The 70,734-nt window shown below is 42.7% G+C and overlaps 5 protein-coding genes across 12 annotated transcripts; 2 read left to right on the plus strand and 3 right to left on the minus strand.

Annotated features, from left to right (window-relative positions):
- Positions 1-8,455: 8,455 nt before the first annotated feature.
- On the minus strand, positions 8,456-11,586 carry LOC123995302 (ADP-ribosylation factor 6-like). Of its 7 annotated transcripts, none has more exons than XM_046298825.1 (3): positions 11,321-11,586; positions 11,063-11,148; positions 8,456-10,374 (listed from the first exon to the last, which is right to left on the minus strand). In XM_046298825.1, the coding sequence occupies exon 3, from the start codon at positions 10,348-10,350 to the stop codon at positions 9,823-9,825; it is 528 nt and encodes a 175-aa protein (XP_046154781.1). In that variant the 5' UTR covers positions 10,351-10,374; positions 11,063-11,148; positions 11,321-11,586; the 3' UTR covers positions 8,456-9,822. The 7 variants fall into 7 exon arrangements, with proteins under 7 accessions (XP_046154781.1, XP_046154778.1, XP_046154780.1 ...); XM_046298822.1 differs by having other exon boundaries at positions 8,456-10,378; positions 11,321-11,582; XM_046298824.1 differs by having other exon boundaries at positions 8,456-10,378; positions 11,063-11,169; positions 11,321-11,582.
- Positions 11,587-14,557: 2,971 nt separating this feature from the next.
- On the plus strand, positions 14,558-24,210 carry LOC123995303 (pre-mRNA-processing factor 39-like). Its single transcript, XM_046298827.1, has 15 exons — positions 14,558-14,716; positions 15,730-15,863; positions 16,072-16,638; positions 17,109-17,234; positions 17,453-17,571; positions 17,766-17,933; positions 19,160-19,340; positions 19,875-19,982; positions 20,289-20,453; positions 20,917-21,043; positions 21,266-21,534; positions 21,690-21,874; positions 22,488-22,562; positions 22,727-22,841; positions 23,640-24,210. The coding sequence occupies exons 1-15, from the start codon at positions 14,704-14,706 to the stop codon at positions 23,730-23,732; spliced, it is 2,445 nt and encodes an 814-aa protein (XP_046154783.1). The 5' UTR covers positions 14,558-14,703; the 3' UTR covers positions 23,733-24,210.
- Positions 24,211-24,520: 310 nt separating this feature from the next.
- Positions 24,521-27,590, plus strand: LOC123995305 (ubiquitin-like protein FUBI). The gene is made up of 5 exons (XM_046298829.1): positions 24,521-24,600; positions 25,172-25,253; positions 25,431-25,575; positions 27,170-27,225; positions 27,391-27,590. The coding sequence occupies exons 2-5, from the start codon at positions 25,179-25,181 to the stop codon at positions 27,514-27,516; spliced, it is 402 nt and encodes a 133-aa protein (XP_046154785.1). The 5' UTR covers positions 24,521-24,600; positions 25,172-25,178; the 3' UTR covers positions 27,517-27,590.
- Positions 27,591-29,242: 1,652 nt separating this feature from the next.
- On the minus strand, positions 29,243-32,399 carry LOC123995304 (peptidyl-prolyl cis-trans isomerase FKBP3-like). 2 transcript variants are annotated; one of them, XR_006831804.1, is made up of 8 exons: positions 32,203-32,399; positions 31,655-31,756; positions 31,439-31,537; positions 31,123-31,258; positions 30,865-30,932; positions 30,597-30,694; positions 30,188-30,293; positions 29,243-29,398 (listed from the first exon to the last, which is right to left on the minus strand). XR_006831804.1 is itself a non-coding variant. In XM_046298828.1 (7 exons), the coding sequence occupies exons 1-7, from the start codon at positions 32,305-32,307 to the stop codon at positions 30,239-30,241; spliced, it is 663 nt and encodes a 220-aa protein (XP_046154784.1). In that variant the 5' UTR covers positions 32,308-32,399; the 3' UTR covers positions 29,243-30,238. The 2 variants fall into 2 exon arrangements, 1 of the variants encoding a protein (XP_046154784.1); XM_046298828.1 differs by having other exon boundaries at positions 29,243-30,293.
- Positions 32,400-51,276: 18,877 nt separating this feature from the next.
- LOC123995700 (heme-binding protein 1-like) lies at positions 51,277-66,615 on the minus strand. The gene is made up of 5 exons (XM_046299368.1): positions 66,016-66,615; positions 63,709-63,803; positions 57,074-57,200; positions 56,148-56,331; positions 51,277-53,314 (listed from the first exon to the last, which is right to left on the minus strand). The coding sequence occupies exons 1-5, from the start codon at positions 66,257-66,259 to the stop codon at positions 53,143-53,145; spliced, it is 822 nt and encodes a 273-aa protein (XP_046155324.1). The 5' UTR covers positions 66,260-66,615; the 3' UTR covers positions 51,277-53,142.
- Between the last annotated feature and the right edge of the window lie 4,119 nt (positions 66,616-70,734).

Here is a 70,734-nt window from a genome sequence, read left to right on the forward strand (position 1 = left end):
CCACAGGGCAGCTCTCGTGACCATCTACTCTTTTCTATTTTTACTAATGACCTGCCACTGGCATTAAAACAAAGCCTGTGTGTCTATGTATGCTGAGTATTCAACCCTTTAGGTGTCAGCAACCACAGCTATTAAAATCACTGCCACCCCTAAACAAAGAGTTGCAGTCAGTTTTAGAATGGGTGGCCAGTAATAAACCAGTCCTGAACCTCTAAAACTAAGGGCATTTTATTTGATACCGTGTAAATCATCCTCTAAGTTCTAGACCTCAGCTGAATCTGATAATGAATAATGTTGCTATTGAGCAAGTTAATGAGACTAAATTACTTGGTTTGTAAACTGTCATGGTCAAAACCATATTGATTCAATGGTTGTAAAGACAAAGCAAGTCCTGCAGGCTATAGTTTCTGATCTTGATTATTGCCCAGTCATATGGTTAGGTGCTGCAAAGAAGGACCTAGAAAAACTGCAGCTGGCCCAGAACAGAACGACATGTCTTGCTCTTCACTGTAATCAGAGGGCAAATATCAATACTATGCATGCCAGTCTCTTTTGGCTAAAAGTAGAGCAGAGACTGACTCCATCACTTCTTTTTATAAGAAACGTGTTGAAAATTCTAAATTGTTTACATAGTCATCTTACACACAGCCCCCCCACACACACACACACACCACCAGGGGTAATTTCAGTCCCCAAATCCAGAAAAAAATCTAGAAAACGTACAGTATTATACAGAGCTATAATTGCTTGTGAACAGAATACCTTGTTTAAAAAAACTGATAAAGCAACACCTCATGGCACAACACCTCTCCCCTATTTGACCTAGATAGTGTGAGTTTATGTACTGATATGGAAGCTATGTGTGACGTTTTAACTTTATGTAGTTCAGTCCATGAGCTGTTCTGGTCTATTAATGTTTGGTATTATGTCATGTTGTCTGGACCCCAGGAAGAGTAGCTGCTACTTTTGGAACAGCTAATGGGGATCTAATAAAAGACTAGATTCAAGGACCCAACACTGAAAACAGTTATCCTTTCACTGAGTTCAGCATGCCAGTTCCTTATTCTATACAAAGACACAAACTAGAGGTATACAAATACAACCTTGAAGGGGGGTTAGAGATTCAGAAAATAAAATATTTTGTATTAACCAGAATTCCGTAGCGGTGTGTCTTGTGGCCTCCAGAGACGCGCAGCGGTCTAAGGCACTGCATTTCAGTGCTAGCTGTACCACTAGAGATTCTGGGTTTGAGTTCAGGCTCTGTTGCAGCCGGCCATGACTGGGAGACCCATGGTGCGGCGCACAATTGGCCCAGCGTCATCCGGGTTAGGGGAGGGTTTGGCCATCAGGTATGTCCTTGTCCCATCGCAAACTAGTGCCTCCTGTGGTGGGCCGGGCGCAGTGCACACTGACACGGTTGCCATGTGGACTGTGTTTCCTCCGACACATTGGTGAGGCTGGCTTCCAGGTTAAGTGGGAATTGTGTCAAGAAGCAGTGTGGCTTGGTTGGGTTGTGTTTCGGAGGACGCACGGCTCTCGACCTTTGGCTTACTGGGAAGACGCTATCCAGGGCGGTGCAGCCAACGGGTTTCTCCACGCATCGCGCCGACAGAAACATACATCTCTCTGGTAAGAAGAGTGGCGGGGGCGTATGCCTCATGACTAACGGGACATGGTGTGATGAAGGAAACATACAGGAACTCAAATCCTTCTGTTCACCTGATTTAGAATTCCTCACAATCAAATGTAGACCGCATTATCTTCCAAGAGAATTCTCTTCGATTATAATCACAGCCGTATATATCCCCCCCCAAGCAGACACATCGATGGCTCTGAACGAACTTTATTTAACTCTTTGCAAACTGGAAACCATTTATCCGGAGGCTGCATTCATTGTAGCTGGGGATTTTAACAAAGCTAATCTGAAAACAAGACTCCCTAAATTTTATCAGCATATCGATTGCGCAACCAGGGGTGGTAAAACCTTGGATCATTGTTACTCTAACTTCCGCGACGCATATAAGGCCCTGCCCCGCCCCCCTTTCGGGAAAGCTGACCACGACTCCATTTTGCTGATCCCTGCCTACAGGCAGAAGCTAAAACAAGAGGCTCCCACGCTGAGGTCTGTCCAACGCTGGTCAGACCAAGCTGACTCTACACTCCAAGACTGCTTCCATCACGTGGACTGGGACATGTTTCGTATTGCGTCAGATGGAAATATTGACGAATACGCTGATTCTGTGTGCGAGTTCATTAGAACGTGCGTCGAAGATGTCGTTCCCATAGCAACGATAAAAACATTCCCAAACCAGAAACCGTGGATTGATGGCAGCATTCGCGTGAAACTGAAAGCGCGAACCACTGCTTTTAATCAGGGCAAGGTGTCTGGTAACATGTCCGAATATAAACAATGCAGCTATTCCCTCCGCAAGGCTATTAAACAAGCTAAGCGTCAGTACAGAGACAAAGTGGAATCTCAATTCAATGGCTCAGACACAAGAGGCATGTGGCAGGGTCTACAGTCAATCACGGACAACAAGAAGAAACCCAGCCCAGTCACGGACCAGGATGTCTTGCTCCCAGGCAGACTAAATAACTTTTTTGCCCGCTTTGAGGACAATACAGTGCCACTGACACGGCCTGCAACGAAAACATGCGGTCTCTCCTTCACTGCAGCCGAGGTGAGTAAGACATTTAAACGTGTTAACCCTCGCAAGGCTGCAGGCCCAGACGGCATCCCCAGCCGCGCCCTCAGAGCATGCGCAGACCAGCTGGCCGGTGTGTTTACGGACATATTCAATCAATCCCTATACCAGTCTGCTGTTCCCACATGCTTCAAGAGGGCCACCATTGTTCCTGTTCCCAAGAAAGCTAAGGTAACTGAGCTAAACGACTACCGCCCCGTAGCACTCACTTCCGTCATCATGAAGTGCTTTGAGAGACTAGTCAAGGACCATATCACCTCCACCCTACCTGACATCCTAGACCCACTCCAATTTGCATACCGCCCAAATAGGTCCACAGACGATGCAATCAAAACCACGCTGCACACTGCACTAACCCTCCTGGACAAGAGGAATACCTATGTGAGAATGCTGTTCATCGACTACAGCTCGGCATTCAACACCATAGTACCCTCCAAGCTCGTCATCAAGCTCGAGACCCTGGGTCTCGACCCCGCCCTGTGCAACTGGGTACTGGACTTCCTGACGGGCCGCCCCCAGGTGGTGAGGGTAGGCAACAACATCTCCTCCCCGCTGATCTTCAACACGGGGGCCCCACAAGGGTGCGTTCTGAGCCCTCTCCTGTACTCCCTGTTCACCCACGACTGCGTGGCCACGCACGCCTCCAACTCAATCATCAAGTTTGCGGACGACACAACAGTGGTAGGCTTGATTACCAACAACGACGAGACGGCCTACAGGGAGGAGGTGAGGGCCCTCGGAGTGTGGTGTCAGGAAAATAACCTCACACTCAACGTCAACAAAACTAAGGAGATGATTGTGGACTTCAGGAAACAGCAGAGGGAACACCCCCCTATCCACATCGATGGAACAGTAGTGGAGAGGGTAGCTAGTTTTATGTTCCTCGGCATACACATCACAGACAAACTGAATTGGTCCACTCACACTGACAGCGTCGTGAAGAAGGCGCAGCAGCGCCTCTTCAACCTCAGGAGGCTGAAGAAATTCGGCTTGTCAAATTCAAATCAAATTTCAAATTTATTTATATAGCCCTTCGTACATCAGCTGATATCTCAAAGTGCTGTACAGAAACCCAGCCTAAAACCCCAAACAGCAAACAATGCAGGTGTAAAAGCACGGTGGCTAGGAAAAACTCCCTAGAAAGGCCAAAACCTAGGAAGAAACCTAGAGAGGAACCGGGCTATGTGGGGTGGCCAGTCCTCTTCTGGCTGTGCCGGGTAGAGATTATAACAGAACATGACCAAGATGTTCAAATGTTCATAAATGACCAGCATGGTCAAATAATAATAAGGCAGAACAGTTGAAACTGGAGCAGCAGCACAGTCAGATGGACTGGGGACAGCAAGGAGCCATCATGTCAGGTAGTCCTGGGGCACGGTCCTAGGGCTCAGGTCCTCCGAGAGAGAGAAAGAAAGAGAGAATTAGAGAGAGCATATGTGGGGTGGCCAGTCCTCTTCTGGCTGTGCCAGGTGGAGATTATAACAGAACGTGGCCAAGATGTTCAAATGTTCATAAATGACCAGCATGGTTGAATAATAGTAAGGCAGAACAGTTGAAACTGGAGCAGCAGCATGGCCAGGTGGACTGGGGACAGCAAGGAGTCATCATGTCACCAAAAGCACTCACAAACTTCTACAGATGCACAATGGAGAGCATCCTGGCGGGCTGTATCACCGCCTGGTACGGAAACTGCTCCGCCCTCAACCGTAAGGCTCTCCAGAGGGTAGTGAGGACTGCACAACGCATCACCGGGGGCAAACTACCTGCCCTCCAGGACACCTACACCACCCGTTGTTACAGGAAGGCAATAAAGATCATCAAGGACATCAACCACCCGAACCACTGCCTGTTCACCCCGCTATCATCCAGAAGGCGAGGTCAGTACAGGTGCATCAAAGCTGGAACCGAGAGACTGAAAAACAGCTTCTATCTCAAGGCCATCAGACTGTTAAACAGCCACCACTAACATTGAGTGGCTGCTGCCAACACACTGTCATTGACACTGACCCAACTCCAGCCACTTTAATAATGGGAATTGATGTAAATATATCACTAGCCATTTTAAACAATGCTACCTTATATAATGTTACTTACCCTACATTATTCATCTCATATGCATATGTATATACCGTACTCTACATCATCGACTGCATCCCAATTTGTAAGTCGCTCTGGATAAGAGCGTCTGCTAAATGACTTAAATGTAAATGTTATGTAATACATGTATCACTAGCCACATTAACTATGCCACTTTGTTTACTTTGTCTACACACTCATCTCATATGTATATACTGTACTCGATACCATCTACTGTATGCTGCTCTGTACCATCACTCATTCATATATCCTTATGTACATATTCCTTATCCCCTTACACTGTGTATATGACAGTAGTTTTGGAATTGTTAGTTAGATTACTTGTTGGTTATCACTGCATTGTCGGAACTAGAAGCACAAGCATTTCGCTACACTCGCATTAACATCTGCTAACCATGTGTATGTGACAAATAAAATATGATTTGATTTGATTTGCCTCTCCTGAGTCCATACGGGAGTTGCAGCGATGAGACAAGACCAACTATCAGTTGGATACCATGAAATTGGGGAGAAAAAGGGGTAAAATAAATAAATATATAAATACACAAATGAAATAAAAAATAAGGTGTGTCTTGTAACAACTGATGCTATGTTGATGTTAGTGTTGGAGTTGGGTTAATGTGTGTGTGTGTATAGCTGTTTCATAGGTAGGCTTGAATGAAGCTGTCATGTGATGAACATCATTAACACTTTTATTAGTCACCCCAGTGAACACAACAAACATCCCCTTTACCAATATTGTGTGATTGTAAATGTACAGTCCATTAATAACCAAAGTAGCATTGCATTTGGTTGTGGTGTTTATAAATAGTTATGTTTTGTTCAAGAAAGAATTGTTGTTTATGTGTGTGGTTCAACACAGCATTAATAAGATTAAAAGCAGGGAGGGACGCCTGAGTAAACTAAATTACAGGGAACTGGCAACAAGGTTCATTAAACATTTTTGGTTTAGTTCACGCCTCCAAAACGAACTCAATAGATCGGTCCACCTCCACCCTGCAGCAGACAATGGTCCGGCTGAAGGCTAAATCCACCCAGCAAAACCCAAGCAGGTTCTCTTTGCCTTTCCATGAATCATACTAACTATACGTGCCTCTAATAACTTTCAATTCTAAACACTTCTGAGTCACTCAAGAAATGAGAGGAAAGTGAGCAATTCAAAAGTAGTTCCCCTAATCTTGATGTAAAAATATTAGAACCAGAAAAGCAGGGAATACAACTTCAATGTGTGTGTATTGCAGACCTACATGTGTCTACTAACTTTAAAAATAAGTCTTTCAGACAGACCTTTATGATAAAGTTCAGAGGCTTTACTGAACACTGCAGAACACAAACTCTTTAACATGTAGCCACAGGTGAGACAGGCAGCAGAGGATGTTAGCTACTGTCTATTGTACATCCGGCACAGAGTGCAGTGACAGCTGTAGAAAAGCCTCTGACACGTGTGCTTCTGAGCCTCTCTAATCAAACACTATAGGGCTGAGCCTCAACAGTCTAAAATGGCTTCCTGTCCTTGGGTCCTCTCTTTCGTCTGAACTAATTTGGAGAGAAGTGGACTGGTAAAAGCAAATACCAACACGGTGCTTTCGCATCTCATATGTTGTCAGATAATTGAAGATGAAAGATGGTAGAGAAGGAGAGGATACAAGGAGAGTAAGCCACAACAGTCGACTGTGACGCAGCCAGAGTTCAACTCCCCTCACCGTGTATTCTGGGATCTCGTGTGCATACCGGACAAATGGAGACGCTGCTTATTCAAACATTCGCCATTCAGCTAGCGAGAGAGGGACAGCAGGGGGAAGTTTGACTTTTTTCTTTCTACAATGCAGTTAAGCCTACAGACAGTTGCAAAAGCATCAGCGGTGAAAGCAGGTTGATTTGGACGAGACAGCAGGTGGCTGCATTTGATCTCCCTGGTGTGGACTTGAACTACACGTCCTTGGTCGAGACAACCTGAGTCACTCAATCCTTTCAACACAGCGACACCCAGGTCAAACTCCAAACCAACAGACGCAGAACAAACAACACAGCAAACACTGCAGCCATGCTTCCATTTAATCAGGGAAGGGAGTGAGAGACAAGAGCAGGACTGACATTCCTTCACAGACTCAACGGTGGGCACTTGCTGCCTGATTAATTTGAGTGGGTAATACAAACTGCCACAAACTGTAGAGTAGAATACTACAAATATATCCAATACCCTAAACCGCTCCTTGTTTTTTTCTTTATCAGAAAGGTCACACTGAACCTCATCTAAAAGTAAAAGTGAAGCGTCACACTTGGCTGGCTGGCTGTCTTAGCATTCGTGGACGGCCAGGCCACACCCCAAACAACAATCACACTGACGTGCATGGGAGAATCACAATTTCATACTCCTCGTCTCCTTCTCAAAACCCATTGGAGTAGGTCATCAGAGTGGGGACCTCTGGCTTTCTCGTCCAATGGGTTTTCAGATGGAGACGAGGAGAGCCGACACGAGGAATATGCAATTGAGATCTTCCCTCTGTCTTCTTCTAGCATTTTCTGATTTCAGTCGCTGATGTCACACCAATAATTCACCCTGCCTCTCCATCTGTCAAAAGATTAACTTGCCCATAGACACTGATCTAAGATCAGTTTTGCAGTCCCCCACTCTAATGGTTAAGGTTAAGGAGCAGGTAAACTCAAATCAAATCAAACTTTATTTGCCACATGAGCCGAATACAAGTGTAGACTTTGTGAAATGCTTACTTAAAAGCCCTTAACGAACTGTGCAGTTCAAGAAGAAAATATTTACCAAGTAGACTAAAACATAAAGTAATAATAAAAAGTAACACAAGAAGAATAAGAATAACTGATACTAGATCAGGACGAGCTGCCAGCCAGGCTGGTTGGGGCCTTTTGTGTGGTTGACACCCTATTCCCTATACAGGTCACACAAGCATGAAGGATGACATCACTCTCCAGCCCAGTCGCCAAGCAAGTTCTCATTGGTGTGAACTGAAATGCATTACAGTACACTTGCCAACAGATTTGCCAATACAGTAACTTACTTTGAGCAACTATGAGAATGATAAAATGTGACTGACTTCCCCCCCTCTTGCCTTATGTATTATTTAAATCTGTGGATCTATATAGTTATACAGGTCAACGTACATACTCAAACACACTGAGTTGTTTGTTCTTGAGGACAAAGCCTAGTTTGAATGACCCACATCAATCAGATTATCTATTCGCTATGTACACAAGTGTCAGTCAGTTTCATAGTCGATGTCTTTCAACTGTGGCCATTTGTTCACAAAAGAACACGTCCCTAAATGTCCAAAAAGCACTTTGGGTTGAATACAGCAGAGACTCCTAGTACAGTATTCTAATGATGGACTAAGAAATACAGTCTTGAGGTAGGCCTGGAAAGTTGGACCTAAGCTACCTACCAATCACTACCCCGAAACCAGAGATCTTATCATCACTTATTCACAGCCGGTGACTCACGAGCACAACGGAAATACACTGACTTCACAGTTCACACATCAACTTTTCCCCCCCTTCTAACTCTTATAAACGGCCAAATTTCACTTCCTCTTTCGTGACATTTTAAATCCTTTAGGCAAGTACATGCTCAGTGATAATGTGAAATGTTGCAGATTTTATATTGAAAAAGCTCCACTTCCATGTTGATCTGGATACATATTTTTATTATTTCATCAGCATAGCAAATGGAACAAAAATAATTAAACAAAGCATTTTCATACCTATAAGTTATGAACAGAACATGTAGTCTTGTCTGACTGCATGAAGAGCTGTACAACTGATGTGAATGGATTAAACGAACTGAGCAGGAGGCCCCATTTACTGGAGAGCAGAGCACCATGGAAGTGGTGTTGGATTGGAAAGTAAACACTTGCTTACTTGGGCCCAAGAGTCAGTCAGAAAGAGTCAGTGAGCACTTTTAGTCAAGGGGCCCTATAGTATTGTGTTTCCCCCCACCCCCTTGTGGATAGGGTAGTCATTCCCACCCCTAGTGAAGACTTAGCTATGAGGGTGCTTTCCACCACACTGTCTTGTCTTTCTGTTGGTGCACCTGTAACTCAGGGCTTCCCAAAAGGCAGCCGGAAATACAAATACTCAACTGGAAATGGAAGCTCTTAGAAGATTAGAGGCAAAAAGAGATCAGTGGTAACAGATTCTGACCCGAAACAGAACAAAAATACAATGATATCCATCCATGTCGCAGTGTCCATGGTGTCTTCTCAGAAAACCTCCCTAGCAAACATGGGATGGAATCACTGTTTAAGGAATTAAGTACTAAACACATTTTCCTCAATCATCTCAACCATTTTGTACAATCAATCAAAAGTGAAAACAGTACTTCTTCATGAGGTCCTTACATGTCTGTAATACATATTCTTAACTCCTTAAAAACCATGGTGGCAGTTTGGAACCATGAGAACTGATATGCTGAATCTGTCCCTTGGTTTCCGGCGCAGATATGAGCGGGTAACGTCCACACAGGGGCATTGGCCTTTCCCATCCTTTGGGTGGAAATTGGGTCATGAGAATACTGAATAGAAGGCTGTCTGTAATGTATCTATAACTGAGGGACAAAAAAATAGCACACCCTAACCCTGAACCCTGCCACCGCAGAAATATATCATACAAGAGAAAAAAAACATTTCATCTGCATCCTTCAGGGCTTCTGAAAATAATATTTTGTGAATTATTGAGTGATTAAACTGAGTTCAGTATACTAGAGTCAAAGTGAACAAAAAAAAGAAAGAAAAGCCAGCCAAAAATAATTGCATTTTGTTTATAAAAAACATGGGTTATAGGGGCAACATTCACCATTATCAAAAAAAAATGGAGGATTATAATCAAACTTCTCTTTTATATAGGCCTACTCATCTGAGAAGTCATGTTATTCATTCATTGCCTCAGGTTGTCATTTTTTCCCCATCTGTTGTTCATTTCACTTCTTCTCTTTTTGCTTTTTTGCTTGTTATTGTAACTAAACAGTCCAGGCTGAGCATAGAAGTGATGAACATTAAGATTTGTAATTTGAGGTGAGCCAGGTGAGACCCTCGTATAGTCCATCACCAGTGGAAGCACACGAGGGCTGAACGTACCAATTCCTATCTCTGATCCGGGTCAGGCCCAGCTTCTCCTGGATCTCGTGGGGCTTCATGGCGTCAGGCAGGTCCTGCTTATTGGCAAAGATCAGGATGATGGCATCCCGCATCTCCCGGTCATTGATGATCCGGTGGAGCTCCTGGCGGGCCTCGTCTATCCGGTCCCTGTCGGCGCAGTCCACCACAAAGATGAGGCCCTGAGTGCCAGTGTAGTAGTGCCTCCACAGCGGCCGGATCTTGTCCTGGCCCCCCACGTCCCACACGTTGAACTTCACGTTCTTGTAGGTGACTGTCTCGACGTTGAAGCCGACTGTTGGGATGGTGGTGACAGACTGGCCCAGCTTCAGTTTGTAGAGGATGGTGGTCTTGCCAGCAGCATCAAGTCCAAGCATCAATATCCTCATCTCCTTGTTGCCAAAGATCTTCGAGAGCATTTTCCCCATCTTGTAGGCTGTGCATAAATATTACTTCCTTGGGGGAAAAAAAGTAAATTACTTCCCTATGATTTCAAGAGAGCAGCAATGGTTCTTAAAAATAAAACAGATTTTTGTTTCTAATGCTGTAGCAGGTTGCCCGACAGCATAAATCCACGTGACAGTCTATCAGTGGTGAATTGACAAATATAAATTAAGGTAGCAGTTACAAAAGTGAGTTCCAGATCACGTTTCACTTGTGTCTAGAACGACGGTCAATCTATGGAAAATGATCCACTGAAAGATACAAATATCCCGTTACACTAACAGCTGTCAAAAATAGCTGGGTGCTAGCCTATTCGAGAGGATTCAAAGGGAAATTGAAGTGCTCGAAAATTGGGCGTCTCAGTGCACGGGAGAGGAAATATTTTCATAATCTACAACACTCCGATTCAAACACTTTATCTTTGATTAAAATGATTAGCGCACCGTCATCTTTAAATCCCAATTTCAGTTCCCGGTGCGTAGGCCTACCTTTGTGTTTTTAATAATGTAGAGAGAGAAATACAAAAATATATACAGCCTAATAGTTGCGTTTATGAAATTAGGCCCTCTCAAAAGCCCGTGGTAAATCCGACTTCCTCCTTGTCTGCCGGCTGTCCACTTGTCCTTATTCCAATCGGCGGATTCAAAATAACGATTATATTCAGTAGTTCATTGTAACAGAGACAGATAAGATCACCCCCGGTCGTATCTTCGCCAGGACATCCAGGTCTAGAATGCTCAAAAGGTCATTGATTCCTCCGACTTTCAGCTCTTCCTCTCTCCCTACAACACAGGAGCGGAGCGCTTCAGAAAAGGGAGGGGTGTCAGACAGACAGAGCACAACTTTAATCGGCTACCGTTCTGTCTAAAGCGCATTATTCTAGGCTGAAAATAGCGCGTAATATAAATCAAAAGATTTCACAAAAAGAGCCACGTTGGAATATGTGATAGGTACCTGCAACTGCGGCAACCCCCCGGTCCCCCAGGTTAGTTATCCCTGCTCTTGCCTATCTACCTCTCTACAGTCGTTCAGTTACAGCGTTGGCAGTGCTGTGTTACCGGAAAAGGTGCGGACCCAGATCACCCGCCACTTCCTCTCGATTGCTCATGCACAGATGCACTACGCCATTTGGCATGCGCACACGGAGAGACTCAGCAGCAAACCGATCATATGATAGTTGAAATGGACGCCATTTCAGCTCTGTGTCGCTCCGCGTTTTGTCTGTCTCGAAAATAAATTTAAAAAATGCTGTAGTTTCTTTGGTATTATCAAGGAATATCTCGTGTTTAATGATAGAAAACAACACGTTTTAGATTTGTCTTGTGATTCTCTGTTTCTGTGTTTTATACATCGAGAAACTGATCTCCCTATTGTTTACGTCATTTTCATCGTCTGCTCATTAAATGACGTCGTGATTGTTCATTGGCTGTAACGTGAGAATTTGCAATGCCCAGATTGAGAGAATGCAGGTAATTTTTCCATCTGTAAACTTTTTAAAAATGCTGTATTTGAGCTCTTCCTTTTGCAACAGCATCAATATTTAGGCAACAATAAGCACAATAATATGCCATATATATCACGGGCGGCTGGTGGCACCTTAATTGGGGAGGATGGGCTCCTGGTAATGGCAGGAATGGAATGGTATCAAGCACATTAAACACATGGTTCCATGTATTTAAAACGATTCCGTTCACTCCATTCCAGCCATTATTAGCCATCCTCCCCTCACCAGCCTCCTGTGAATTAGAATTTTCTCAACATTACAGTACAAACAGACAACTTGTGGATATGAGATACATTTAGTATTTGGTTCATAAAGCCTTTAGATTTTTTTTAAAATCATGATCAGAGTCTGAATCCATTTTATTCACCAAGTACATTCACACACACGTACTCAGAATTGTACTTAGTGATATGGTGCTGCTAGTGATAGATTACGAGACAGAATACAGACAGCGGAGGTTAAACAAAGTTTACATACATTATAAACAGCTAGCTAGAGTGAGCATAGTGCTATAAGAATTTGCAGATATACAAATATACAGTGGGTATATATACAAATATACAGTGGGTATACAGTATACAGTGGGTATACAGTGGATGTACAAATGTACAGTATCAGTATGAATCAGTGGAGGCTGCTGAGGGGAGGATGGCCATTACCATGAGCCCATCCCCCCCAATTAAGGTGCCATACCTGTGGTATGAATATATCTACATTTACATTTAAGTCATTTAGCAGACGCTCTTATCCAGAGCGACTTACAAATTGGTGCATTCACCTTATGACATCCAGTAGAACAGTCACTTTACAATAGTGCATCTAAATCTTAAAGGGGGGGGGTGAGAAGGATTACTTATCCTATCCTAAATGCAGAGAGATTAACAGAGTGCAATTGAAGTATAGCCCGGGGGAAGAAACTTTTCAGGTGGCGGGAGGTTTTGGTCATGAGTGACCTGAACCGCCTGCCAGAGGGGAATTTTTGGAGGAGGGGGTGACTGGTGTGGGATGGGCCGGCAGTGATCTTTCCTGCACGCTTCCTTGTCCTGGAGTTGTGCAGGACCTCGATGGAGAGAAGATGGCAGCCGATGACCCTCTCTACAGCTAAAGTCCACAAACAATATCCTTGCATATATACATGCATATATACACCAAAAATATATACTAAGAATGCTATGTACAGCAGCAGATATATGTATATATTACAGTAAGCTATGTCAAGAATGCAGTATTTAAATATGCAATGTGTATAAACAGTGTAACAAAAATGTAATATATTGGAATGAGGTATGTGAAAAATACAGTATACACAGTAAAACTTTTCATGCTGTCATTTTGCTTTAGTACTATTTTTCTTACTGTAAAAACATATTGTAAATGTACAGTGGTTTACAGTGTGAAGAACAATATAAAGAAATGGTCCAGTGTTTAATGTCTCTATAATGACTGTGTGTGTGTGTTTGTGAGTATGGGCGTATGCGTGTGTATGACTGCATATGTGAGTACAGGGGTCTGCTTGTGTGTGTGTGTGTGTGTGTGTGTGAGAGAGCTTGTGTATCTGTTTTGGGTGAGGGAGTCTATCTTTGTCTCTTACTACAGGAGATTGTGTGATGGCTGTTCAACAGGCTGATGGTCTGGAGATAGAAGCTGTTTTTCAGTCTTTCGGTCCCGGCTTTGATGCACCTGTACCTTCTCTGTCTGCTAGGTGGTAGAAGAGTGAACAGACCGTGACTCGGGTGGCTGAGGTCCTTGATGCTTTTCTTGTCCTTCCTTTGACACTGAGTGCTGTAAATGTCCTGGAAGGCAGGCAGCATGCCCCTAGTGATGCGTTGGGCTGACCGCACCACCCTCTGGAGAGCCATTCATTTGAGGGCGGTGCAGCTGTCATACCAGGTGGTGATGCAGCCAGACAAAATGCTTCCAATCACACATAGGCTATTGATGGATTTATATGTTGCCTACATTTACATTATTCTACACTTCATTGTTAAATTCAATGCTAAATGATGATGTAAAATAGTGTCAAACTATTTACAGGAATGTTATTCTCCTATCCTCTTATTCTGAATGGCAATGGTAACTTTCACCTTTTGTGTAAATCAGTGACTGCAGCCTCTACTGGCTACAGTTGTTGGATTCATTACAGACAGACACAAGTAGCTGGATATATTTAAGAAATAAGGCCAGAGGGGGTGTGGTATATGGCCAATATACCACGGCTAAAGGCTGTTCTTATGCACGACACAATGCAATGCGGAGTGCCTGGACACATGTTTTGTCATACCTATGGTATACAGTCTGTAATAAACTGGTGGTTTGAGCCCTAATGCTGATTGGCTGACAGCTGTGGTATATCAGATTGTATACCATGGGTATAACAAAACATGTATATTTACTGCTCGAATTATGTCGGTAACCAATATATTATGTTGGTAAGCCATGGTATATTTAAGCAATAAGGCACCTCGGGGGGTTTGTGGGATGTGGCCAATATACCAAGGCTAAGGGCTGTGTCCAGGCACTCCGCATTGCGTTGTGCTTAAAAACAGCCCTTAGCAGTGGTATATTGTCCATATACCACACTTCCTCGGGCCTTATTGCTTAAATATACCACAGCTTTCAGCCAATCGGCATTCAGGGCTCGAACCAAGTTTATACCATTCTTGGTTACGTTGTAGTGGACCCACCCACCCGCATGACACTACAGTACGCATGTGCGTCTACTGTGCCTTTCCTCGAAGTTGTCGCTGGAGAATGAGAGTAGAAACGCGGCTACATGTTGTTGGTTAGATTCGTTTGAAGTATCTGAAATACGCATTTGTCTCATCTAATTTCCATGGAAGATACTGGTAAGTTTTCGCAAACCTCTTTGCGCAAATGTTGTATTTACTTTTGCGAATTTACAAGTTCGGTTGCTGTAACGACGTGAAGATGGTGGACTTGCGCGGTCTGGCTAGCTAGCTAACTAGGCCCAAACCGAGGCAAGGTTGAAGCCTAAACTTTAAAAGACCATTATTTGGGATTAGAATGAAACTGTCGCCTATCCCTAGTTACAATCTTTATCACAACACGCAGCAACGTTACTAAAGTTTTATTTTCGAGGATACTTACAGAGTGTATCTAGTTTGGTAATTCAAACATCTAACTACGCTAGCTAGCTAACGTCATTGAGTGTGTACTGACCAATGATGTAGCTAGCTAGTTAAATGCTGACTGCAGTAGGTGGCTAAACCAATTTGACAACTGTGTGCCGTTCTTGAATGATGACCAAAAGCTCGAGCTAACTATTGCAAAAAATTGTCTAACTAGATAGCTACTGAAATAACTAGCTAACTAGTTGATTGACCGGATTAAATGTTGATTAACTAGATACATAACGTGCTACTATCACCAGTATGCGCACCTGTAGTCAGCTAGCTAGCATGCTATACAACTCACTGCTCCGTGTATCTCTTAACAAGTCAACAGATGCGGTCAGAGTGAGGTTTCTTTGGCTCAAGGTTATTTGAATAATCCCAGTTGAGTTAGATTTGAATGGTTTAGGTTCATATCTGGAGCACGTATGATAAATACATTTAGCTTAACGTTACCTATCTAGCCATAGCTGGATATGTGGGCACATTTGTATCAGCCATACAGATTTTATTGAATGTCAAACCTTGGTTGGTAAGGATTTTTTTCGTGCATTAGTAGATATGACCAAAGAACCCACAATAACCCAGTTATGTCAATATAGTCTGGATCCACTCCCGATTCTAAAACACTTTACTGTAAGCCAAAGCTAATAATTACCCTCAACCCTTTTTGATGTTGTGTTGATTGATGTGCAACCTGTGTCCCTTTCCAAACCTGCATCTTTCAGACGAGCCCATGACAGGGATGTTGGACACAGACAGCTCTGAGAGTGGGGACTCCCCAGCCATGGAGGGCAACGGAGATGGCTTCCTCCCAGATCTGCCTGTCCTCACGCACCCTGCTGAATGGACCATGGACCAGGTCAGTGGTGAAAATACAGGTTTGCTCTGGGAAATTGAGAAATGCCTCTAAACGTAATCAAAGACAATGCCCTGTCATCATTACTCTAAACACCACATAGCCAATGTCATGTTTTTTTGCTTGCAGTCTGAGTAAACCACAATGCTTTCAACTTTAAATAAGATTGTTGTTTCAAGCAGTGCCCTTTGTCTACTTCTCTTTCTACCAGGTTCCCCCTGACAACCTCACCACAGTTATCCATGACACTGACTCTGAGTCAGATCAGTCATCACCGGAGGTAATCAAGCAGCACCAGGACCATCAGTCTGATCTGGGATCAGTTGAACAAGCAGTGCAGCACTTCCAGCTAGCGAGTGCCAAGCTCTTCCAAGAGGAGGATTCAGATGATCAGTTTTGTTCTCCCCAGGTAGAACAACAGAACCAAATGGAAGCTTCGTCAGAAGAAGAAAGCAAGGATGGACAGAACAACCAAGAGGATGCCACAGAGTCTCTAATGCAGGGTGAGAAGATGTCAGAGGCTGTAGAACAGCAACAAGATCCAGCCCAAGCCCAGCCACCAATGGTTGCAGAAGATGGAAGCCCAGCTAACATGGAGCTGGAAGAATCCAAAGAGATGACTGAGCAGGGGGAACCTGTTGAGGTACCAGCTGAGGAACCAGCTGTCCCCACAGAGCCCCTCATTCCTGCTGAATACGAGAAGCTGGCTAAAGGGTGTGAGGAGAACCCTGAAGACTTCAATGGTTGGGTCTACCTGCTGCAATATGTGGAGCAAGAGGTGAGCGTGGAGAAGTCCTGGAATTTTTATGTGGACCCTTGTATCGTGAATAGGTGTAATCTGCTCTCATAGTCTTCTGTATTGAAAACTACATTTTAAAATCTCAATGTGACTAAACCTGATTGATTAAAGGGTTTAGATCAGGGCTCCAACACTGTTCCTGGAGAGCTGCTGTTTTTCTTCTTCTCCAACCTTAATCCGTCACATCCGATTCTAAAAAATCAGCTGGTGTAGTCAGTGTTATCAAAGACTCCTTGGGATGTCCCTACCCTAAACCCTAACTTTAACCCTTACCTAACCCTTTCACCTTTCAACTTCAATGTGGTAGGGATGTCCTACGGATCGCAGATAGCATGGATGCAACAGGAGAGTAGCTCTCCCGGAACAACATTGTGGCTTGATTTGGTTAAAGTCACATTGATAAAAATTGTCTGGCAGGAAGCAAGTTATAATTGATATGTTTTCCTCAGAATCATCTCGGTGTTGTGAGAAAGGCGTTTGATGCGTTTTTCCTGCACTACCCCTACTGCTACGGCTACTGGAAGAAGTTTGCTGACACTGAGAAGAAGCATGGCAATGTGCAGGTGGCAGAGGAGGTAAGTGTGAAATGAGCATGTCTTTTGCCGCAGATGGGCTGATGTTGTCAATAGTGTAAATGGACGTCTCTACCTATCCGCTGTGTTGATCTGAAAGGACTTGCCAGGGTTAGTTTGTTCTGTCTGCTTTGTTCTCTCTACTTTTTGGGTCCTTGCTGTGGCAGTCATTGGCTTTTCAGTCTCTCATTCACCAATGTCCTTTTGTCTCCTGTCCCCAGGTGTACCGGCGAGGTGTGCAGGCCATCCCCCTCAGTGTGGATCTGTGGCTTCACTACATGTCCTTCATCAAGGACAACGCTGACCATGAAGACCCAGAGACACCAGGACGCATTAGAGCGTGAGTAAAGATGCTTGTCGTCACTGAAAAGTGAGAGACTGAATCTCACTTACCTCAACACACACTCCTGTAAAAGCTTTGTGCATGGTGACACTTCAACAATCAAAACGACATGTCTTGACATTGTATTTATTCCATGATCTTTTCAGGTCATAGGACATTGTTAATCATGTAGTTTATGTTCTTTCCCACAGTGCGTATGAGCATGCTGTGTTGGCAGCAGGGACAGACTTCCGCTCTGACCGTCTATGGGAGGCCTACATCAACTGGGAGATGGAGCAGGAGAAACTGGCTAACGTCACGGCCATCTACGACCGTATCCTGGGCATCCCCACCCAGCTCTACTCACAGCACCTCCAGAGGTACGAGGGTCAGCTCATTCACAATGGGTTTTGATAAATCATCCATGAGGGTTATGGTTATAGAATTAATACAAAGTGCTTGGAGACACTAACCCTGGCAATTCAATTTGTAAACTCACGGCTGCCTGGTGTTCTGATGCAATAATTTCCATGGTCATTTGGGATGCTCTCTACTGATGCTGGATTGTCATGGAAATGTATAATGATGCTAACTAATCTGGCTCATGGACTGTATTTGTTTTAACGTCAGTTGAGTTGACTCAACCAGTCACAGCACAGATTGAAGGGTCTATGCAAACTCTGCATCCTTGTGACCCCCGCTATTGAAGTTGACATTTTAAAATGTTATGGATAGGGCGGTCCCAAGGATCTCAGAAAGTACTGACTTAGATTTAAGGGTATACCTGCTTTTACTTTCTGTCAATGGTACTCTCAAAATGGCTGCCAGTCCACCCATTATGCCATCATTGACTTGAATGGGGACGTCCGTTCTATTCATTCTATTTCTGCTATGGTCAACATATCGAGTAGTGGGTAGCTAAGAGAAATCAAATACTTAACACTGGCAATAGTTGTACACTTGTCAGCCACACTCACTTTCGGGCATGCTATGGCAACTGCTTAGCTTTCGATGGCAGGGTGCTACAGAGGGTAGTCCGTACGGCCCAGTACATGACTGGGGCCGAGTTCCCTGCCATCCAGGACCTCTATACCAGGCGGTGTTAAAGGAAGGCTGTAAAAAAATTCAGCCTGAGCAACCCAGGTCATAGACTTTTCTCTCCGTTACCGCATGGCAGGATTCTGAACCGCTTCTATCCCCAAGCCATAAGAATGCCGAATAGTTAGCCCGGGTGGGTATTTGGATATCTGCATTGACCCTTTATGCACTAACTATTTCGACTCATCACATACTCTGCTTTTACTGTTTATGTATCCTGTTGCCTAGTCACTTTACCTCTACCTATATGTATATATCTACTTCAGTGACCTACCCCTGCATATTGACTCTAATGGTACCCTGTGTGTATATAACCAAGTTATCGTTACTCATTGTGTATTTATTCCTTGTTATTTTTAATATTTTTCTATCTACATTGTTGGTAAGAGTCCGTAAGTAAACCTTTCACTGTTCGTCTACTCATGTTTAAGAAGCATGTGACAAATACAATTTGATTTGATTTGGACTTTTCTGGTAGTTTTGTGATGTATTGAATGTCTCTTCGCAGGTTCAAAGAGCATGTGCAGAACAACAACCCCAAACACTTCTTGTCAGAGGAGGAGTTTGTCCAACTGAGAGTGGAGCTAGCCAAAGCCAACGTAGCAGCTGCAGCCAATGGCGAAGGAGAGGAAACGACACCTGCCGACGAGCTCCCGCCAGGCACCGAAGACCTTCCAGATCCTGCAAAGGTACGACCCCACCTCCTCACCCTCGAGGAGGGGTTGATATGCCACAACATGCCAGAGAGTTAGGAAAGAGGCCCTCGCCTCATCATCATCCTTGGAGAGAAACACAAATCTGTGCAGGTTTGAAGAGGTGTCTTTCCGTCAGCAGCCAAGCCAATGAGTACGTGGGGGATTCAAGTTGGCTTCATCCAGTCAGGGACTCGACTTAAAGTGGGTCAGGAATGGATGGATCGTGGGCCGGCAGGCCAAGTCGAGTGACCCCTCGTCCTTTCCAGTCCCCAGCACCAGGGCTGGCCTACAGGCAGGGTGTATACGGTACATACCCTGCCCCGGGTCGGGCCTCGGTCCCTGGGTCGGCCCCCTCGCCTTCGACAGGCAGGGCCCCTGCTAGTCTCTGGCTCTCTCGGCCTCATGGTGATGTAAATAATCTTGGCAGCTGGACATGCAGTTTGCACATCAGTGGAGAATGAGATTGTTACGAGATTGTTTTAAAGTGAAGTGAGAAGGTTAACATTGAGTGTCTTGTGTTCTGTGTAGAGAGTGACGGAGATTGAGAACATGCGACACAAGGTGATCGAGTCACGCCAGGAGGTGTTCAACCAAAACGAGCAGGAGGTCAGCAAACGCTGGGCCTTCGAGGAAGGGGTGAGTACTGACACTTTTTAATGATCAGAATATCATCCAATTATATTTCATATTGCTAAAAGGAATAGTTCACATACCTCTAAAGTGGGCTTTTGTCAAGCTGGGTTGAAATTGAATGGGATGGTGCCACTTTCCCGTTTATTTGGGATTGAGGACTCCAGATGTCTACAAAGTAGATGGAACAGGATGTAAAAAAAATATCGGACAACTGTTGATTTTGGGGTGAACTATCCCTAATTCTCCAAAGTGGTTATTTTTTTGTCCTTGCACCGTTTTGAATGCTCTGTTTCTCCTCTCCCCCTGTAGATAAAACGCCCCTACTTCCATGTCAAAGCCCTGGAGAAGACCCAGCTCAGCAATTGGAAGGAGTACCTGGACTATGAGATCGAAAACGGCACTCCCGAACGTGTGGTTGTTCTGTTCGAACGCTGCCTCATCGCCTGTGCTCTTTACGAGGACTTCTGGACAAAGGTAACCTAACCCTTAACCGTTGACACTTCAAAAATAATGAACCCCCCCGCACTTCCCCTATCAACGATTTCATCACTTTCTGACAACAGTAAATCGTCCTGCACATCTCTTCTTTGCGTGTATCGTTGATCTGTGACTCACTGTATCTGTTGTATTAGGGGATGGCCAGCTTTGCCACACAAGATTTGACTCCAGCATTTGCCAACTACTACGTTGCATCTTCTCCGTCTCCCACTACCTTACAGAAACTTATCTTATTGGTTCCATGAAGGTGCTGATGGGTTTACAAAGAACATTTCTAAAAACACGATCTTGTCAATGAAGAAATTCACTGGTTGAGTAAACTGGAAATGGGTGTTTAAAATGTTGTCGTCCCCACCCCCTCCTCGTCTTCTCTCCCCACCTTCTTTCCATCCACCCCGTCCCCCTATTCCTCCAACCCTCCTCTCTTGCTTCTCTGAAGTATGCAAAATATATAGAAGGCTACAGCATTGATGGAGTAAGACATGTGTACAAGAAGGCGTGTACCATCCACCTGACCAAGAAGCCCAACATTCACCTGCTGTGGGCTGCGTTCGAGGAGCAACAGGGTGAGTGGTGTTTCTAGATCCCTCTTGACATCACATTCACATGTCATTAGACCTTTAGCAGATGCTCTTGTCCGAAGTGATTTACAAACAGGTACATTAATATGAGGCTGAGCCAATCACGTAATACATGTTCAAAAGGATTGGTAGCCTCTGTCTACAAAACTAGTTAGAAACATTCAACCCAGAAGTGGAACTGAGATTCTGTAATTTGTTTCCTTGCAGGGAACATAGCGGAGGCGCGCCGTATCCTGAAGGCTCTGGAGGCTACGGTACCAGCCCTAGCTATGGTGCGTCTGCGGCGGGTCAGCCTGGAGCGGCGCCACGGCAACCTGGAGGAGGCGGAGGCCCTGCTGAGGGATGCGATTGCGACGGGGAAGAACACCAGTGAGACGTCGTTCTACGCCGTGAAGCTGGCCCGGCAGCTGCTGAAGGTGCAGAGAAGCCTCGCCAAGGCCCGCAAGGTGCTGCTGGACGCCATAGACAAGGACCAGGTAAGAGCACAAAACTAGATGAGGAATGGAGTCACTTGGTACAGGATCTTGATATTGAGATGTGTTATTGAGACGCATGGTGCCCGAAGGGAGTTTGATTTGGAGAAACCATTTGAGTTCATCATTAATCTGCTTTGTGTGTGCGCCTCTCCCAGGCCAGTGCTAAACTGTATCTGAACCTGCTGGAATTGGAGTACAGTGGGGACGTGCAGCAGAACGAAGCGGAGATCTTGGCCTGCTTCGACCGTGCCCTGAGCAGCCCGCTGCCCCTCGACTCCCGTCTCACCTTCTCTCAGCGCAAGGTTGAGTTCCTCCAGGACTTTGGCAGCGACATCAACAAGTCAGTTCACCTGCAGTACCTACTTTCAAATACAATGAATGAATGTTTCATGACCAGTGTTCAAATGAGTCTGAAAGACTGCCCTTTCCACTTGGAGCTACAATATGCACTTTTCTGGGCGACCCAACCAAATTCACATTGACCTGTGATTTATAGATCTGTCATTCTCATTGAAAGCAAGTTTAATAAGCGGTAGATCTGTTGCACTTGCTATGCTTCCCATTACGTTTTTGTGTCGTTACTTTCGGTTTAGTACACCAGCTGAAAACTTTCTTTTTGGTTATGGAAAAGATATTTCACAGCGGTTTTGGATAGTGCGATGATTCTCTACGCCACGCATCAAACTCATTCCACGGAGGGCAGCGTCTGAATCACTAATTCGTAAGGAACTACCTTCACCTGGTTGTCTAGGTCTTAATTGAAAGGGAAAAAACAAACCTGCAGACACTAGGCCATCATGGAATGAGTTTGAAACCCCTAGTCTACACTATACTTGTTTTGTCACAAACTGAAATGAGGTGAACTAGAATTCTTGCAACCAGGAAATGGCAGAGCGATTTCTGCATCGTGAGTCATTTTAATCTCAACCATGTATTATTTTTAACCCTCACAGGTTAGTGACTGCGTACGATGAACACCAGAAGCTTCTGAAAGAGAACGAGTCGGCAAAGAGGAAAGCAGAGAATGGGTTAGATTTCAGTTTGTTTACTTCCCTCAGCTTAACATTGACGTCATTGAGTACAAAACAATAGGATTGGTAGGACACTTCATAGCAGGTTGTGAATCACCATTGCTTGAATTGGTTATTTGGGTGCTCTTGATTGACCTGAACCTGTTCCTTTGTCCCTGCAGCTCACAGGAAACCGAATCGAAGAGACAGCGTACAGACGAGCACTCAGGCTCAGGGCACATGATGCAGGGAGATGTGCAGGGTAACAACTCTGCCTACAACTACAACTGGTACCAGGTGAGTCCTATGACCTACTGTTTTACACCCAATTAATGTTGCAGTGAGCGATATACCCAGTTTATTAGGTACACCACCCCGTTCATGAAAATGGTTCGTTCCGGCAGACAGTCATGTGGTCATGGCTTGCTATATAAAGCATCAAGGCATCAAGGCATTCAGTTACTGTTCGATTTTAAATGGGCAAAACGGGTGACCTAAGCAACTGAGCGTGGTATGATTGTCAGTGCCAAGCGCCCCTGTTCCAGTAAATCCGAAAAAGGCCGGCCTCCTGGGCTTTTCACACACGTGTCAAGGGTTTCCTGTGAAAACCTTCCCGTCAGCAGCAGTCCTGTGGGAGAAAACAGCTTGTTGATGAGCGAGGTCGAAGGAGAATGGCATGAATCGTGCAAGCTAGCAGGCAGGCCACAAACAGGCAAATAATGGAGCAGTACAACAGTGGTGTGCAGAACGGCATCTGAACGCACAACTCATCGATCCTCTCCACGAATGGGCTATTGCAGCAAGCAGACGTCCCCACCGGGTTCCACTCCTATCAGCTAAAAACAAGGACATTTGAGGAATGGAAAACCATTGCCTCGTCCCATGAATCCCGGTTCCTGTTGGGTCAGTTTGATGGCAGAGTCAGGATTTGCCTTAAGCAGAAGGAGTCCATGGCACCATCCTGCCTGGTGTCAACAGTATAGGCTGTGATAGTGTTGCACTATTCTCTTCATCACCTAACGCTAGAATGAGATGTTTCTAAGTATTTGCAGGAATGCCAACTAATCCTGTCTTTCTTTTGCTTTCCTTCTACAGCAACAGTACAACAACTGGGGACAGAACTCCTGGGGACAGTACAACCAGTATTCCCAGCAGTATAACCAGTACTACCCCCCTCCACCCACATAAGGTCTTGCAGACAAAGGGAGATTAGAGGAAGCATCTTTCTACCCAGCCCAATTGCTCATCTCAGCTAGCCCTCGCCTCCTGTGTGACGGAATTTGTTTCAATTGGCCATTAGATTGGCACATTTACTGTCATCACCATTGTCATTCATTCATTGGCCGGCTGCTTGTTGTGTTGCTTGCGCTTGTGTTGTTGCTGACTTCATATCAATTTTCTCAGTTGAAAAAGCAATGATTTCAATTTTTTGATTGACTGCATAATTTGGTTCCTCTTCAATATCTCAGTGGGGGGAATCTAGTTATGTTTGATACAGATTATATATTTGTATGGAGGTAGTGGTACCAGCTATGCTCCTCCCTGAGCCTCTTCTTTGCTTTCCTAAAATGTGAGATTTTTAAGATGAAGGTTTTTGTTTCCTGGGACAAAGACAGAAATGAATGGAAATGTTTGTTTATTTCATAATAAAGAGATGAATATCATATTTCATGTTTTGTTATTCCCTGAATTAACCCATATTTGTACCATATTAACGTCACCGCAATTGCGGCTAAATTAAACCAAACCGGAACATATTGAAGAGTTCATATGTAACCAATCATGTAGATATTCATGGCGCGGTATAAGATGTGGCCCAGAGCTAAAAAGCTGATTCTGTTGAAACAGCAGGATGTATCATATTATTACATGTTTCTGTATGACAGGCAAACATTGACAATGATATTTGTATACAAAATCATAGGAAAGTCTATTTTATTCATATGATTTTTATGGTAGTGTCCTCATTATCTACATCACACGTTGACACATGCGCACCGCCTACGCTCCGAAAGCCCTTTTTTTGCATAGTGTTGAACTGCTAGCATCAACCGAGGTAAGGCCTGTGCAAATGTATTTAAAATATAGCATATTATACCCATTCGAGACTATAAGCTCGGAATAAGTACTTCACCAACCACGACGAATAATTATTTTTTTATATTGCCTTCTATTTAGCAAATATATCGTTTTTACGGAACCGCGTGCACCATGTGGCTAGCACGTTTAGTTATGTAGCTGACTAGCTAATCAAACGTCCATGGATGTGTAGCTATTCGTTAAGGTCGTAACTATAATACATCCTCGTGTTGCTGATTTGCAAATATATTGCCTGCATAGGTATGTCTAAATACAACTTTAGCTAGCTCGTCAACTTCCAAACCTTACAGCTATGCTCTGTCTTTGCAATGAAGTGGTAGTTATTGGTTCCTAAATTGCTTATTTCTATTGGTATCTAACAGATGTGCCACCTAGGCAGGCAATATGTCAATGCGTAGTCATCCCTAGCGCAGTCGTAGTTGCTTTTTTTTAGAGCGGATTCAAGTCACATGTGGACCAATGACACCCAGTTTGCTGCCAACTGTTCTCATACTAAAAGCTAACAAACCATCTCTTCCTATCCACAGCATCAAGATGCAGCTCTTCTTGCGTGCCCAGAACACTCACACCCTTGAGGTGACCGGACAGGAGACCGTCAGAGAAATAAAGGTGAGAGGCTAAGCTTGGATAAAGCAATGATCATTGTGGTGTAGTTGGTGTACTGTCTTGAGTCTACAGTTCCACCTGGTCTTGTTACATTGTCTGGATTTGTCACATGCATGTAAATTGTTTGGATGTATCCATGTCTGGAGCAAACCAGTGAGTGTGTCTGCTGGGTTGTTTCAGCTCCATGTCCAGACTCTGGAGGGTCTCCTAGTGGAGGACCAGGTACTATTGCTGGACAGTTCCCCCTTGGAGGACTCCTCCTCTCTGGTGGACTGTGGCATCTCTGAGTACTGCACCTTGGAAGTGGCTGGCCGACTTCTGGGAGGTCAGTACTCGGGCAGCAGGTATCCTAGCGGTTAAGAGCACTGGGCCAGTAACCAAAAGGTTGCTGGTTCAAATCCCTAAGCTGTCTAAGTGAAATCTGCCGACGTGCCCTTGAGCAAGGCACGTAGCCCTAATTGCTCTTGTAAGTGGCTTTGGATAAGACTAAAATGATGGAGAATCAAATACAGCTTGCTACAATGGTCTATGAAGTCCTGTACATGATCTCAATATGTGTCCTGATTTGAATACTTTGAAAATGTATCCTTCCTCCATTGAATAAAATCACAGCTATGAGAGGATTGGATTTTTGAAAGAAATAGGGTTGGAACCCTTGACCTTTTTCATATTTTTTATGTCACAGCCTTATTCTAAAATGGATTAAATAAATGTTTCCTCTTTCTACACACAGTACCCTATAATGACAGAGCAAAAACTGGTTTTTAGACATTTTAAAATAATAAAAACATGCCTAATTTACATAAATATACAGACACTTCCTAGAGCTGTCAGCTCGGCCAAACTGAGCATTCGGGGGAGAAGGGTGTTGGTCAGGGAGGTGACCAAGAACCTGATGGTCACACTGACAAAGCTCCAGAGTTACTCTGTGGAGATGGCAGAATCTTCCAGAAGGTCAACTATCTCTGCAACACTCCACCAATCAGGCCTTTATGGTAGAGTGGCCAGGCGGAAGCCACTCCTTAGCAAAGGACAGCCTGCTTGGAGTTTGCCAAAAGGTACCTAAGGACTCACCATGAGAAGCAATATTAGCTGGTCTGATGACACCAAGATTGAACTCTTTGGTCTGAATGCCAAGTGTCACGTCTGGAGGAAACCTGGCACCATACCTACGGTGAAAAATGGTGGTGGCTACATCACGCTGAGATGTTTTACAGCGGCAGGGACTGGAAGACTAGTCAGGATTGAGGGAAAGCTGGACAGAGTGAAGTGCAGAGAGATCCTTGATGAAGACCTGTTCCAGAGCGCTCAGGACCTCAGACTGGGACAAAGGTTCACCTTCCAACAGGACAATGACCCTAAGCACACAGCCAAGACAACGCAGGAGTGGCTTCAGGACAAGTCTCTGAATGTCCTTGAGGGGCCCGGACTTGAACCCGATTGAATATCTCTGGAGAGACCTGAAAATAGCTGTGCAGCGACGCTTCCCATCCAACCTGACAGTTCTTGAGAGGATCTGCAGAGAAGAATGGGAGAAACTCCCGAAATACAGGTGTGCCAAGCTTGTATCGTCATACCCAAGAAGAATCGAGGCTATAATCGCTGCCAAAGTTGCTTCAACAAAGTACTGAGTAAAGGGTCTGAATACTTAAGTAAATGTGATATTAAATTGTTTTTATTTTTAATACATTGGCAAACATTTTTGAAAATCTGTTGTTGCTTTGTCATTATGGGGTATTGTTTGTAGATTTGTTGGGGGGGTTATACATTTTAGAATAAGGCTGTAATGTAACACTGCACTGTACAACTCCATTCAAGATCAGCAGTTAACTAATGAATGCTCTGTGAAGGTCTCTTATTGTCATTTCCATTGCTGTATGTTCACTTGGGATAATCTCTTTGCTTTCTCTCCCCACCAGGAAAGGTCCACGGCTCCCTGGCCCGTGCCGGTAAAGTGCGGGGACAGACACCCAAGGTCAGCAGATATTTTCTGATATTTTTTAAACCTACTCTTTATGACACTATGGTAGTTGGTTTTGTATCAGTTGTTTCAAACTCATTATAGTGCCTGGATTAGTGTCTGCTAAATAATGTATTTCTGCATAGTATGGACCATAGCACTGTCCCTCTATCTTTCCAGGTTGACAAGCAGGAGAAGAAGAAGAAGAAGACTGGTCGTGCCAAGCGTCGCATCCAGTACAACAGGCGCTTCGTCAATGTTGTGCCCACCTTCGGCAAGAAGAAGGGCCCCAACGCCAACTCCTAAGAACCCTCCCTTCAAGAGAACGCTGAAAGGTTTTCCTCCTGTACAGAATAAAGATTTGCCTTGGACTAAATAAAGATCTCATGTCTTGGGTGTTTATGAATTTGAGTTAAGTAAATGATATTATTAAAATGCCTATTAGAAACTATTGTTTGGACAACATAGACAAATTATTTGATACATTCTTGTTCAGGGGTTTTTGAATCTGTTTTTGAGTCTGCAGTTCGGATGGTTTTCTGTTCTACCTGATAATGGCTATAAATAGTCACACACTCCATATATAAATTGGGTCAATCACCAATGTTTCAGCATCACTGCCTTCAGGGTAATGTCTTGAATACTTGAACCAGGTTATGTAGACAATTTGTGCAACCAATGACAATAGTGAGGGGTGTGTCATTAAGTTAATTAGTAATGAGTGAAGCTGTAAAACAATAGTTTATGGCATGTTGAATATATTAGGTTATGTGGAAAATGGCATGTTGAATATATTAGGTTATGTGGAAACATTGAATATTGTACATAATATTAGCGTCACCATTGTTTAATTCAGTTTCACATTTGTTTCCTATTTCTCAGGTTAAACTGTAATGTTCACCCTGTGTAACATGAACAGGTGATGAGATTTCACCCTTGGTCTTGCATGAGATGATAATCCTAATGGATTTTCCGACCTGTATGTGGGTGTCTGAAGAAGGTTGTTTTTATAGTGCTATTGCATTGCGCATGAGCCACATTTGTAATTTCCGTTTGGAATGGGTGTCAAGAGTGGCTCAGGGGGCATGTCAGATCTCACCAAGCTATGTCCAATATTGCGACCACTTATAGACCAGCAGTGGGGGTTCCTTGAAAAGGTGTGCGATTTTTTTAGTCTGATTATGCCAGTGCTTTTTCAGGATCGCTTTAATTTTCTGTGTTCAGAGAACAGTTTCACTCAATTCATTCTAATTAACTTTATGACGCACCCCTCACTTATCATTGGTTGCACTGGTGTCTACATAACCTGGTTCAAGCATTCATGACATTTCCCCGAAGAAGGCAGTAATGCCGAAACATTGATTTACCCAATAAATCAGTGGGAGTTTCTGGAGTGCGCGACTATTTTTTATAGCCTATTCGCCGTTAGTCAGCACCTCTACATAAAATAATTATCTGTGTGCCAGCTCATGTTTTTTTATTCGACTATCCGATAATGGCACTCACCTCGGCTGCGTTGACAGGCAGCCCAATTCATGTTTTCACTAACTGGTATTTTGACCAATGTAGATCAGCTCTGAAAAAGATCTGTGATTGGTAAAGACCAATTGGTGGAACAAAATGTCTAAATGCAGCCATTTTGTACTAAGTTGGCCCTTGATTTGAAGGGAAAGAAATGGAAGTGGAACCGACTTAAAGGTTGTCTAATGGCGTTTGGAAATTAATAAGGGATGTGGTCAAATCTGGTAATACCAACACCGTATATTAAAAGTTCTGACAGCTGTCTAAAGTTTAAGTATACATGAACTGGGCTGGTTCAACACAACCGGTGCAGTTTGTGATGTACTACACACCTTCAGGTGGGTAATTAGAACACCTTTTAGATGGCTGGGAGGACTGGTTCTGATTAGAACAGACATGCATGTCTGATTTCAAGAGCAGGAACTTACTTCCAAACCATTCACTACTGCCCAGTTTTCTAGACCATTCAAGCACACTGAAAGCACCCAATAAACAAGACCTGATGTACGTGTCAATTTAGTCTCCAAAATTGGTTTATTAATCTTTAAAAAAGGACATTCATGCAAAAGAACAAGAATAAACAGGAAGGCTTTCCTCTGCGGTGTGTAACTGTCAGGCAGGATGCCCCATCTGTACAGTATTGTCCGGTCATCACCATCTTGCCATGCTGGAAAGGACAGAAGCATGGCACCTTCTCAACTCACCACAAATAACCCTGGTCTGTTCCTGCTTCAGACAATATGCCAAAACAATGATAAAAGGACTCGACTTAAGCAGAAAAAGACAAAATAACCAGACTAACCTTAAGGGTTACTTTGGGATTCTGGCAATGAATCAGATGAACTGGTAGATACCACTTTTATGACTCAGTGTCCAGTCATCCTACCATTCCAGTGTTTAATTGCTATATTGTAATTACTTTGCCACCATGGCCTATTTATTGCCTTACCTCTTATCCTACCTCATTTGCACATGCTGTATATAGATTTTTCTACTGTATTATTGATTGAATGTTTGTTTATGCCATGTCTAACGCTGTTGTGTCGAACTGCTTTGCTTTATCTTGGCCAGGTCGCAGTTGCAAATGAGAACTTGTTCTCAACTAGCCTACCTAGTTAAAGGTGAAATAAAAAAAATAAATGAAAGTTATGTAGTTTCATGAGCCAATGCTAACTAATGTTAAAACACATTCTAGTAGATGCCCATAGAATGCCAGTCATTGTGCCAAAACTAGTTAGTTTCTCGAGCCACTGCTATATTTAACTTCCTTCATACTGGACACTGACAAAAACAAAAAAAGGGTCTCCAAAAGTTAATCTGAGTCTGGGGAAGTAGATAAATGGCCTTATTGCCAAAATCCCAAAGCATCCCATTAAATGTAAATTAAGACGTATCACAGACTCCTTCAATGTTACAAACACTTCTGTCCTTTCGAGCATAGCCATCTAGTGACTACCATGTTTTCCCCGTCCACGGAGAGAAGGGCATGCTGGGTAGGTTTCTGCCATTAATCGACGGCCACCAGCTCGACCTCGAAGATCAGCTTTGCGTTTGGTGGGATTCTGGTGGTGGGAGAGTTAAAGGGAAGCACACAGGAAACGTTTGCATATCGATTCAATGAGAGACATTCATTTAAGTGTTACAACTAAGAGTAAGTAGTTATAAATCTGGCTCAAATTCAATGAGTACCAACAAGGCTATGCTAGAGCCATTGTACAGGAGACGACTATGCTGAGGCTTGGCAATCTACCTGACCACCATTGGTGGTGTAAAACATACCATTAAAGCCAGGAGGGGTCACTTTCTGCCATCTCCTAATTAAAAATTAGCTCATGGTTCACATGATGTTAAAATGTAAAGGATACTTTGAATCAGGAAGTCCTTTCTTCCCGTAGGCCCATTCTGGTTCAATCTCCAGTTTGGCTGTCTCGCCTTTGCTCATCGTTAAGATACCTTCATCCCACTGTGGAAACAACCATTTCTCATAAGACAGTGAAAACTGTTGCTTTCCATTTAACTTGGATTCTTCAAAACCCAAAAGGAAATCAGAATTATTGCTAAATTGATGAAAGAGCACCTTTAGCCATATAAATCAATATGTTACTAATATAATACAGTATCTCTATGTCTTACCCCTTTGATGACCCGGCCCAGGCCAACTTTGAAGCTCAGTGGCTTGCTCTGTTTCTTCTTTCTGGCAGCTGCAGAGGGGAGGACAGAGGAAACAGTAGAATCACTATTGGTATTACTGAGAGAATGGTCATTGAGATAAAGTGACAGTGACAATATGTGTGTGCGAGAGAGACCAAGAGGATGAAGTTGTGCATCAGAGATAGTAAGAGAATGCATGCGTTTGAGTGAGTGCGACAGAAGTATGAGAAGAAAACATACTTGCAGGGATGTTGGTGTCGAACACTGTGCCATCAACCAGGGAGCCAGTGTACCAACAGCTCACATTGTCTCCCTTCTTAGGGAAGTTAGTCTTGTCACCTTTCTTCAGCACAGACTTGAAGAACTTAGGAGGACCCTGGGAATTGCAATACATAAGTGACCATTAGACAGTACAATTCTGACAAACTGAATATAGTGGAGCAGTAAATTGTAGACTAGTTAAACTTAAATGCAAAATACAGGACTTTTATCCTGATGCCCATTTCAGTGGAAAGTGCTTAATCAAACATTTTTCAAACATGGGTTGTGTACATACCTCATCAACGACTTCCACAACTTCTTTGGGCTTGTCGTCGATCTTCACATTTTTCACATGCTCCGTCACATCTTCAATGGGTTCTGAACCTAAAAATCTCTGTTGGTTGGACAAACAAAATACATTACAGGTATTCATTATTTAAATTTGAAACCTTGTGTCATTAGCTTTTGCAAATAGCTATCACATTGAATCCATTCATGTGGTCCACCCTACCTTGCTCTCAAACAAATCGTTGTATGCAATAATTAGTTGTTCCTTCTTTGCCGTTTTTGCAACATTCTTGATATTTCCCATCAGCTTGTGTTCTGCAAGAAACTGGAAGAGAGAAGTCACTACGTCAGAAGAGAGTAGTTTTGCCATGAACGGAATGAATGACAACTTAAGTAATTTTGTGCACCTGCATTATTTTCCAAATCTGGCAACAAACACTTTCATGCGTAGCTGCCTCCCCGTTGCCACAAAAATATATACTTCACATAGGCCCAAAGGCTGGAAAACGTTTTACTTAAAATATTTAGCATTATCCATGTGAACTTGACACGGCATGATAAGCACAATGAATGATACTAGCTAGTAAAGACCTGCATACAACGCTGAACTACTACATGCTAGGCTAACAAGCTAGCGTCAAGCTAAATTGGAAGCGGTTCGCCAATGCGGAGGTAAACTGATCTCACCATGCGTGCGCTCTAAAAGTAAGCAATGGCATTTCAGTGAGCGCTGTCACACCAATGGATGGATGGATCAAACATAAAACATACCGAATGGGCAGCATTGTCCTGAATGAACTTAATAATGTCTTTTTTGGGTAGATCATCACTTTTTAGCTGTTCATCGCTCCACTCTCTGGTCAATTCAGCCGCCATTTTACAAGGCGCACTGCTGAACTTTCACCTCCGCTATGTAAGGATTGGGGAGGCGTGATGCCTTTACCGTTTTTCCTTGCATTGGTCAGAGAGGAAGGGGAGAGCTGGGCCCAAAATCGATCTTCTCCAACAGGTGGCGTTTTTTCTCATCAAGTGAGAAGTTCTTGTATGGAGGTCAATGACAGTGTCGAATTTGGTTAACAAAAAAAAATGTAATGATTTATTTGCTAGGTGTGGCTTATTTGATCGAATATAAGTTTCGTAATACTTAGGTTGTTACGAGTGTACTGGTAACGACATAACTTTGAGAAATATACACTTTATATCGGAGATGTGCCTGTCATTCATATGTCTATCTGCCCCCTAATCTACTAGAATGGTCCACCAGATCTGGCCTCCTCCTGACTTACCTTCCATTTTTTTAAACATTTCTAATTTCTTCCACCCTAGCCAAATTTCCTCATCTGCTTGCATGTGCCTCCCTTATATCAGTGTTTTGGTACTTCTCTTACTATGTTTTTCCACTCAACGTAAATTGAGTATATGGTGTGCGTATTGGTCATAGTATGGATAGAGTTAGTATGCCAAAAGTTCCACAATGACGTACTAAATTCGCCAAATTCCGAAGTATAAAAGCAGGGGGACACGATTTCCGTGCTTTTAGGGCCCATAAATGAAATTCTGCAGAAAATGGGCGTGGCTTCACAACGTTTTCAGATTTGAAGTAAATGACGTAAAATATTGCTTTAACTAATTATGACAAATGTTGAGCAATTTAATTAAGTTATGACATTTCAAATAAGTTACGTTATGTTGGCTGACAATTTGTTAGCTACATTATCCTTACGAACTGCATAGAATTACAGTAGTATGTTAGTTAGTTGGCTACTAATACATCGAACTTGCCAGGCAGTAACGTAACTATAATATAACTAATTACCCAACATGTATTTTCTTAATTATTCAGGTCATTCTTAGCTAAGTGGTGTAGTGGTTGTGAGTTCTCAAAGGACTCCGATTTCAGAGCACTCTCGTCTGTTTGCCAGAGCGCAGAATAATTGATGGATTTACGAATACTCAACACCGGTTGAATATGTGAACGTCGGTTAAAAAAAACGTCATTAAATTGTTGCCAGCTGTACAGTTACAGTCACTAACGCTCTGGATAACATGAAAACTGCCTAACGAGCTCTGATAGGGCGAGTAAAATTGTCAGAGTGAGGTGTTCTCTAATTTATGTCTGGAAATAGCTAGCCAACTTTAGCCAGTGGATGCTTCCACTCTTGCTTTGTAGAGTTCTACTTCCCCGAACTTGCCTGGTGGAGGAGGGGGGACGCAAGTCTTCTGGGTCAAGACCATAGCTGGAGTGGGGATGAGGGGTGACTCAGACATTGCGTCATACAAAGCTTATAAATAAGGATGTTGAAGGATTGTAACTACTCTGTCACACTTGCACATCTTACACATTGCTTCCCTTCTGAAACTGCTTCCTGTCACATGACACAAGCAGGTAAATCATAGGCTGCTTAAATTCAACTGCAACTAGGGGGTGCTAAACAACTAACAGGTCCAGAACAGCACACGAAAGAACAGTGAAGACATGAGACATCCACCTCAAAAAGCTCCCCTATTGATTGTGTCTTCATGCAATGAATACCTGCACTATTGTTTACAAGTGAGTAAAACATGCTACTCTAGGCTGCAGTGAAATTTGAATTTGAATAACAACGAAAAGCCTTGTGATTTGAATGTTTAATTCCATTTGGATCAGTTGTAAGTCTACTCTCTGTAGTTTATAAGGTCTACAAAGGTACAGTAGCAGCCCAGTCTGGCTGTATTTTTACTTCTCATCCTGAGATGCACTGTCTGTTACAGATCATCATTCTCCCAAGTCGTCCTATAATAATGTGGCCACATGTTCTGTGGCCGCTATTCCTTGTGCACCTTGAACCTAACGCTTCAATAGCCTTTAGCCTAAATATTTAGAATTGAACATCTAAACTGTATTACCTTTTATATGTGGCATAAACACAACCAGTCACAATGTTTTAATCTGATAAGGTTACTTAGGTTAAAAGTCTCCTGTAGGCGTGCACAGATTTGTCCAAATTATAATTCCAGCCTCCTACTTGCTGTATTTCTGTATTATGAAAGTTATATATCTTGAAAACTTGATTGCGAACATGCAAAACATGTTGAGACTATATCAACAATTGACTAATGAAATAAATGCCAAAAGATCGTTTTTGGGTGGAGTTTTCCTTTAACCAGGTTTCCATCCAACCTTTTTATGTGAGTAAAGTACATGTTGGATAAAAAATGTCACAACATCATGGGAATGCATGCAGTTTATTAGGCTACAGATTAAATAAATGATGATGAACTTCACAAGGTGGTGAATGTGCATGGTAATGAGCTTGATGGTCCTTTCAGTAAATATCTAGGGTATTTTTCTGGTGACATAATGATAGATGCTTAGCGGCCATTTGACAAATGAAAATAATCTCGCACTTTTGTCCATAATAATCTCATCATGTAAGGCTTTAACAGCACTATCAGCGAGCTGTTGACTAAAACGCAAGTGACAATACCAGAGTGAGCATCAGTAGGCCTAGAGTTAAAAATGGGATGGAAACCTATTTAACTCATTTTTTATTTGTTCAGTAAAAGTCATTTTTATGTGCGCTATCTATAGGCTACACGATATCACACTCAATTCGTGCAAATATGTGTCACGTCTGCTCCCGCTCTTCTCCCCCTGGCGCTGCCCAGCATCACGCACTCCTACCATCTAATTCGCACACCTGCCTTCCCTCATCACGCGCATCAGCAATATTGGACTCACCTGGACTCATTCATCACCTGTTTATTTCCTCCCCTATATTTGTCAGTTCCCTTGCTCTGTTCCCTGCTGCTGCATCAATTGTTTTTGTCTGTATTACCCGTGTGCTGACGCTGTTGCTGTCTCGTTCCATGACTGTTCTATATGAAATGTTTTACTCCCCGTACCTGCTTCGTCTCTCCAGCGTCATATGTTATGTGACAATATGCATTTATAATAAGTATTTAATCAGATTTTGTGCGTTTTTGTCTGGCTTAATTTGTAGGAAAAGTCACACATTCTTGTGCGACTTAATTAATAGAAAAATACACGTTTTGGGGGAAAACTTCGGAACAATCTTTTGAAAGTTATTGGAGCAATGCATTTTAGGCAATGGTGTTCTACACTGCCTTTTTTATGTCCCACATTTAGTTTAATAAAAAACAATATTAATCAACCAGGTTGTCACCGAAAGACTTGTAATATAATAGTAGCCTTACGTTTTTATTTTAATTAATGACAATGGCCTTTTCTATAGTTGGTTTTCGTTTATACTTTGGCATATATTATAATTATAAGTATAATTTCCCATCAAAAAAATGTGTCCCCATTACCCAATCAAATACCTTCATCGATACCAATACAAAACAAATCTGTATTTTTCTCCAATCTGGCAACCCCCGTAAAATTCGACATAGCCTTGTAATAAAATTAATTTTGACGGAAATTGTGTAATGTGTAATGCTCACAAGGAACATGGAATGCGTTATGAAGAAAAATCGTGTAGGCCTATTGTTACTTACAGGAAAAGGGGCCTTTCTGACAACAAGTGCACCAGTATCCCAAAGTATCAAGCAAAAACAAGCATAGAAAACAGTATTTGCATTAATAAAATAAAAAACTACGTAAAGCTACTATTATATTATAATTATTTCGGTGACAACTTGGTTGATTAACAATATTGGGTTGTTAACACGTCTAAAAAAACTATACATAAATAAATGGGGCGGCAAGTAGCCTAGAGGTTAGAGTTTTGGGCCAGTAACCGAAAGGTTGCTGTATAAACTCCCTGAGTTGACAAGGTAAAAATCTGTCGTTCTGCCCCTGAACAAGGCAGTTAACCCACTGTCCCCGGTAGGTTGTCGTTGTAAATACGAATGAGTTCTTATCTGATTTGCCTTGTTAAATAAAATTAAAAACGCGGGACACAAAAAAGGCAACGTTGAATAAAAATATTTGTTCAGAAGTTTGCCCACCAAAAATGTATTTTCCTACGAATAAAGTCGCACAACAACGTACAGAAACGCACAAAATCTGGTGAAATACTTTTTGTACATATTTGCAGGAATTGAGTGTGAGATCTTGTTGAACGTTCAGATTTTTTTGCTCTTTACTTGAAATGTTAGGATTTCTTGTGATCACAACAAAACGAATTATTTTGCTCAAATAGTGGTATAATTTAATTGTGTTTTCTTTGAAAAGACGGGCCTGGCTGAGAATAGAACATTATTTTTTTCTGCCTGAGTGTGGCGCAGTTTACCATAATCTTCGAGATTATTTTGTGACCAGAACAAAACTACTTATTTTACTCAACTAGAGATTTAAATGAATAGTGTTTCTTTAAAAATATGGGCCTGGCTGATGTAACAGTATAACTTTAGACCGTCCCCTCGCCCATACTCGTGCGCGCTAGCCGTTTCACATCCGTTACACTGACATGGACTGTTTCCTCACCTTATTATTCTTGTGGCTATCCATGGTTGATAGTTATTTACGAGGTAACAAGATGTGAAAACAATGTTTGAAGCAATAGACACCTTATTTTACTCAACTGAAGATTTAAATAAATTATGTTTCTTTGAAAACTTGGACCTGGCTGGCATGAAAAATAAATTAAGGGGAAGGATCGACAGACACAGAGGCTGATCATCTTTCTGCACACCTCTCTATTTACAATGCTGGCTGCCATGGTTTACACAAACGCAGGACATTGAATGCAACCTGAATTGACTCAGAAAAGTAACATAAGTAGGTTTACAGTATCACAATGAGGTGTGTGTGTGTTAGTCAGATTATCCAGTGTCCACAGCAACACTATTGATTATTCTCTACCCCCAGTGCATGTGGTGTACTATGGTCTTAGCCATGCTCTCACTAACCCTCCTCATCTTTTCTCTTTCTCTGTTTCCCTTTCTGGGGGGACTGAGGACACCCTGGCCTGACACCTGGAAGTGCCTGTCCCAATCTTACCTGGCTCACCTCTACCTGCTACCCGATTGTTACTTGAAAGTCCACAATGAACCTGTACAGCTCTAGATCCATTGTCTTAACTACTACTGCAACAACTTGTGTCAATTATAATTGATCTTTCATCTCTGTGTTTCATCATTTTCCTTCAATTCGCAAGAGGCTGAATGTATCTCACCGGAGAAAGCATCCAAGCAAGCATGTGCAGGCCATTTATCTGATGCTGCCGGGTCCAAAAGAGTATGACATTGTTGCTGCCCATAGCATTGAATGCAAGAGAAGCCAGCAGCATTTGGCCTCCCTAGATAGTAAAAATAATAGCCAATCAACATTGAGCTAAACTGAGTGAGCTCAACTATGATTGGTCCTGGCGCACCAAAAAAAAGTGTCAAGGTAAAGCAGTTTAGATTTGGCATCACTCTAATCACATATTATATTATATCACATCAAGAGCATACGTTATTGGCAGAAACTCACTGTGCATCTCGTTGGGTCATTGTCCTCCTGTTTCTAGCTAGCTAAAATGGGCCCTTTCCTAAATTAGCCATGGATGGAGAGAGGGATTTGGACCTGTGGTTTTACTTAATTATACACACTGGCCAATGATTATAACAGCTATTCTGATCCAACCATAAATTAATATATTGTGCCCCTGGCCTGAGAGGATAGATGTTCAATATGTAGCCACACACACACACACACACACACACACACACACACACACACACACACACACACACACACACACACACACACACACACACACACACACACACACACACACACACACACACACACACACACACACACACACACACACACACACACACACACACACACACACGAATCAGAACAATGGACAGCCACATCATATTTAGCTTATGTTGATTGTTGAAGTAGTGTTTGGTATATTTTAGTTGTCACATGCTAAGACTAAGCATAGGTGATTTAATTATGTTGAAATGTTTAAGTTGAAATGGTGCTGAAATAGTGGAGGCAGCTCCTGTTTTCTTTGCGACTTGCTGTAACTCTCTGTGGTTCTAAATCAATAGTTGTTTAGTGGTCTGAAATGTAAAAAGCATTAACTTTGCTTGAAATGTCATGTACAGTAACTGTTTGTTATATGCAATATGCTTTGTGGACTTTACAGGACAGAGGTTGCTCTCTGGTTTTATACTGCAACTGTCTTCTTATTGCCTGTGGCAAGGGATATGAACTAACAGGTTATAGAGCAAACAACACAATTATCACAACACATACAGTAGGTTGTAATATGGCTGTGTGTTTCTGGCTTGGCTTCTCCAGTGATTTTACCCACGCACCGCTACTGATTTGCTATTTAATGCAACAGTTTTTGTGACAACTTTCGGTAGAGTTGAAAATGCGATGGAAACACAATGAACTTTAGATTTTTATTTGGTACATGAAAACTTAAGCGAAAAATGACATTTTGTGTGCAATATGTCATCATGCACTGGTTTTTATCAGCAACGAGATTTTAGAATATTCGCATGAAAATCTGTCACCAATTGGATGGAAACCTAGCTACTGGTTGTAACCAGATAATCCCAATAATGTAGGTAGTAAATGATACCCACCCCTAGTATGCCCCTCTCTGGTATGCAACGTTGTTGTTTCCTTGTTTACTACTCAAATATAATTTACTGATTAAGTCAAAAACGAAATCATCTCAAATATATTAGCATAACTGGGCTACACAGAACCATGGCGGACCTATACTAAAATGAGATGCTTTCCCTCATATTAAAACACGTCCCAGTGCAACACTGGGACGTGGTTTACGGAGCGCTCTCTGAAATAAGCGCTAGTATCGCCGTATTCCAAAGGATCGAGTTCTCTCTCCACGCTGGTCTAGCAATGGTTCTGTACTGCTGCTGCTCATTTCATGGCAAAGTTAGCAAATAACAAATCGTAGATACAAATAATATACTTACTCATGATATACTACTACCAGGTAATCCAATTTTGCAGTTTACATTTAATTGAGAAGGTTTTCAACCCACAACGTTTATCACATCAACTGGCTACACACGGAGTCATAGACACATGTGCGCACCACACAGATAGGTGCAATATTACAGGATATTAATTCGAAAACATTGAGTTAGGTTTGGCTTTTGAAGCCAATAGTGGCTAACCAGGGGAGGGATTATGTAGACACCCCTTCAAATGAGTGGATTTGGCTATTTCAACCACACTTTGCTAGAGCTGCCTGGTCAACTGTAAGTGCTTTTATTGTGAACTGGAAAAGTCCAGGAGCGACAACAGCGCAGCTGCGAAGTGGTAGGCCACACAAGTTTACAGAACAGGACAGCCGAGTGCTGAAGCGTGTAAAAACAGGCAGTTAACCCACTGTTCCTAGGCCAGTCATTGAAAATAAGAATTTGTTCTTAACTGACTTGCCTAGTAAAATAAAGGTAAAATAAATAAATACTTGAGTAAAAGTAGAAAGTAAAAGTAAATGCTATAGGGATGACCAGGGTCATTCTCTTGATAAGTGTGTGAAATTGACCTTTGTCCTGTATTGCTATGCATTCAAATGGTAACTTGTGTACTTGTGGGTGTCAGGGAAAATGTATGGAGTAAAAGTACATAATTTTCTTTAGGAATGTAGTGAAGTAAAAGTAGTCAAAAATATAAATAGTAAAGTAAAGTACAGATACCCCAAAACGACTTAAGTTGTACTTAAAGGTATTTTTTTACTTAAGTACTTTATACCACTCTTTAAATAGCCTACCTCCGTGTCAGTGAAGGTGTTAAGTTAAAACCAAGACCCGTATTAAGCGGGTATGAGATGGTATGCCATAGGCCTAGTTCTTTTTTAAAGAAGAAATTGGCTAAAATCACAGGCCTACCCCTTGTTAGCTTAAGATTTAGAAGAAAATAAAACGGATCCGATTATATAAAGCAGTGGTCACCAACCTTTTCTGTGTCAAGATCACTTTCGTTGTCAAAAAGCAAGTCTTGATCTACCATTCATATTTTAAAAATATGACTATAAAACGTAAGCCGTTGCAACATTAACCAATTAGAAACAGTTCTGTAGCATTGAGGTTTCTGCAGTAAGCTATAGGCCCAATACATTATCACCGCATACTGGCTTTGCTTGAATTACTCTGAAGATGTTGTTCTTCTCGACCATTTTGAAATTATATTTGAAAATAAAAATGGTGTATGATCACAATGGTAATGGGTAATATGTTGTATTACTTGTGAGGCCCAGCTGAGTGAACATAATACATTTTTTTACTGGACTGATGGCCTGCATGTGATGATCAGTCTGAGGGAGGGGGCAGAGATGAGACTGCCTCTCAACTTACCGTCCCTCCTCTCTCACTCCCTCCGCTGAGAAACGAGAACACAACTGATGGCGAAAGTCGCACTGCATTATTTCTATATTTCTATATATATATATAAAGCCCCTAATATAACAACGCAAGTTGTTCCCACTTTGCTATACTCATTCATTGCAGCTGCAGTCCTGGAATAGGCGCATTTTATGGATGATAAAAATGTTGACGGCGCTGAATAACAATTTAAACATGACCTTACTCATAAAAACAGCGCTCTTTGCTGTATTCATTGAGTCTCTCTATAGTCATAGTTTTAAAAGTTTTGAATTCTCACAGTATCAACTTTGCTGTGCGTTCGAGGCTTATTTTTACTGTCTTTGTCTCTAGGAAACTCCAAACACTGTGATCTGATCTATCTGATTGGCCAGCGGTAGAACTTAAGATGCACTTGATTTGCTCTCTAGGCCTGCCGGGTAGGCAGTTAGGAGTTCCAACTTCAGACACATGAAATTGTTCAAAATGGGAACACTTTGCCAGGGCTGATGAATCAAGTCCACCTACAATCAACTTCGCAAAAGAATACAAACATAAGAACGCAAGGCTTAGGTTATGCCATGGAAGGAGGGTACCCAGCAGTTAAAGGTGCACTATGCAGAAATGGCTATGCCATTTCCTGGTTGCAAAAATTCTAATAGTTTTCCTCATTTCAGTTGATGTGACATAACAAGCAGTCATTGTGGAGAGAATCCCTGTGAAATATATTTTCCATAACCAGAAATATTGTATTTTCAGCTGTTTGAAGCTGGTGTGCAAAACTGAAAGTAAAAGACGCAAAATGAAATGTAAGCACAGGAACCGTAGAAATAGCCACCTATAACAGATCTACCGCTTCTTAGACTTGCTTTCAATGAGAAGGACATACTGTATCTATAACCCACATGTCTATGTGAATTTGGTCCGGTCGCCCAAAAAGTTACATATTGTAGCTTTAAAGCTTACATATCTCTGAGTAGGTAGGTCTAACTTTTGAAAGTACCATGCTCAGATTCCTAATGACATTTCAGATTTAATTATTTGCAAACATCGATATTTTCATTGCAAACAAGACACACTGATTTGGCATTGGAGAAATATGATAAGATGAACCCATAGGCCTATCTCCCTGTCCATTCTGAGCCTGTAATTTCGGTAATTTGTGTGGTTATTAAAAAAATCTTCTGCTAATATGTAAAATGACGTAGAATTGCATGAAATGTTTATAAAAGGCCATTTTTTTCTTAGACCTGCAAATACAATGATAGATTCATGCATGCGATGATTTTATTATAAAAGGGATCTCTCCACCCCTACTCTTGTCTACGGTGGTCTGCGAACCCACAACCTTCTGGCCCACAACCCTGTGTGCTATCAAAATTCCTGCTTTGTCATATAATACTTACAGATCCAAGAGCAGTTTCTAAAACTGCATATCTAAGGCTCTGGTCTGACCAAGAAGTAAGGGTAAATGTTACACATGTTCACTGCTACCCACTCTATGTTTGAATTATTATTTGGGGTATAAGGGCAGGAGGGTCACTTGTTTTCTTTCAAGTGTTCTGGGAGGGTTTAGGTAAAATATATTTTGCTGAAGGGAGGGACATTTTAATTTAAGAGGTCTGATTTTCTCCATGTAACCCTTATTATAAATAACGTTCACTCCCTAACTTTCCTGTCAGTGGGTTAATTTAGTTAGCTCCCTCACAGGACTAACCACACTATTCATAGTCGGTTGGTCTATTTTTCCATTCAGTACCTCCTTGGTTTTATATGTACCGTGTGACTCCATGCTCTCTGAGGGTGTTAGTATAATTTAATTATGACAATGTGCTTTCATCAATTGAAAGCCCTTAATCTATTTTATGAGAATTTGTAAGATTTCTTGTTTGCATAAAATAGACGCAGACCAGTCTTTAAATAATAGGTAATATAATTTATTCTCGGAGCGCGCTCCCACTCAAACACATGCATCAGTTTAAATACAGATCATGACGTCACTTCACTGCCTTAACCGAACCCCCTCCTCTCGACAAGACAAAGTAAGGTGAAAAGTTCATTCTAACTTACTAACACACTCCCAGATAACTTTTGACCCCTCAACATTATCGATCACCACTGAACTGACAGTTTTATTTAACAGAAACCCTAGGAATGCACTCACTGCCTAATCTAAAAACCCCAGAGCTAAGTTTCAGGTTGGGTCAACCATAGGCTAACGACCTTATGTGTTTACACAGTCCACAACCCATTTGTTCTTGCCCAGTTGGAATGGTGTTCTTTAACATTTTATTACTCCTTTCTCCTGTCACACAATTTCTTCTTATGAACTCATATTGTCTATTAAACATACAGAGTATATGTTTACCTTGATACAATTCTATTTAAAATGGGGATATTGTTTATTCATTTATCCATAATAAATCCATAATAAATTCAACAGAGTGGCCTAAAGTGTTGTTGTACGTTTCCCCCCGTTGCCTCTGATTTCAGGTTCTTCATTGGATAAAGCATCGACACCACAGGGTCCTACCAGAAGCGCTGAGATGGCCAGGCAGACCTTGGTTCTTGGAGCTCTTCAACTGGTGTGGGGGTCACTCTGGCCTCTTCCAACCAGGCCATACCTCCTGCCTGATTTGGCACCCCAACCCCACTTCCCTTCAGCTGTGGGTATGGCCGATGACAAGTCTATCTCTCAGGAGCTAGTTGTGGCTATTCACGAGACTCTTAGAATAGCGAGAGCCCCATCCACTCAGTCGCTTTATGCTCTCAGATGGAGACTATTCTCCTCTTGGTGTGACGCTAGACAGCTAGACCCAGTTACCTGTCCTGTCCCTCTTGTCCTTTGTTTTCTCCAGTCCCATCTGGACATTAGCAAGACAGGCCTCCATTTAAACTTCTCATGACATGGTGGATGACCACATGCTGAGCAGTCATCCTCTTGTGTCGCAGTTTCTGAAGGGTGTCCGGAGGCTACACCCAGCCCGGGTTCTGCATGGCCCTGATCCCAAGGGCCCTGGCTAGGCCTCCATATGAGTCGATAGCTCAGTCTGACTTGAAATCTCTCTCCCTAAAAACTGCTTTTCTCCTGTGTCAACTAGCCCCAGGAGGTGTGGCCACATCTTGGAGCGGCCCTGAAAGGTGCTACTTCATCTGCCAAACGGTCCTCGCCATGGACATTTACTACGTATCACTCTCGCTCTTCTGAGCTCCGCCATCTTGCTCGCTGCTGAGGTGTTGGAGATGGGGAATCCTCTGTTCCTCGCGACCTTGTTGACACAATCATCTAAGGTAAGGACTATAACACTTATCAGTGACGGTCTGAGTGAGGTCGAAATAGATTTATGTACATACCTATGGATCTATGAGACCGGAGGATGACTGTGACTGTCATTTTTTTCCCGCTCGGGAACCTGTTTCCAGCATTCCAGGCAGAGGATGAGGTAAATCCCGCTTCGAGGTCATAGGGCATTACGTTTTTGATATAGTCTCGATGATTGGCTGATGCAAGGCATCATTTACTGTGAGGACAGTAACACTTACTTACTCACAGTAACACTTACTTACTTACTCCTTCGGTTTCATAGATCCATAGTTAGGTACATAACTTACGTTCTCTGCTAAGTCGGTCTCAAGTAGCTACTAAACTGATTGATGGGAAATCTGTCAAGCAAGACCACCGGTCCGCTAGATGACTTTTGGCACCAAAAACAAAGGCAGGATAGAGACTTATGCAGCTAAGCCTGCAGAGGCACGCAGAGGCCAAATTGAGCTCTGTACTGCATCGTTGTGCACCTCTCAAATTCTGTAACAATGCAGATGGCTCCGTATAGCACCGCAGTGACATGATTGGTTGACAGTAGGTGAGGGCGGGAGGTCCTGTATAAACACAATCTCACTTCCTTGAAAACGTCTTGCACCACAAAGCGCAAAAAGTATGAATGCCCTGACTTCTCCAGAGGTCGTATCACTGTAAATGCTGCAGTGCCAATGGAGACATTGGATTGACCATGTAGCGCCTTTTCAGTGACAGAGGGACCATCGATGTGTGGGCTAAACTGAAGCCTTTTATCGTCTGATTCTCATCCCCCTCTCATCCCCCTCTTAGACATCCCTGTTTTCCTCAGCCCCATTGTGTATTTGATGGAAGCACATTTTAGTTTGTATAATCAGTGAATCCCTTTCAAAAATATTTGCAACATTTGGGTGCTGATCCTCCTTATTGCAGTGCATAAATCATTGTATTCAGTGAAAGAGGCACAGATAGACAACTTTTAATTTATATTTTGCAATAATTAAAATAGACACGTTACAGTGTCCATTTTTGCATTGGTTCCTTGTAGCTGAAATCTATACAGCTTGTAGCTGAAGTAGTCAAGAAATACATATAACAGAACACATTACTTGAGGTTATAAACACCTGGTTTAGGCCCAAATGATATAGCATGACTCTACCGATGAAAATATAAAACACTTTGAAAACAGGAATTAGAACTAAACTTTGAGCATCAGAGTAAAACCATAACTCAACTGACAACTAGCTGTGTGTCTGTCTGGGGGCCGGGGGGGAATGATAAATCATATTGTCAGATCATATAATGATTGCATTTAAACACACATTGGAACACAATGTAATGAGGAAAGTATTACAGGTACACATTGTGACGTTTTGACAGGACACTCAGGAAACCTCATGTTCCTCCTGTCAGAAGACTCACATATTAAAATGAACAAGACTTGGCCAAATGAACGCTTACAGTAGGTTGCGAACTACAGACTGTTTAAGGCAGTGCTTGACTTGGACTGGAATAAGTGCCGGGACTCATTTTGGATGCCTGTACTGTTTAAATGTAGGTGCAGGAGCTCCACAATACTTTTGAGCTAATATTCTACAAGAGGATCAGGAGCTCAAGCAGTAGAACATTTGAGGTGCCGGTACCCAGCTCCGGTGAGCTTCTGCCCAAGTCAAGCACTGGTTTAAGGCAAGAAAACGATAATATTGACAACCAGGGATATAATGAATGAAATGTGGAGACTTCTTTAAAACGGAGATCAATGAAATCTACGGCCAACAACCAAGTGACAAATACAAGGTTATATAATTATTTTAGTCTTCGTATGGCTACCCAGTTATTCCATTTATTATAAAAAATATAGATGTATCTTTCACCAACATCCACATCACAACTGCATTGAGAACGACACCCCAGACCACCGAGAGTTATTTTTCTATCTATATAAAACCATTATATAGAACCTGACGAGGTTCTAAAATCCTGCCCATTCAACTAGAGTAAACATTTAATCTCAAAACATACATATTTAAATGGAATCAAATCAGATTTATCAGTCTTTATGCATCAGTTCGTATAGTTGAGTGAAAATAATTAATTGTTGAATAATAAACCAGATGTGTATACAAACGGTAGATACTGTGTGTGTGTACACACACAAATTTGTTGGTACACCGCCACAAAAAACAACGAATGCACAATCTCCTCTGTAATAACTTGAAACTGACAGAAGTAATTGGCATCCACCATTGTTTATTCCATATTTAATAGAAAGCAGACTTTGCTTTTCATTTTTTATTCAACATAATATTGTAAGTAATAACACAAATGAAAATGGCATGGACAAAAATGATGGGACCCATAACCTAATATTTTGTTGCACAACCTTTAGAGGCAATCACTGCAATCAAACATTTTCTGTATCTCTCAATGGGACTTCTGCACCTGTTAACAGGTAGTTTGGCCCACTCTTCCTGAGCAAACTGCTCCAGCTGTCTCAGGTTTGATGGGCGCCTTCTCCAAACTGCAAGTTTCAGCTCTTTCCATAGATGTTCGATAGGATTCAGATCAGGACTCATAGAAGGCCACTTCAGAATAGTTCAATGTTTTGTTTTTATTCATTCTTGGGTGCTTTTAGCTGTGTTTTGGGTCATTATCCTGTTGGAGGACCCATAACCTGCGACTAAAACAGAGCTTTCTGACACTGGGCAGTACATTTTGCTCCAGAATAACTCCAAATTTCACTGTGCCCTGCACAGGTTCAAGGCACCCTGTGCCAGGCACAGTAATGCAGCCCAAGAACTGAGTCATGTTTCACTGTAGGTATGGTGTTCTTTTCTTTGAAAGTGTTTCTATGAAAAGAGCTGATTGATGTGACTTGCCAAAAAGCTTGTTTTGACTCATCTGTCCAAAGGACATTCTCCCAGAAGGATTGTGGCTTGTCAATATGCATTTTAGCAAATTCTAGTCTGGCTTTATGTTTTTCTTTCAGAAGTGGAGTCCTCTTGGGTCTTCTTCCATGGAGCCCAAAGTGACGGCTGGTGCGATCAGAAACTGACGTACCTTCACCTTGGAGTTGAGCTTGCATCTTTTTGGCAGTTATCCTTGGTTCTTTTTCTACCATTTGCACTATTCTTCTGTTCAATCTGGGGTCGATGTTCCTCTTGCGGCCGCACCCAGGGAGGTTGGCTATAGTTCCATGGACCTTAAACTTCTTAATAATATTTGCAACTGTTGTCACAGGAACATCAAGCTGCTAGGAGATGGTGTTGTAACCTTTACCTTTACCATGCTTGTCTATTATTTTCTTTCTGATCTCCTCAGACAAATCTCTCCTCAGCTTTCTCTGGCCCATGTTCAGTGTGGTGCAACACAATGATACCAAACAGCACAGTGACTACTTTACTCTGGTCCATGTTCAGTGTGGTGGTCACAATGATACCAAACAGCACAGTGACTACTTTACTCTGGTCCATGTTCAGTGTGGTGGTCACAATGATACCAAACAGCACAGTGACTACTTTACTCTGGTCCATGTTCAGTGTGGTGCAACACAATGATACCAAACAGCACAGTAACTACTTTACTCTGGTCCATGTTCAGTGTGGTGGTCACAATGATACCAAACAGCACAGTGACTACTTTACTCTGGTCCATGTTCAGTGTGGTGGTCACAATGATACCAAACAGCACAGTGACTACTTTACTCCATTTAAATAGGCTGAATGACTGATTACAAGATAGGAGACTGTGTGATACTAATTACATAAATAAGTTTGAAATATCAATAAAATCCAATTATTTATCTTTTCTAAGGGGTACCAAAAAATGTGTCCAGGCCATTTTTGAATATCTTTGTAGAATAAGCAATAATTCATCTCTTTTCACAGGGTCTTTGCTTTATTCTATGACGTATACATGATAAAATAGCTTTTAATTTCATCACTTTTTAGGAGGAATTAAGCACTACTAAAGAACACTAATCATAAGAAGAGAACTGCTTGGGCCAAGAAACACGAGCAATGGACATTAGAACAGTGGAAATCTGTCTTTTGGTCCAAATTTGAGATTTTTGGTTCCAACCTCTGTGTCTTGGTGAGAGTAGGTGAATGGATGATCCCACATGTGTGGTTCCCACCGTGAAGCATGGAGGAGGTGTGATGTTGTGGGGGTGCTTTTGCTGGTGACGCTTTCTGTGATTCATTTAGAATTCAAGGCACACTTAACCAGCATGGCTACCACAGCATTCTGCAGCGATACACACATCCAGGCTGTGTAAGGGCTAGTTGACCAAGGAGGAGAGTGATGGAGTGCTGCATCAGATGACCTGCCCTCCACAATCACCTGACCTCAACCCAATTGAGATGGTTTGGGATGAGTCGGACCACAGAGTGAAGGAAAAGCGGCATACAAGTGTTCAGCATGTGGGAACTCCTTCAAGACTGTTGGAAAAGCATTCTTTATGAAGCTGGTTGAGAGAATGCCAAGAGTCTGCAAAGCTGTCATCTAGGCAAAGGGTGGCTACTTTGAAGATTCTAAAATATATTTTGTTTAACACTTGGTTACTACATGATTCCTTTTAAAATGCTTATCTTGGATTAGCTAACACAACGTGCCATTGGATCACAGGAGTGATGGTTGCTGATAATGGGCCTCTGTACACCTATGTAGATATTCTATTTAAAAAAATCAGCAGTTCCCAGCTACAATAGTCATTTACAACATTAGCAATGTCTACACTGTATTTCTGATCAATTTGATGTTATTTTAAATTGACATTTCTAAGTGACCCCAAACTTTGAACGGTATATATATATATATCCTGTGATTTCATCATATATAGATTGCCATTTTTATCAAAGTGAATATGACATGCTGAAATTACATCTTCAAAGTTTTTACTGTGCTCTCCTCCACATGCAAAACCCTGTATCTCATGGGAATATCTTCTACGTCACACACTGAACTGTCTTGAACACAGCCACTCTGATTTCCATGTGAATTTGCCTTCATTTAGTCATTAAAACTTATTTGGGATAGGGGGCACCATTTTCACTTTTGGATAAATAGCGTGCCCAAATTAAACTTCCTGCTACTCATCAACAGAATACAATATATGCATATTATTAGTAGATATGGATAGAAAACACTGACGTTTCTAAAACGGTTTGAATCATGTCTGTGAGTATAACAGAACTTATGTAGCAGGCAAAACCCAGAGAACAAACCATTCAGATTATATATTTGAGGTCACCGTCTATTCAATGAGTTTTCATTGGGAATCTAGACTTCTAAGGGACTTGTTTGCAGTTCCTACCGCTTCCACTGGATGTCACCAGTCTTTAGAAATTGGTTGAGGTTATTCCTTTGTGTAATGAAGAAGTACGGCAATCTTGAAGAAGTGTCACGTTATGTGTCCTGTTTGATAGTTGCGCAAGACTAGAAAGCATGCTTGAGTTTGTTGTCTTCCTGTATTGAACACAGATAGTCCCGTCTTCAATTTGATCGATTATTAACGTTTAAAAATACCTAAAGTTGTATTACAAAAGTAGTTTGAAATGTTTTGACAGAGTTTACAGGTAACTTTTGAGATATTTTGTGGTGATGTTGCGCAAATTGGAAGCTGTGTTTTCCTGGATCAAACGCGGCAAATAAATGGACATTTTGGATATATATTGACGGAATTAATAGAACAAAGGGACCATGTGTGATGTTTATGGGACATATTGGAGTGCCAACAAAAGAAGCTCGTCAAAGGTAAGGCATGAATTATATATTTATTTCGGTGTTTTGTGTCGCGCCTGCAGGGTTGAAATATGCTACTCTCTCTGTTTACGGTTGTGCTATCATCAGATAATAGCATGTTATGCTTTTGCCGAAAAGCCTTTTTGAAATCTGACATGTTGGCTGGATTCACGAGTGTAGCTTTAATTTGGTATCTTACATGTGTGATTTAATGAAAGTTTGATTTAAATTATTTTATTTGAATTTGGGGCTCTGCATTTCCCTGGCTATTGGCCAAGTGGGACGCAAGCGTCCCGCCTATCCCAGAGAGGTTACAATGATGAAAGCACCATATTCCATCCACACAGCATAGTAGGTATGCTATGTGCAACCACTCCTGTATCTAACAACTGAAAACTGTTGCCTTGCCCAACAATATGGCCGACACACAGTAACAGACTGGCACCAAGCTGATGAACACCCACTGACAATAGAGCCTGAAATGCAACATCCTTAGAAACCATGAGCTCCTGAGCTGAACTCTTGTGAAATACCTCGGTCTTAACGATACTACATGCTCTGTCTGTCTGCTTGTCATACATTTCCTTGTCCTGTTGTACTCTGTGCTGCGCTGCATGTGCTCATTATGTGCTTGTCATCTTAAATTGTGTTTAATATCCTTCCCAGGGACTGCAGTTAAATTAGCCGGCCGGCTAAAAACAGGCACTTAATGTGAACTGTCCCTGTAAAACTACATTTAATACAGTAAAGTAAATTGACATACTGATGTGATGAGAAAGCTGTAGATATTTGGAGACACATATTGCAGTCCTGTGTCGCTCAGTCAGTAGAGCACGTGGCTTACAACACCAAGGGTCATGGATAAAAGCATCTGCTAAATGGCATATAGTATTATATTAGTTTGTTGCAATCCCTTTGGCACTAATTTCAGAACCTTGATGTCATTTTTCGAAACTCTAGACAACTCACAACCGATGATTAAAAATGGAGGAAGAAGACGAGGAAGACGTGGTGGTCAAAGGAATGTCAGGGGACCACTACTCAGAAGGGGTGCTTGTCGTGGGCCTCGTTTAAGGAGGTGGGGGGGAACGTGGTAGAGGACAAGGCCACGGACCAAGACAGTGGCAACAACAGCAAAGTGTCCAATGAAATCCGAGCAATAGTTGTAGACCATGTCTTAAATCATGGCAGGACAATGACTGAGGCAGCTACAATGACTCAACCAAACCTCAGAAAATCAACCGTTGCCTCAATCATCAGAACTTTCTGCAATTAGAATCAGTAAGTCTTCAGCATGCACTAGACATTAGGCTACTCTCAATTGTCAAATGACTGTATAATGCATGCCAATGTGTACCACAGAGTAGGTGATGTGACCATCTCTACTTGCGCATCATCACCTGCACATCTATCACTCCAGTGTTAATGCTAAATTGTAATTATTTCACATCTATGGCCTATTTATTGCCTTACCTCCCTACTCTTCTACATTTGCACACACTGTACAAAGATTTTTCTATTGTGTTATTGACTGTATGTTTGTTTGTGTAACTCTGGTGTTTTTTTGCCGTACTGCTTTGCTTTATCTTGGCCAGGTCGCAGTTGTAAATGAGAACTTGTTCTCAACTGGCCTACCTGTCTTACTGTAATGTCTTACTGTAATGTTCCCTGCAGAATTGAGACTAGGCCAAATAGGGGAGGCAGAAGCAAAATTCTGACTGACCTGTAAGAGCGGTCTGTGGTCAATTTGGTTCTGGCCAGAAATTATATTCATCTTACAGAAGTCGGCAGCACATCTTGGACAATGTTCAACAATGTGGAAGCCATACATTGAAAAGTGTGGAAGCCACATGCTGAAAAGGCACGAGGTGTCTCTAAACCAGCTATACCATGTGCCTTTTGAAAAAAATGCAGACAGAGTGAAGCAACTGAGGACCGAGTATTTTCAGTTTCAAGATGCCTGTTGTGAAAAATACCCCCCAAAATCTACATCATTGTAATCAGTAATTCTCTTTTTAGAGGGTGATGGAGCTGGATGCTAACAAAAACCATCACAAATTCCTCTTTTTGGATGAGGCAGGCTTCAACCTGGCCAAGACAAGGAGGAGAGGTCGGAATTTAATTGGCCAGCGTGCAACCATCCAAGTACCTGGACAACGTGGGGCCAACATCACCATGTGTGCTGCTATATCGGAAGATGGTGTGGTAGGACGCAGACCTCGTATTGGATCATATAATGCAGCTCTCCTTGTAACCTTCCTTGATGAGCTAAATCAGGTCTGTAGAGCTGATGGCGTGACCTATGTCATTGTGTTGGATAATGTCAGGTTCCACCATGCTCAAATGGTGCAAGCATAGTTTCAGGCACATCCACAATTTTACCACCCTGTACTTACCCCCATTCTCTCCTTAACCCAATTGAGGAATTTTCTCCACATGGTGGTGGAAGGTATATGATAGGTGCCCTCATGAACAAGCCACCCTTCTCCAGGCCATGGATGACGCATGCAATGACATCACAACAGACCAGTGTCAGGCCTGGATTCGCCCGAAGATTCTTCCCAAGATGTTTGGCTAATGAAAACATCCATTGTGTTTTGGATGAGAACCTGTGGCCAAACCCACAAGACAGGTTTGATGGAAATATAGAAGTACAGTAATCAATAATTTGTTTAGCTTTCTATAGTAAGCCAGGTGAGGAACACTGCACTTGACATTTTACTGTAGTTTCTTATTTTTTTTTGTAGCTAGTTATTTTTGCTTTGATTCAAAGAAACCTGTTGTGACTTGTATTTCATCAATAAATGTCTCATTTTGTTCAATGATTCCACTGTGTCTGTAGTATTCGCTCTAATAGTTATTTTAGTGATGTACTTACATGTTTCATTATGGTACTACATGTATCACATATTTTGTACTACAATATATAATGTGTGTACGACCAACTACACAGTGAAACTCTGTATCTTGTGTGTGGGTGATCTAAATTAATGTTCCTATGGTATTTCATGATAAATTTGTTATTTGAAATAATGATTTTGCAAGTGCAAGGTTTCATTAAATATATGAATGCACAATGCAATGTTTTGAACATGGGACAGTCTGTGTTACAAGTGATGACCGTTTTGAGTTTTGGTTCTGAAATTGTGCCAAAGTGATCGTAAAAAACTGTATTATATATTATCTGCCTGAGACCACAGCCCAATTAAAATATATTTTAAAAATGAAGCATACTTGTGTACTCGTTTCCTTGACGTAAACTGTACCAAATTTATGAAATTCTGCTATTTTTGGTTTGTGTGAGGCTTTCGATTTGGTTTGCTGTAATGAGTGTTTATCAATTTTTTACTTTGTGTTAATAATGTAGTGCTACATAGCCACTTCAGCAGCGCTCCAGGAACCAGACTTCGTTGTGTCGGTGTGCGGCTGCGGGGCTGGTATAGCCGGCCACGATGAAGGACTCGCTCACACACAGCTGTGGAGAGTCCAGCACCTCGCCCAGAGCATGGATCTCCCCTAGGATAGAGGTCTCAGTAGTGGGTCCACTGAACGACCTGACAGGGGTAGGGAGAAAGAGATGGATTAAAGGTTACACAGTTACTTTAAATCATTACATCACGTTGCAATAATAATGTGAATCCATGTATTATAATAGAAACATTACTTTTGTAAATATACACAGAGTGTACAAAGCATTAAGGACACCTGCTCTTTCCATGACAAACTGACCAGGTGATCCCTTATTGATGTCACTTGTTAAATCCACTTCAAAAATCAGTGTAGATTAAAGGGGAGGAGACAGGTTAACCTGTCTAGGAACAGGGTTCCACTAGTGATGAATCGCAGGGCGCCAAATTCAATCAACAGAAATCTCAATTCATATTTCTCAAACATACAAGTATTAGACACCATTTTAAAAGATAAAATTCTCCTTAATCCAACCAGTGTCCGATTAAAAAAAAAAAAACTTTTCGGCGAAAGCAGAACATATCACTATGTTAGGTCAGCAAATAGTCACAGAAAGCATATAGCGATTTTCCAACCAAAGAGAGGAGTCACAAAAAGCAGAAATAGAGAAAATTAATCACTAACCTTTGATATTCTTCATCAGATGACGCTCCTGGGACAACATGTTACACATGTATGTTTTGTTCGATCAAGTTCATGTTTATATCCAAAACATCCATTTGCCTCCAAAACATCCCGTGAATTTGCACAGAGCCACATCAATTTACAGAAATACTCATAATTGATAAATGATACAAGTGTTATTCACAGAATTAAAGATACACATCTCCTTAATGCAACTGCTGTGTCAGATTTCAAAAAAACTTTACGGAAAAAGCAAACCATGCAATAATCTGAGTACGGCGCTCAGAAACCAATACAACCCAAAAAGATATCTGCCATGTTGGAGTCAACAGAAGTCAGAAATAGCATTATAAATATTCACTTCCCTTTGATCTTCATCAGTGCACTCTCAGGAATCCCAGTTCCACAATAAATGTTTGATTTGTTCCATAAAGTCCATCATTTATGTCCAAATAACTCCTTTTGGTTCGCGCGTTCAGTACACAATCTAAACTCAGAACGCGCAGGCAGGTCCAGGCAAAAGTTCAGACGAAAAGTCATATTACAGTTCGTAGAAACATGTCAAACGATGTATAGAATCAATCTTTAGGATGTTTTCATCATAAATCTTCAATAATGTTCCAACCGGAGAATTCCTTTGTCTGTAGAAAAGCAATGGAACGCAAGGCAACTTCAACATGCGTCTTCCACAACATCCACACGCGTCACGAGAAACCTTAGATCTCCCACTTCCTGGTTGGATTTTTCTCAGGTTTTTGCCTGCCATATGAGATCTGTTATACCCACAGACATCATTCAAACAGTTTTAGAAACTCCATAGTTTTTTCTATCCTAATATGCATATATTAGCAACTGGGACTGAGTAGCAGGCAGTTTACTCTGGGCACACTTTTCATCCAAACGTGAAAATGCTGCCCCCTAGCCCAAACAGGTTTTAAGGAAGGATTTTTAAACCTTGAAACATGGATTTTGTATGTGTGCCATTCAGAGGGTGAATGGGCAAGACAAAATATTTAAGTGCCTTTGAATGGGGTATGGTAGTAGGTGCCAGACGCACCGATTTGTGTCAAGAACTGCAACGCTGCTGGGTTTTTCATGCTCAACAGTTTCCCGTGTGTATCAAGAATGGTCCACCACCCAAAGGATATCCAGCCAACTGTGGGAAGTATTAGAGTCAACATGGGCCAACATCCCTGTGGAACACTTTACACCTTGTAGATTCCATGCCTCGACGAATTGAGGCTGTTCTGAGGGCAAGGGGTTCAATTCAATATTAGGAAGGTGTTCTTAATGTGTTGTACATTAAGTGTACACTACATGATCAAAAGTATATGGACATGTGCTAGTCAAACATCTCATTCCAAAATCAAGAACATTAATATGGAGTTGCCCCCCCCTTTGCTGCTATAACAGCCTCCACTCATCTGGGAAGGGTTTCCAATAGATGTTGGAACATTGCTGCGGGGACTTGCTTCCATTCACCGCCAACAGCATTAGTGAGGTCAGAACTGATGTTGGCCGATTAGGCCTGGCTTGCAGTCGGCGTTCCAATTCATCCCAATTTGTTTGATGGAGTTGAGGTCAGGGCTCTGTGCAGGCCAGTCAAGTTCTTCCACATCTTCCACAAACGGATCTCGACAATCCGTTTCTATAAGAACCTTGCTTTGTGCATTGTCATGATGAAACAGGAAAGGGCCTTCCCCAAACTGTTCTCACAAAGTTGGAAGCACAGAATTGTCTAGAATGTCATTGTATGCTGTAGCATTAAGATTTCCCTTCACTGGAACTAAGGGGCCTAGCCTGAACCAAGAAAAACAGCCACAGACCATTATTGCTCCTCCAAACTTTACAATTGGCACTATGCATTCGGGCAGGTAGTGTTCTCCCGGCATCCGCCAAAACCAGAAAGCTCGGCCATGGAAACCCATTTCATGAAGCTCCTGAGAAACAGTTATTGTGCTGAAGTTGCTTCCAGATGCAGTTTGGAACTTGGTAGTGAGTGTTGCAAACGAAGACAGACGCACTTCTATTCTGTGAGCTTGTGTGGCCTACCACTTCGCAGATGAGCTGTTGTTGCTCCTACAAGTTTCAGCTTCACAATAACTGTACTTACCGTTGACCGGGGCAGCTCTAGCAGGGCAGAGATGTTATGAACTGACTTGTTGGAAAGGTGGCATCCTATGACGTTGAAAGTCACTGAGCTCTTCAGTAAGGCCATTCTACTGACAATGTTTGTCTATGGATATTGCATGGCTGTGTGGTCGATTTTATACACCAGTCAACAACCCCCCTCACCTGCTGTAGATTACGGTGGCAGGCCATGTCTCCATGGTGATGTCAGGGTCAAAGGGCGTGGGGGGTTGGTCCTGGTGTTGGGATGGTAAGTAGTAGGCCACCGTCACATCTCTGGATAGGCTGGAGCGGGAGTCATCAGTCCTCACCACCGTCACAATGGGAAGGGTCATACCCAGGTAGTTACCTGGCACACACAGAGGGATGAGGAGGACCCAAACAGAAGTTAAAGGGATACTTTATTTTGGGATTTTGGCAATAAGGCCCTTTATTTACTTCTCCAGAGTCCAAGAAACTTGTGGATACCATTTGTCTCTGCATGCAGTTTGAAGGAAGTTACTAACTAGCGTTACACATAGACTTCCAGACATTGTGCAAATGAAAGTTGGCTAGGCAAAACTAATTCCAACTTCTTTCTTACTGAACACAAAGACATACAAATAGGGCTGTCCCAACAAAAATAAATATTGGTTGACCAAGAGTAGTCTGTTCATTTGACCATTCGATTGGTCAAAATGTTAACTTGTATTTGTGAACATACATACCCATACATACAGTGAAGTTGAAAGTTTACATACACTTAGGTTGGAGTCATTGAAACTCCAAGCCTATCAGAAGCTTCTAAAGCCATGATATCATTTTCTGGATTTTTCCAAGGTGTTTAAAAGGCAGTCAACTTAGTGTATTTTAACTTCTGACGCAATGGAATTGTGATACAGTGAATTATAAGTGAAATAATCTGTCTGTTAACAATTGTCGGAAAAATTACTTGTGTCATGCACAAAGTAGATGTCGTAACCGACTTGCCAAAACTATAGTTTGTTCAAAAGGAATGTGGAGTGGATGAAAAAAACTAGTCTTAATGACTCCAACATAAGTGTACGTAAACTTAAACTGTACATGGATCCTTATCTGCTACGCTCACACACCTGAGGTATTCTGCTGGCAGATATATCTCATGAGCTTCATGAAGCCGGCACAGATGCTCTGCTCGTACGTGTCCTCTCGCACAGTGATACACGCCCAGCTGGTCTGGTTGTAGACTCTCTTCTCATACTGCACAGGACAATGCATATGGCAGAACAATGGACAAATGGTACGAGGGGCAGAGAGAGGGAAAGAATGAGAGAGCATGAGTGAAAGAGAAAAATGACAGACAGGGCTATCCATTCTGCCCTGCTATTTAGTCATTGTTAGTTTTTTTAAACCTGGATAACACTCGCCAGCCCAGCCCCCTGCCCCATCCACCGCTGCCCCCTGGACTCTGATCACTTGGCTACATAGCTGATGCACACTGGCCTGTCCATTAATCACGGTACTCCATTCTGCTTGTTTGTTTTATCTGTCGGCCGAGTTGCCTAGTCAATGCCATCTCACCTGCTGTTGTTATGCTAGCGGATTAGCTGTTGTCTCACCCACTGTTTTAGCTAGCTTTCCCAATTCAACACATGTGATTACTGTATGCCTCGCTGTATGTCTCTCTCAAATGTCAATATGCCTTGTATACTGTTGCTCAGGTTAGTTATCATTGTTTTAGTTCACAATGGAGCCCCTAGTCCCACTCCTCATACCCCTGATACCTCCTTTGTCCCACCTCCCACATATGCGGTGACCTCACCCATTACAACCAGCATGTCCAGAGATAAAACCTCTCTCATCATCACCCAGTGCCTGGGCTTACCTCCGCCGTACCCCACCATACCCGTCTGTGCATTATGCCCTGAATATATTCTACCATGCCCAGAAACCTGCTCCTCTTATTCTCTGTCCCCAACGCTCTAGGCGACCAGTTTTGATAGCCCTTAGCCGCACCCTCTTACTACTCCTTCTCTGTTCCGCGGGTGATGTGGAGGTAAACCCTGGCCCTGCATGTCCCCAGGCACCCTCATTTGTTGACTTCTGTGATCGAAAAAGCCTTGGTTTCATGCATATCAACATCAGAAGCCTCCTCCCTAAGTTTGTTTTACTCACTGCTTTAGCACACTCTGCTAACACTGATGTCCTTGCCGTGTCTGAATCCTGGCTCAGGAAGGCCACCAAAAATTCAGAGATTTCCATACCCAACTATAACATCTTCCGTCAAGATAGAACTGCCAAAGGGGGAGGAGTCGCAGTCTACTGCAGAGATAGCCTGCAAAGTAGTGTCATACTTTCCAGGTCCATACCCAAACAGTTCGAACTACTATTTCTGAAAATTACTCTCTCCAGAAATAAGTATCTCACTGTTGCCACCTGCTACTGACCCCCCTCAGCTCCCAGCTGTGCCCTGGACACCATTTGTGAATTGATGGCCCCCCATCTAGCTTCAGAGTTTGTTCTGTTAGGTGACCTAAACTGGGATATGCTTAACACCCCGGCAGTCCTACAATCTAAGCTAGATGCCCTCAATCTCACACAAATCATCAAGGAACCCACCAGGTACAACCCTAACTCTGTAAGCAAGGGCACCCTCATAGATGTCATCCTGACCAACTGGCCCTCCAAATACACCTCCGCTGTTTTCAACCAGGATCTCAGCGACCACTGCCTCATTGCCTGTATCCGCTACGGTGCCGCAGTCAAACGACCACCCCTCATCACTGTCGAACGCTCCCTAAAACACTTCTGTGAGCAGGCCTTTCTAATCGACCTGGCCCGGGTATCCTGGAAGGACATTGACCTCATCCCGTCAGTTGAGGATGCCTGGTCATTCTTTAAGAGTAACTTCCTCACCATTTTAGATAAGCATGCTCCGTTCAGAAAATGCAGAACTAAGAACAGATACAGCCCTTGGTTCACTCCAGACCTGACTGCCCTCGACCAGCACAAAAACATCCTGTGGCGGACTGCAATAGCATCGAATAGTCCCCGCGATATGCAACTGTTCAGGGAAGTCAGGAACCAATACACGCAGTCAGTCAGGAAAGCTAAGGCCAGCTTCTTCAGGCAGAAGTTTGCATCCTGTAGCTTCAACTCCAAAAAGTTCTGGGACACTGAAGTCCATGGAGAACAAGAGCACTTCCTCCCAGCTGCCCACTGCACTGAGGCTAGGGAACACGGTCACCACCGACAAATCCATGATTATCGAAAACTTTAACAAGCATTTCTCAACGGCTGGCCATGCCTTCCGCCTGGCTGCTCCTACCTCGGCCAACAGCTCCGGCCCCCCTGCAGCTCCTCGCCCAAGCCTCTCCAGGTTCTCCTTTACCCAAATCCAGATAGCAGATGTTCTGAAAGAGCTGCAAAACCTGGACCCGTATAAATCAGCTGGGCTTGACAATCTGGACCCTCTATTTCTGAAACTGTCCGCCGCCATTGTCACAACCCCTATTACCAACCTGTTCAACCTCTCCTTCATATCATCTGAGATCCCCAAGGATTGGAAAGCTGCCGCTGTCATCCCCCTCTTCAAAGGGGAAGACACCCTGGACCCAAACTGTTACAGATCTATATCCATTCTGCCCTGCCTATCTAAGGTCTTCGAAAGCCAAGTCAACAAACAGGTCACTGACCATCTCGAATCCCACCGTACCTTCTCCGGTATGCAATCTGGTTTCCGAGCCGGTCACGGGTGCACCTCAGCCACACTCAAGGTACTAAACGACATCATAACCGCCATCGATAAAAGACAGTACTGTGCAGCCGTCTTCATCGACCTTGCCAAGGCTTTCGACTCTGTCAATCACCATATTCTTATCGGCAGACTCAGTAGCCTCGGTTTTTCGGATGACTGCCTTGCCTGGTTCACCAATTACTTTGCAGATAGAGTTCAGCGTGTCAAATCGGAGGGCATGTTGTCCGGTCCTCTGTCAGTCTCTATGGGGGTGCCACAGGGTTCAATTCTCGGGCCGACTCTTTTCTCTGTGTATATCAATGATGTTGCTCTTGCTGCGGGCGATTCCTTGATCCACCTCTACGCAGACGACACCATTCTATGCGCTTTCGGCCCGTCATTGGACACTGTACTATCTAACCTCCAATCGAGCTTCAATGCCATACAACACTCCTTCCGTGGCCTCCAACTGCTCTTAAACGCTAGTAAAACCAAATGCATGCTTTTCAACCGATCGCTGCCTGCACCCGCATGCCCGACTAGCATGACCACACTGGATGGTTCCGACCTTGAATATGTGGACACCTATAAGTACCTAGGTGTCTGGCTAGACTGCAAACTCTCCTTCCAGACCCATATCAAACATCTCCAATCAAAAATCAAATCAAGAGTCGGCTTTCTATTCCGCAACAAAGCCTCCTTCACTCACGCTGCCAAGCTTACCCTAGTAAAACTGACTATCCTACCGATCCTCGACTTCGGGGATGTCATCTACAAAATTGCTTCCAACACTCTTCTCAGCAAACTGAATGCAGTTTATCACAGTGCCATCTGTTTTGTCACTAAAGCACCTTATACTACCCACCACTGCGACTTGTATGCTCTCGTCGGCTGGCCCTCGCTACATATCCGTCGCCAGACCCACTGGCTCCAGGTCATCTACATTGCCATGCTAGGCAAAGCTCCGCCTTATCTCAGCTCACTGGTCACGATGGCAACACCTATCCGTAGCACGCGCTCCAGCAGGTGTATCTCATTGATCATCCCTAAAGCCAACACCTCATTCGGCCGCCTTTCGTTCCAGTACTCTGCTGCATGTGGCTGGAACGAATTGCAAAAATCGATGAAGTTGGAGACTTTTATCTCCCTCACCAACTTCAAACATCAGCTATCTGAGCAGCTAACCGATCGCTGCAGCTGTACATAATCTATTGGTAAATAGCCCACCCATTTTCACCTACCTCATCCCCACAGTTTTTATTTATTTACTTTTCTGCTCTTTTGCACACCAATATCTCTACCTGTACATGATCATCTGATCATTTATCACTCCAGTGTTAATCTGCAATATTGTAATTATTCGCCTACCTCCTCATGCCTTTTGCACACATTGTATATAGACTCCCATTTTTCTCTACTGTGTTATTGACTTGTTAATTGTTTACTCCATGTGTAACTCTGTTGTCTGTTCACACTGCTATGCTTTATCTTGGCCAGGTCGCAGTTGCAAATGAGAACCTGTTCTCAACTAGCCTACCTGGTTAAATAAAGGTGAAATGAAAAAAATAAAAATAAAAAGAAGTGCAGGGATAGATTAAAGGTTGCCCTTTTGCCTGGCTCAAGTGAACTGAGCAGTCGTGCTAGTTGAGCCTGTTCCCGAAGTTGCCCCATTGGGCAGATGATTTAAAGGTCCAATGCAGCAGTTTTTACCTATATATCAAATCATTTCTGGGTAATAAGTAAGTACCTTACTGTGATTGCATTTAATTAAAATGGTCCAAAAGAAACAAAAACAACTTCTTAGCTAAGAGCAATTTCTCAAGCAAGAATTTTTCTAGGACTGTCTGGGAGTTGTCTTAGTGGGGAGGGAAAAACTGAAAAAACTGTTGTTGGCAGAGAGGTTTGGAACTCTCTTATTGGTTTAACAAATTTAAAATGCCTGTTGTCACCAGGCAGGCCGAAACTTCATCCCACCAAAACAGGCTGAAGTGTTCTGTCAGGTGTTCTTCTCAAACAGCTCTTACAAAAAGGGCATGGTCATCATTTTTACAGTATTATTCCAACCTTAGTGTGGAAATATATATACAAAAAACACAGAAAAACACATCTTTGACTGCACTGAGGCTTTAATATTTGTTTGGTTTTTAAAACAACCAAACTGCAAAGAATTCCAATAGCCCAAAGCTGATCTTTCTGGTTCCTCCCCATTTTTTAAATGAAAGACAGCAAATGTATGGCATTTATGCCAGTTGGGCAAGTTGGGAAAGTTGAGCCCCCCTATGTTGAGCCCCCCTATGTGTAGATGAAAGGCAGGCAATACTTTATGACATTTCTGCATGTAAATACGGTGCATTCGGAAAGTATTCAGACCCCTTCCCTTATGTTACAGCCTTATTCTAAAATGTAGTGAATAAATGTTTCTCCTCAATCTACACACAAAACCCCCATAATGACAAAACGAAAACAGGTTTTTCAATTTTTTTTGCAAATGTATTAAAAATAAAACAGAACCTTATTTACTAAGTATTCAGACCCTTTGCTATGAGACTCAAAATGAAGCTCAAGTGCATCCTGTTTCCATTGATCATTCTTGAGATGTTTCAACAACTTGGAGTCCACCTGTGGTAAATTCAATTGATTGGATTTGATTTGGAAAAGCACACAACTGGTCTATATAAAAAGATCCCACATTTGAGTGCATGACAAAGCAAAACCCAAGCCATGAGGTCAAAGGAATTATCCGTAGAGCTCCGAGACAGGATTGTGTCGAGGTACAGATCTGGGAAAGGGTACCAAAACATTTCTGGAGCATTGAAGGTCCGCAAGAACACAGTGGCCTCAATCATTCTTAAATGGAACAAGTTTGGCACCACCAAGACTCTTCCTAGAGCTGGCCGCCCGTTCCAAACTGACCTTTCAGGAGAGGTGACCAAGAACCCAATGGTCACTCTGACAGAGCTCCAGAGTTCCGCTGGAGAACCTTCCAGAAGGACAAACATCTCAGCAGCACTCCACCAATCAAGCCTTTATGGTCAGACGGAAGCCACTTCTCAGTAAAAGTCACATGACAGCCCGCTTGGAATTTGCCAAAAGGCACCTAAAGGATTCTCAGACCTTGAGAAACAAAAGACTCTCTGGCACTATCCCTACAGTGAGGCATGGTGGTGCCAGCATCATGCTGTGGGGATGTTTTTCAGCAGCAGGGACTGGGAGACCAGTCAGGATCGAGGAAAAGATGAACGGAGCAAAGTAGAGAGAGATCCTTGATGAAAACCTGCTCCAGAGCACTCAGGACCTCAGACTGGGGCGAAGGTTCACCTTCCAATAGGACAATAACACTAAGCACACAGCCAAGCCAACACAGGACTGACTTGGGGAGAAGTCTCTGAATGTCCTTGAGTGACCCAGCCAGAGCTCGGACTTGAACCCGATCAAACATCTCTGGAGAGACCTGAAAATAGCTGCGCAGCGACGCTCCCCATCCATAATAATTTAAGTACATTTCAAACATTTCCCCCCAAAACTTTTTGTTTTCTCATTATGGGGTATTGTGTGTACATTGATGAGGGGGGGGGACATTTAAATCAATTTTAGAATAAGGCTGTAATGTAACACATTTTGGAAAAAGTCAAGGGGTCGGAATCATTTCTGATTGCACGGTAGCTAATTTTGGGTAACCCCTTCCCCCCAAAAAATACTTCTGACTTGCCTGATGGGTAATTACCTTTCACACCTAATGTCAATCCCTGGAATTGATTGATAAAGAAAGCAATATAGAGCTATATAAAAAGAGTGGTAGATATTCATTTATTCATATGCATCTTCTTTAACTCAAATTAAAATGCTCAAAGGCTTGCATCAATACTGTTAATTACAACGCTCCCTGTTTACTCAAACTCAATGAAATCATGAAATCAAGCTGAGAATATAAGATAGGCTAGATAAAGCCTGTCCGCCAGTCCATCTTTCCCTACTGGGTGATGGGGACAGAGGGAGCAATGAATGAGTACAAAGGGTGCTAGACTAGCTTACATTCTCTTTGCATGTGATCAGTGTGAAGGGGACTTTCTCCCTGTCCGTCATGCTCTCTGTGTCTGAGGTTAGCTGTTGGATGGGCTGGGCCATGTCTGGAAGGAAAGAGAGACAGGGGTTAGAGACTGGTGTCACACAATGTCACCTACAAGATAAACGACCACACAACAAGATAGTGATCAGTTTCTCTTCCTCAGATGGCATACAGCACAATAATAATTATACTGCTGTGCTGTAGTACACTGGGCTTCTGTGTAAAGGAAACAGTTTATGAGAATAATCTTATAACATAATTGAAAAATCAGTTTGAGAACAGATTTGGACGAGGTTAGTGTATTGAATGTTACATTTCTTTTTATTGTATATATTTTATTACAGGAGTCGCTAGTGCGCGATGAGACAAGGATATCCCTGCCGGCCAAACACTCCCTAACACGGAGGACGCTGGGACAATTTTGCACCACCCCATGGACCTTCCGGTCGCGGCCGGGTGCGACAGAGCTTGGACTCGAACCCAGAATCTCTACTGGCACAGCTAGCACTGCAGTGCAGTGCCTTAGACCACTGCGCCACTCGGGAGGCCTGAATGTTACATTTCTGACAAAGTCTTTCTCACTGAGTGACCTTAGACGAGGGACTGAAGTTTAGGAAGCAATGAGAGCCCTAAGGAAGCACATGATAGGAACATTTAGGTCAGATGGACAGGTTTTCCACCATTTTGGGTGGTCCGTGCACTGCAGAATCCAATGTACACTCAAAGTTGGACGCAAATTAGCTTTGGGGTTATCGTACACTGCAGAACCTTGGCCTGCGTCCAAATTACACAAATTAACTTTGAGGTAGTCTTTAATCAAGCACCATTCTCTCCCTGATCAACTAGCCTAACATTTTAACGCTTTTGTTTGTTTTCCTTATGTGGCATATGACCTACTTTCTGTATTGGAGGAAAACAGCTACGCTAACATCTTGACCACAACGTGCACGAGCATTGCCAAATAAATGTACATATACATGTTATTCAATCATTGCACGTAGCCAGGCGCTAAAATAGAATTTGGTTCCATTTGTGATGCTTAACTGCAACAAGTCCCGCTTCTCCGAACTCCTCATTGGTTTTTAAGAGCATATACCCACGTGTCATTTAAAGATGAACTGAGGTCCACACTCCAGTCAGTGGTGGTAATGCACCTTGGTTGGTTGCTAACCACCATATAAAGTCCAAAGAAGAAGAAACATGAATGAGGAGAGATTACTAGAAACAAACTCAGTTTACCCTTTTATCTGTGGATTAATTGTCAGAGTAGAGGATATTGTGCATTTCAGGTAAAATAACAACCAAATGTTTATATCCCAGGACAAATAAGCTAGCAACTGCAAGATAACTATTGCCATAAACGTTTAATGCTTTTCGACCTGTCCAAGTTCAGAGTTCGTTTTGATAGTTAAACCTTCGTGTCCTGATCACGTCTGGTGTGGGTGGACAAATATAAACACGCGTGCGAGTGGTCTGATCAGCATGTAAAATACTCATGTTGTACCCACCTGCACTAGAACCAAAATAACCTAGGCCCATTCAGCTGTTTAGCTCAGAGCTGTGGCTACAAAACAAACTCACTCAAATCTGATTATAACCCACCATTTTGTGACTATGAAAGGGCAAACAGGCTTTTGCATATCTAAAATGTTTATCTAAACTACGTAGCCTGTAGGCCTAGGTCTATTCCACTAAATAACATCTAAAGGTGTAGGTGTTATTCTCCATCTTACAACAGGTTGAATAGTGCAGGCCAGTTTGTCACGGTTTCTCTCACAGCTAAACATTTACTTGGATGGTCTATTTTTCCTTCAAAAGCTGATTCTGAAAGGGTGAGTAGTCCCCTTTCCCTAGTGTTGTGAACAAAGTTCAGACCTGTACAATTAACCTACATTTTCCATAACGACATTGAGTTCACAGTCCATTATACTACATAATAACATGTGCCAATAGCAATGTGTAGTTAGTATGCTTGATGAGAAATTGTGTTGATCTTGTGTTGCTGGTCCAAGTCATCTTCTGCCATAATGGGCCAGAAATGATTTAAAATCAAAATGGTTTACATGTAAATACAGACTTCACTTACGGCGTTTTCTCCACTTACACATCACGCTGCAAAGGATAGTGGTTCAAGTAGCGTTCGAATAAAACAGGCGTTTGTCAGTCTGCGAGGGGAGCAAGGAGTGACTCAAACGTTTCTGGTGCAGGACTATGTGTGCATGCTTGCAATTCGACCCTAGAGCAATCAAAATCAACTATCACCCCCCTCTTACCCTGGGGAATTTGAACATGATGCTCTCTGCCAATGTCCTGCCAGTAGTTTAACAGGCTATCCTGACCCTCTTCTTCCATAGCATCGTTTACCCCATCCGCCCACCCGCTTCTGCAGAGGTCTGAATCGATGTCATCCTCGTTGAAGGCATCCAAGTCCTCTAGCGTGATAGTGGGTCTTGATCCAGATTCACCCCCGCGACTGTCACCTCCTTCGCCACTCATGTGACAGCCTCCTCCATTCATGGTTATTTTGACAGAAGTGCCCCAAAACGACTTGCAACAGTCGCAGATCTCCAGTGGGGAGGGGAAGATTGTTGAAGCGATAACAGCAGGCTACAATGTTGCCGACCTAGTGAGCTTGATAGCTGGCCAGCAAGTCCAGAAAACTTTTACAAACGAAACGAAGGAATCATGACAACCACTGCATTAGGTCGACAGTGCCTGTCAAATACGTACGACTGATGTACAAAGTATAATATAGTTAGTAAAACTACCGGGTTCTTGTGCACATAAAGCAACTTCGAATGTCTCTTTCCCCGTGCGGTGATGACTTGTATTTTAATTTCAAGGCTCTCTCTGGTCACATGGCATACAATGGGTCATCACTAGTTACCACAGCTACAAATGGCTAAACACCGCCTATTTCTGAATGTTATCTTCTTCAAATCAAATCCTCTTCAAATGTAAACTTAACCACACAGCTAACCGTATGCCCAACCCTAACCTTAAATGTAGACCAAAAAGCGAGTTGTATTTTTCAGGATTTTGACTTTGTGGTTGTGTAACTACTGACAACTCATGCGGAGGAAGGAGAACAGTATGTGGGTGTGATCAAAGGCGCGTAGTTCTCTGATAGGTGAAGAAAACATCTAAATGTATAAAACATATACATGACTAACTTTGACATTGGTGTAAATATATTTTGCCCAAATTTTTTTAAAGTGTGCAATTTCAGGGGGAAAATAGTGTTCCTTCTGTTCAAAAAGTGTGTAAAGAGACTTCTCATTTATGAAGGATTCAGGTAGGAAAATAATCCAGATTGTTTTAGTTTATGACAGTTGAAAATACAAGTACATTTCTCAGTGTGTATTTTATAAATCCACTCTGTCAATCAATGGATCAATCGAATCATATTTCCCCTTTCAGCTCATTCATTAATGTCCGGCACGTATTGACTTCCCTGAGCACCAGATAAACCCCCAGTATGATCTATTTTAATTGGGTCAGGGGTCTTCAGTACATGGCCATGAGGACGGTTACATCAGAGATGATGGAAACTCATTCCTGACACATTTTCTTTTCTTTTAATGTAGATACTATCTCCAAATCTTGAGATACAAAAATTATAATTTAGAGATACTGTAAAAAAAAAAATGGTGGCGGAATGGGCTTCCATAGAGATACCTTTTTGTGGGATACACAAACAAATGGTTGTGGAAGTGATCCACAGGTTGTTCTGGCAACGAATATATACAGTTGAATACCTATTCACCCTGTTTGGATTTCTTCAGATTTTGTGTTTCAAAGTGGGATTAAAACGCATTTGATTGTCATGTTTCCAAGTCAAGATGAAAGAAAAATGAAATCTGAATATGCCTTGATTAGATAAGTAAGTATTCACCCCCCCTGAAACAATACATGTTAGAAACACCTTTGGCAGAAATTACAGCTGGGAGTCTTCTTGGGTCAGTCTCTTAGAGCTTTGCACACCTGGATTGTGCAATATTTGCCCATTGTTATTGAAACAATTCTTCAAGGTCTTGGTGATAATGGCCAGAGAGCAATTTCCAAGTCTTACCACAGATTTTCAAGCAGATTTAAGTCAAAAATGTAACTTGGCCACTCAGGAGCATTCACTGTCTTCTTGGTAAGCACTCAGGAGCATTCACTTCTTGGTAAGCAACTACGGTGTAGATTTGGCTATGTGTTGTAGGTTATTGTCCTGCTGAAAGGTGAATTACTCTCCCACTGTCTGGTGTAAAGCAGGCTAAAGTAGGTTTTCTTCTAGGATTTTGCCTGTGCTTAGCTCCATCCCGGTTCTTTTCATCCTGAACAACTCCCCAGTCTTTGTTAACGTCAAGCATACGCATACCATGATGCAGCCACCACCGTGCTTGAAAAAAAGGAGGCACTTACTCCGTAATGTCTTCTGTTGGATTTGCCCCAAACATAAGGCTTTGCATTCAGGCCAAGGTCATTATTATGGAGGCCGTTGAACTCTGTAGCTGTTTTTAAATCACCAATGGCCTCATGGTGACATCCCTGGGCTGTTTCCAACTTGTCCTGTGGCTCAGTTAAAAAGGATGACTGTATCTTTGATGTGACTGGGAGCTTTATTACAATAATTATTCACTTGACCATGCTTAAACAGATATTCAATGTTTGATTTGTTATTGTTACCCATCTACCAATCACTGCCCTTCTTTATGAGGCCTTTGAAAAGCTCCCTGGTCTTTGTAGTTGAATCTGTGCTTGAAATTCAATATTTGACTGAGGGACCTTACAAACGTTGTATGTATGGGGGACAGAGGAATGGGTAATCATTCAGAAATCAAGTTTCCCTTGAATGAGTCCATGTAACTTACTATGTGATTTGTTAAGCAACATTTTACTCCTGAACTAATTTAGACTGGCCTAAATGAAGGGGGTGAATACTTAAGCAACCAGGGCCGACTAGCCTTTTGGGGGCCCAAAGCGAGTTTTGTAACAAACTTTATAAAACATTTCATGCAATTCTACTCATTCAATTTGAGCAAAATTATTCAGCCCCTTCACTTTCAGTGCAGCAAACTCTCTCCAGAAGTTCAGTGAGGATCTCTGAATGATCCAATGTTGACCTAAATGACTAATGATGATAAATACAATCCACCTGTGTGTAATCAAGTCTCCGTATAAATCACCTGCACTGTGATAGTCTCAGAGGTCCGTTAAAAGCGCAGAGAGCATCATGAAGAACAAGGAACACACCAGGCAGGTCCGAGATACTGTTAGTGCTAGCTGTGCCACCCGGTCGCAGCCGGCCACGACCGGGAGGTCCATGGGGTGACGCACAATTGGCCTAGCGTCGTCCGGGTTAGGGAGGTAGGGATATCCTTGTCTCATCGCGCATTAGCGACTCCTGTGGCGGGCCGGGCACAGTGCATGCTAACCAGGTCGCCAGGTGCACGGTGTTTCCTCCGACACATCGGTGCGGCTGGCTTCCGGTTTTGAGGCGAGCTGTGTTAAGAAGCAGTGCGGCTTGGTTGGGTTGTGTTTCGGAGGACGCATGGCTTTCGACCTTCGTCTCTCCCGAGCCTGTACGGGAGTTGTAGCGATGAGACAAGATAGTAACTACTAACAATTGGATACCACGAAATTGGGGAGAAAAGGGGGTAAAATTCAAAAACACAGATAAAAGTAACAAATAATTAAAGAGCATGTCACTGCTGTTCAAAGGAGAGTACCAAGGTGCAGCGTTGTGAGCGTACATTTTCTTTATTCATCCAAATGACGCCAAACAAAACAATAAACACTACAAAAAACAAACCGTGACAAAAAACAGAAGTGCTCTTAACAAGTCAACCTCCCCCAAACATAGGTGAGAAAAAAGGGTACCTAAGAATGGTTCCCAATCAGAGACAACGAAAGACAGCTGTCCCTGATTGAGAACCATACCCGGCCAAACACAAAGAAATAGAAAACATAGAACACAAAATATAGAATGCCCACCCCAACTCACGCCCTGACCAAACCAAAATAGAGACATAAAAAGAATCTCTAAGGTCAGGGCGTGACAGAGCAGCAGTAAAATAATGAGACTATATACAGGGGGGTACTGATACAGAGTCAATGTGCTGGTGCACCGATTAGTTGAGGTAGTATGTACATGTAGGTAGAGTTTATACATATGAGATGAGTAATGCAAGATATGTTAACATTATTAAAGTGGCCAATTATTTCAAGTGTGTATGTAGGCAGCAGCCTCACTGTGCTAGTGATGGCTGATTAACAGTCTGATGGCCTTGAGATAGAAACTGTCTCTCGGTCCCAGCTTTGATGCGCCTATACTGACCTCGCCTTCTGGATGGTAGCGGTGTGAGCAGGCAGTGGCTCAGGTGGTTGTTGTCCTTGATGATATTTTGGCCTTGCTGTGACATCGGGTGCTGTAGCTGTCCTGGAGGGCAGGAAGTTATCCCCCGGTGATGCATTGTGCAGACCGCACCACCCTCTGGAGAGCCTTGCGGTTGCGGGTGGTGCAGTTGCCGTACCAGGCGGTGATACAGCCTGACAGGATGCTCTCAATTGTGCATCTGTAAAAGCTATACAACAAGTCACTTGGCTCTGTCATAACCTCACATGGTCTCTCCTATCATTGCTATGCAGACGACACACAATTAATCTTCTCCTTTCCCCCTTCTGATGACCAGGTGGCGAATCGCATCTCTGCATGTCTGGCAGACATATCAGTGTGGATGACGGATCACCACCTCAAGCTGAACCTCGGCAAGATGGAGCTGCTCTTCCTCCCGGGGAAGGACTGCCCGTTCCATGATCTCGCCATCACGGTTGACAACTCCATTGTGTCCTCCTCCCAGAGCGCTAAGAACCTTGGCGTGATCCTGGACAACACCCTGTCGTTCTCAACTAACATCAAGGCGGTGGCCCGTTCCTGTAGGTTCATGCTCTACAACATCCGCAGAGTACGACCCTGCCTCACACAGGAAGTGGCGCAGGTCCTA

The sequence above is a fragment of the Oncorhynchus gorbuscha genome, linkage group LG14 (assembly GCF_021184085.1).
Source record: "Oncorhynchus gorbuscha isolate QuinsamMale2020 ecotype Even-year linkage group LG14, OgorEven_v1.0, whole genome shotgun sequence".
Lineage (NCBI taxonomy): Eukaryota > Metazoa > Chordata > Actinopteri > Salmoniformes > Salmonidae > Oncorhynchus > Oncorhynchus gorbuscha.

What these genes read in the sequence shown, in the direction of transcription:
- LOC123995304 (XM_046298828.1), bottom strand. Translation starts at nt 32,307, where the DNA reads ATGGCGGCTGAATTGACCAGAGAGTGGAGCGATGAACAGCTAAAAAGT. An exon ending in CGACACCAACATCCCTGCAA is followed by an intron (nt 30,933 to 31,122) that starts GTATGTTTTCTT and finishes TCCCCTCTGCAG; the next exon opens with CTGCCAGAAAGAAGAAACAG. An exon ending in AAAGGACTTCCTGATTCAAA is followed by an intron (nt 30,294 to 30,596) that starts GTATCCTTTACA and finishes TCCCACCACCAG; the next exon opens with AATCCCACCAAACGCAAAGC.
- LOC123995305 (XM_046298829.1), top strand. Translation starts at nt 25,179, where the DNA reads ATGCAGCTCTTCTTGCGTGCCCAGAACACTCACACCCTTGAGGTGACC. An exon ending in AGACCGTCAGAGAAATAAAG is followed by an intron (nt 25,254 to 25,430) that starts GTGAGAGGCTAA and finishes GGGTTGTTTCAG; the next exon opens with CTCCATGTCCAGACTCTGGA. An exon ending in GGCTGGCCGACTTCTGGGAG is followed by an intron (nt 25,576 to 27,169) that starts GTCAGTACTCGG and finishes TCTCCCCACCAG; the next exon opens with GAAAGGTCCACGGCTCCCTG.
- LOC123995303 (XM_046298827.1), top strand. An exon ending in CTGAATGGACCATGGACCAG is followed by an intron (nt 15,864 to 16,071) that starts GTCAGTGGTGAA and finishes TCTTTCTACCAG; the next exon opens with GTTCCCCCTGACAACCTCAC. An exon ending in TTTGGCAGCGACATCAACAA is followed by an intron (nt 21,875 to 22,487) that starts GTCAGTTCACCT and finishes TAACCCTCACAG; the next exon opens with GTTAGTGACTGCGTACGATG.
- LOC123995302 (XM_046298825.1), bottom strand. Translation starts at nt 10,350, where the DNA reads ATGGGGAAAATGCTCTCGAAGATCTTTGGCAACAAGGAGATGAGGATA.
- LOC123995700 (XM_046299368.1), bottom strand. Translation starts at nt 66,259, where the DNA reads ATGAATGGAGGAGGCTGTCACATGAGTGGCGAAGGAGGTGACAGTCGC. An exon ending in TCATGTTCAAATTCCCCAGG is followed by an intron (nt 63,804 to 66,015) that starts GTAAGAGGGGGG and finishes CTTTCCTTCCAG; the next exon opens with ACATGGCCCAGCCCATCCAA. An exon ending in CTGCCAGCAGAATACCTCAG is followed by an intron (nt 56,332 to 57,073) that starts GTGTGTGAGCGT and finishes TGTGTGTGCCAG; the next exon opens with GTAACTACCTGGGTATGACC.